Raw genomic sequence first — 71,263 nt, 5'->3', positions numbered from 1 at the left:
GGACCAAATTAAACCAGTGTACTGGTTGGATTTGGCTCTGGCTACCATTTGGTCTATGGGTTGGTTAGTAGCAGGTCCAGGTATTATAATGCCACCATCACCACAACCATGACAACAGAAGTCCACTCTCATTTATTGTGCATGTAATACCCTTCACCTAAGTTTATGCTAATGAGGTAGGGTCCCAGGTGTTTTCCCTGCCCTTGCACCCTGGCCCATCCAGGGTGTCAGCTGCACTGTGGTGGATGGGGCCATGCATGTGGACACCCAAGGGCCCCCAAGCCACCCATTCTCATGCCACAAGACTTTCTTCTAGGGACAGAGGGTGCACTCTTCCAGTATGGGAGAATTCTGGTCCAGAGCTGGGGGCTGACATCCCAAAGTTGGGGGGGGCCCTGGAGGCAACCCTCAGCCAATGGGGAACAGAATCAGTAGATAAACACCTCAGCCTGCCAACTTTGGAGACACAGTTCTGAGGGGCATTCCGCAAGCTTCCTCAGAGGCCCCCAGCAGGATGAGCCCCATTGCCCACAGCAGAAGCCAGCTCAATAATGAACTGCTCACCCCATTTCCTTTTCCACCACCATATCCCCCCTTCCACTCCTTCACTCCTGCTTCCTAATATCGCCTCCCAAAGAAACGGCCAGCTTCCAAGTTCTGCAGTCAACCTCTGCTTTCAGAAGAGCCTACCTTAAGGCAGGGAAAGTCACTGAAGCTCAGGGAGGTTAAGTACCTTGCCCAGAGTCACTTAGCTAATAAAGGACAGAAGTGGGTTTGAATACGGACTGGCTAGCTCTCAAGTCCTGCTCTTCACTGCCCACTGCCCAGGTGCTTTGTTCCCTCTTCCTTAAAGCCCATGGCCAGCCCTCACCCTCTGAATCTGAACCCTTCAGTATGCCCAGGGACAAGCACCAAGAATGTAGCACATGTACCAAAAAACAAGAGTGTCTACTCTGGAGCCAGGCAAAATTGGTCCAAATCACACCCCCAGGGGGGTCCCAGGAAGAGTCCAGTGGGAGGCCCCATCCCATGTGGCTTAGAACACTGCCCCAGACATCCCAGAAATTGACCTGCCCTACTCCTTTTCAGGAAGAGCAGAGCTGGAAGGCCCTGACACACCCTAGGTGTCAATAAGACCCATTAAAGCCTGGAACATCAGAGTTGAAATCCTCCTGAAGGACATGGAAGTCCTTTGCTCTACAGATAGGAAGGCTCAGGCCTGAGAGGAACCACTCTTCCCAAGACCCCACTGGGGTCTGTGATGAACAGAGGCACATGAAAAAGAGGAATAAGTTGCAAGGGCTTTGTCCATCTCCGCTCTGAGGAGAGGAGGGCCTCGTGCCTCCTGGAACTGCCCACTCTCTCAAGTGAGATGCAGGAGGCCAAACTGAACCACAACCTAACCTTCTCTGCAGCCTGTCAAGGGAGCCAGGCAAAGTTGGAGAGACAGGGTCCCAGGTACCAGGAACCTCGGTGTGTGAGCTTACCCTGGCAGCTTACCTCCAGTGCTAAGGGTCAGGGCCTCCTCATGACCCCTTCCTGCAAAATGGACCCAAGCTAGGCCCCCAGCACAGACTACAGTGCAAGCTCTCACTCTCTGTGGGGTCCTGGGCCCACAGCTCCTTTCCTGAGGCTGTTTCCCATGTACCTAACAAGGACCACAATATTGATGAAGCTCTCCCTCATGCCAGGCTTTTCCTGAATCATAACAGCCCAGTGGCTCAGCTGCTATTTGGCAATCCCTATTTTAGAGCTGAGGAAACTTGGGCGCAGAGAGGTTAAGTAACTTGCCCAAAGTCACACAGCCTATCCACAGCCTTGTCAGGCTTTCTAATACCAAATGTGGAGATGCCGCCCCTGCCCAGCCATATAGGCTGCCTCTTCCTGCAAGCCCCCAGCTTTCAGGCCCCAGTAAAGTCCTTGGAGAAAGAACAGAGATCACCCAACTCTACATCCCTGTGAGAGGCAGGTCACTGTCATGGAGCCCCGTTCTTGGGCCCTTACATGGCCACAGTAAAGTATCACGCCAGCCACCTCAGGGCCTCAAATGACCTGAATGACCATTTCTCATGAGGGTGGAGACCACAGAGAGGCTTCTACATGTCCTACTCCTGCAGCCACACCAGCCAGGGTCCACCGCCCTCTGGGCCCAAAGTGTAGCCACTGACCTCGTTCAGGAGAGAAGCTGGCCAGCCTCAGTAGGAAAAGGACGGCCCCCAGAGTCCAAGAAAAGGGAGGGAGTGGGGATGACACCATCTCCTGACACAAATGCCCATACCCATCCTGGAGAGTGGTCAGGCAGCCATGCTGTCCACATGTTCCTAGTGATGAACCTGAGGCTCAAGACAGGGCCACCAGCAAAGCTGCGCATGGAGCCCAGGCTCCTGAGATCCACATCCTTCCTCCCTCCACCCTGCGTGCTCCTGCTCAGCACCTTGCTGCTCACACATCCATTCGACAAATGCTTACAGAGCACCAAGGCCATACCCCAGTGGGTGCCACAGCTCAGTGGGGATTCCACCTGAATCTCTGGGCCCACTGCTCCCTGGGGTCAGGAAGGCCTATACTTCCTGGATCTCCTGGTGCCCAGAGATGCAGGCACGGTGGCCTCTGGTCTGGAATTTGCTCCCATCAGGCCAAGAAGACCAGGCCACAGATCCAGGAGGCATATTTAAAAGCACTGGTGGGACACAGGTGATAAAAGAGTATGGAGCCACACACACACATGTCTCAGGGTGGATTTCCTGGTTTAGATGCTGCACTATTGTTATAGAAGTGTAACCATGCCCCAGTCTGGATGAGGAGTACACTGAACTTCTACCAGCACCACAACTTCCTGTCAATCTATAATTATTTTTAAACAAAAGGTGTTTTCAAAAGTGCTGGTAGGGAGCTGAGTGCGCCGATGTTTCTGTGCCTGCTCATGGCAGCTTCCCGTGACATATGAGTGCCCAGGAAGGGGTCACAAAGCTGTAACTCTGCCCGAGGTCCAGTCTCCCTACACCTCTCCAGTCCAGCACCAGACCAGAGAGTTCTCTCCTCCACCTTTGCTTTGCAGAGACATGCCCAGGAGAACATCAGCCCCTAATACAAACAGGAGAAACCCTGATTTACTTCCTGGGTGACAAGGATCTTGGAAGCACTTCAGGAGCTTTAAGAATAGCAGGGGAAACGATTTCATGTCAGGGTATTTCATTGACTGGGCCTGCAGTGCACAGATATACTGTTCCAGGAAGGACTGGAACAAGGACCATGATAAACTGTGGGCCAGAGGTGACCGGGAAAGGTGTGTGGGGGGGGGCTTGGCATCAGGAGAGATTTGTGGAAATGGCTCAGAAACAGAAAAAGCCCTAGTTAAAAGTATACTGAAATAATTCCTATCAGCCTATTCCTTTCCCCCTGTGCTCCCTAGCGATGCTCCTTAATGACCTCGTGAAATTGGGATAAATCTGGGGTGAGAGCAAGTACAGAGGCCCGTCAGGGGCCCTCGGTGTGTGTGCAGGGCCTGCCCCATGCCTGAGGAAGCAGCAGTAACAGTTGGGTCCCAGCAGAGCTGGACTTGCTGCCCCCCGCATGCTCATACATACCATCCACATGGATGCTCTACAGGAGGCATCACTGTGACCCCATTTCCCAGGGGAGCAAACTGAGGCTGAGAGGGGCTAGGAACTCCCTGGAAGTCACAGCATCAGGTCCATCTGACCCAAGCAGGTTCTTTGAAATGCTGTGCTCAGTTGCCCCCAGCAGGGACCGAGGTGGCCCAGAGCAAGGATGCTCTCCTTTGAGACTACTTGGGAGTGTCTGCATGGTAGGATGGATGTTTGAGTGAGGGGTGCAGGCAGCTGGCAGGCAGCTCCTCTGTCCCTCAGAGCCTAACCCTTCCAAAGCCCATTCTCAGCCACTGCCACCTTTGTCCCTGTGGATGGAAAGAGGGCCTGCCAGCCCCACTTTGTAGATGATGCAGTGAGGCCCAGAGAGTGGAATGGCTGGCCAGGGCCTTCCAGCAGAGCTGACACCATGCCAGGCCTCTGGCTTCAAGCAAAGAAGTCAAGGGGTGGGGGTCTCATGTGAGGCAGGCGTAGGGTGAGTGGAGTGGGAGTCCCAGGCCACAGGCAGCAGAGGGAAGGAGCCTGGTGTGAGCCTAGGGGTCCTGGTCTCTCCCTGCCCATTGTGTCAGCTGTACCCCTGATCTTATCTGGGCCCACCAGCTGATTCTGATCTAACTGGTGCTGCCAGCTCTGACCCTGGGATGCCCCAGAGAGAACTGGGGCAGTGAGGGAGGCCTCTCCTGGGCCCACATCCACTGAGCAGTTCAACCTTGCTCTCCCTCAGGCCTTGGTGCTCCCTGGGGTGAGGGGATGGGTAATTGGACTGGGATGGGAGAGACATCCAGTGGCTTTGGGACCTGGGTGTGGGTCCCTGTCACTGACTGCTAACTGGCTGCATTCCTTCCCATACCAGGAAGCATTAGGATCTGGGCCTTATGCACATCCTCACTCAGTAGAGCTGTGGACTTTAGAACTGGGCCAAGGGGCAAATACTCCAAGGACTCTGCGTGAACACCTTCAGCTTGCTACAGTAACAGGCTTTTGCTTACTGACAGCCTTAGGACACTGTTATGTCTGCCCCCAACACCAATCAAAATTCTTTGCAAACCTCTTATACAAATATTTACTTTTGTCTTTAAAAACCCCTGACTTTTATTCACTAGGAGGACATTATCTGGGTTGTGGCCCAAATCTGTGCACCCTAATTTGCAATTTTTTGATCCCAGTTAAACACTTTTACTTAATTATTGCCTCCTGACAATTTTAGATTGTCACATGCTATTTAGAAAAGAATGACAATGTGTGGTTTGTATGGTCATATCAAAGCTGGTGGGATTCATCCAGAAGCAGGCTCAGAGGAAAATGAATAGCTCTGGTTGATTTCATTATTGAACAAGAATAAAAATAAATGAGCTGAGTATTCGACTCAATAAATTTTTTTAAAAGTAACAAACTAAATGTTGATCCATAAATGAATGAATAAAGAAGATGTGGTACATATGTATGATGGAATATTACTCAGCCATAAAAAGAAGGAAATCTTGCCATTTGCAAAAACATGGATGGACCTAGGAGGTATTATGCTCAGTGAAATAAAGTCAGACAGATAAATACCATATGATTTCACTTACATGTGGAATCTAAAAAAAAAACAACAAGCAAACAAGACTGAAATAGACTCATAAACAGAGAACAGACTAGTGATTTTCCATGGGGGAAGGGGTGGGGGCATGGCTGAAATTGGTGAAGGGGGAAAAGTTAGTGAGAATGTTTGCTGTCTTCATCTGGGTAATGGTTACATGAATGTATACACATATCAAATAAAATGCAGCATAAGAGAATAGAATGCTTCAATAAGCAGGCTTCTGTTCTAACCTAAGGAGGACCATCTAGTTTCTCACTTCCTTTACATGTGGGCAGTTTACAAAAAATAATACAAAAGGATGCTTTTGTAGACTATATCACTAACAGAATCTGTTTAAAAACCATTGTGGAATACTTCCTTAGATGAAATCTATTTTCTATGTAAAATATCCAATGGATGCAGAGCTTCCTTGTGAGGCTAGACCAGAACCTGTGAATGAACATCATAAGCCAACATTCAGAAAGACCCAGCAAGCAAACCCAGCCAGTCAGACTCAGCATAACCCTGATCCAGGACTTCCCCCACCTCTCTCTTTCTGCGTTTTAACTCCATCTATCAGATTGAAAAGCTAACATGCTACACATATATAGCTCTGTATAACCAACACAGGTTAATTGAATAGGTGAAGTGATGATGATAATGTTAAGGTGTATTTATATTAGTAATTCATAATATGAAATATTAAAGTTATATTTTTTTACAAAAATGCCTCTGAGCAAAAAGATCATGATGAGGAAAGAAATTCTGAATCAGGTTCTATAGAAAGTCTAAAATAAGTGACTTTGGGAGAACACAGCACATCACGTCAAGAGTTTGGCTGAGGACCTCTCCAATGGAGGTGAGCCCCAGAGTGAAGCCATGACCTCAAGAATGCAGAAACAGCTGACTGCCTTACACCTGTGACCGTGGGTACCATGACTGATTGAAGACCGAGAGTTTCCTCTTGGGACTTCAGTGTTTGTGATGGCAGCTCCTCTTCCAGCAGCCTATGAACCCTACGGGACAGAAGTCAGACACTGGGGCTCATGGGATTCTCCATGCAGCCTGCTATTGTGTTGAGCCTAAAGTAAGTGCATGTCAAAAAATGAACTCTAAAAACCTTGGCACAACTGGAAAAATTCCACTTCTGTCAATTGACAAGGCCAAAAAAATAACAGGTTATGGGGTTTGGGGAAAGTGGGTAGACAAGGGAAGGGAAGAAACAATTTAGCTCATTATAGACAGATGGCATTTACTTTGGACATCTCTGCTAAAGAAATCTTAGAATCATTCAGTGTCCACCGCCAGACCTTCCCAGGTGACTCTCATCTCACTTGATCTCCCCTGGGTCCACAGAACTGATTACCTGTATGATACATACATTTCTGTATTTGGTTATAATTAGCTTAGTAATTACTTTAGTTTTTAACAGCTGTATGAGGTGTAATTTACATACCATACAATTCAACTGAAACTGCTTTTAAAGAAGGCATAATGAGCAATTAGCACCTGAGCAAAGAACCTCTGCAATATTATCTGAGGGCCTGCAATGCAGACATGCACTGAATTGGACCTTCCCTAAGGAGCGGCTTCCATAGACCAAGCCCTTCCCTCCCCTTCCTCAGAAAGACCAAGGGTGTGTGGACTCCAGCAGGCAGATGTGACAACGTGCCCAGAGATCCCAGACATTCTTGCAACTGAGTCCCATTTCACTGCACAAATTATTTCTTTGAAAGCTGCTGAAAGGGGTTGTGGGCTATAATTAAAATAATGCCCTACAGGATCACATTCACAAATGTAATTACATGATCATTTAGAGCTAAATGGCACTGCGAAAGAACATTATTTCCTGGTGAGTGCCATGAGGGGAGGTGGAGTGCCTCTTGTGGCACAAAGCTTTCTGAGACTCTTTCTGATGCCAGCCGAGAAAAAGTGGCTGAGATGAATCTGAGATCCCTAATTCCTCAGTGGGCTTGTCTTGGGCAGCAGCCCACCACAGACTTCATGGATAACAGGAAAACATGCAAATATGACCCAAGCTGGAATTCTGAACCAGCTCTGGTTAAACACATCTGGAAATAGAAAGTGGGTTTGGGAGCCATCAGCTGTTTCTTATTTGGTTCATATAAACCCTGTGTTTGGCACATACGGGATGGCAAGTAAAGGTGGCCCGGCCGCATTGGAAAGTATATAGAATCTGTTGTCTTACTCTCCTGAAACCTGGGGAGCACCTCACCTTTTGAAGTTTCTCAAACATCAGCCAGCTGAAGATAGTGGATCATTCCTATTTCATAACAAGTGAACATGGAGACCACACACCCTGGGCTTCCCACGAAGTCCTGACCTCGTATCATTTCATTCTATCCTCTGACAGCAGTAATTTATTCAATGTGCTATGCTTTCAATAACTTTGTAAAATATTCCATATTTTTAAATGCACAACTGACAAAAGAATCTTTTGTTGATCCAAGTGTCCTAAATTTTGGTCCAGGAAAAAAAAAGGTAGCTGTACAAATAGACCACAGCTTCTGAAAGCCATGATAATCAATCACATTAATTTGGACCCTATTAATCTGGAGGATGTGCTAATCCCACAGGCCTAGGAGGAAGCTTAGCTTTCATGAAAGAGTTTGCTTTCTAAGCAAAGAAGGATGCAAACAAGCCACAGTAAGGGTAACCTATTTGAATGCCCATGTTCTTAAGGCAAAACTACACATTAAGCTATGCCTACTGGTGAATCTGAATCTCCTCACTGTTTACTTTGGACATCAGCCAACCCACTGCTGCGGGTACAGAACTCCCGGTCCCTCACCCACTCTAGCACACACAAAGCTTCCCCCAGTACTGAGTCAGGATGTGGAAGGGCCCCTGAGGTCCACTTGTCCCACGGCTTCCTTGGGAAATGGAGTCCAGGAGAGGGGAAGGGACCAGCCCGAAGTCATATCCAGCAGTCCTGCCCACTGGGTAGAGCCCCCAGCTTTGCTTCACATGGATCTCAGCTCTGCCTCTGACAGTGAGACTTGGGACAAGTAGTTGGCCCTGTTGGGTTGCTGTGTACTCACCTATGTAATACAGATGAGGGCCAGAGCGTCCCCATCATCTGACGTCTATAAAGTTAGCCCAAACTCCTACTCCACCCCCTGTGAGACATCCTCCCGAAAACCTCTGCAAATCCCTGTGGTTACCCCCTCCCTAGTCCCTGCACAGTCCCTTCCTCCTGCACTGACTCCACTGGGGACACCCAGCCCACCCTCACCTCACACACCCTCCTTGGGAACATGCCAGGCTCTGCTGAAGGAGTCAGGTTAGGTTCCCTGACAGCACAGGCTGGGTGGCAACCTCTTGTAAACCCCTTGAGATTCAGCCAGCCATTGGCTGTGGAGAGCAGGGAATGTAAGTGGCTCAGGCAATTACCCAGAAAGGGGGCAGTGCCAACATACAGAGCAACCAGGGTGAAGACAGAAGCCCTGGAACTGGATCTGGCAAGGGCACTGCCAGCAGCCACAAAGGAAGAGGAAATGGTGCTCCAAAGCTTCCATCATGAAAACACAGCTTGCACTCAGCATCAGGTGCCCTGTTGCTAAAATGTCCCAGGCCCACACCTCAAGGTGTCCCTCGCCCATAGGATGTCACCTTCATACCCTCCTACCTCTTTTCTCCATTCTCTACCCGCTTTCTCTTATCTCCATTCCCTTTCTGGAGTTTAAAAAAAAATCTCATTTATCCTATAGAACAACTTAGTGGTTCCTTTAGTCTTCTGTTGCCTGAGCTGCTGTTCACCTCCTCTGACCACCATTCCAGTTGGATGATTTTAGCACAGAAGTTCCATATCCCTGAGATGCCACCCCCGTATCCTGGGCAAACTGCAACACTTGGTCACTCTCCAAATTGCTCTTTCAGCCACTGTGACTTATCTAAGCTCCCTCCCAAATGCATAAGAAGTACAATGTTTGCTAAGACAATTAATCATTGTTTTCATCTTTTCCTTTTAATCAGAAATGGGTGTTCAATTACATCAAATGCTGCTTTGCCTCCATTCTGCCACATGATTTAATCTGCCTACAGAGTAATTGCATTAGTATATTTTCCAATGTTGAATTGACCTTTGTTGATGGGATATGTTATATATGAACATGCTATATATGTCTTACAATCTCATGCCTGATTTGATATATCAATGATTTTTAGGTAATTTTTCTTTTTAAATGAGGTTTATACCCAGTTTTCTTTTGCTGTCTTTGATGTTGGTGGCTGGGGTAGACTCATCTTGTAAAATGAGCATGTGACCTTCTCCACTTTTCCACACCCATTTCCTTCCTACATGGCCTGAGTACATGAACAAAAAATGAAAGAAGAAAGATATTTGAAGACATAACACAGGAAATTTTCCTTAAGATGAAGAACTTCATTTTTACATCCAAAAAGCACAGCATGTTCAGGAAAAAAAAATACTTAAAGTGATCATTATCAACCATTTATATGGTTATAAAGAAAATAATTCTTCATGCATTCAGAGAGGAAAAAAAGGAATTAACAGGGGTTAGATATAGGTTCATGAAATTATACTGGATTCAGACTTTTCCTCAACAATTTTCAATCCAGTGGATAAGAGAGAAATGTTCACAAACTGCAGTGAAAATATGAACCTAAAATATTATGACCATTCAAAAAAAAGCAACTGGCAAACATTACCAAAAAACATGAAAGAATTCAGAGAATATAGAATCCAGGAACTTTTCTTTAAAAATCTAATTGGCAATTAAATCCAAGCAAGATATATCAAAAGAAAAAGGAAACTAATGAAGTCATAGAATTAGGGGGAAAAAATGGAGATGAGGGAGAGGTGGTGTCCTCAACACTGCAAGTCTCTATAGCAAAGCCTATGGAAATGCAGTTTTAAAGGCCAAATTACATATGTCTCAAGTTGTTGTCCTTGAATATAAAAATCAAGATACAGGCATTCTCTAGCATAAAGCTCTCAGGCAACACAGCATCCATGATTCTTGGAAAGAAAAAAAGCTATTGCACAATAAATGGGGCACCAAAATAGAAAAAAAATCTTTGAAATAGTAAAGTCAAGAAAATTATTGAAACTTGTTGAAGAGCATTGAATACAGTAAAATACAGAAAAAAAGAAACTCCGTACAAGAGAATCTAAATGTTACAAACTTAGACATGGTAAAAGAATAACCTAGTGAGCAAAAATTGGCAAAGAATCTTGAGGAAAAAAACTGCTAATTTTCTGATCTTTCAGAGTACAGAGCCAGTTGAAATTAGAATTGAAATATCTTTAAAATAAAATGACTTCCAGATCACATTATCATAATCTTTTTTTTCTTTCATCTTAGAGATTCTTTTAGGAATGATGATGTTTTGAGGTGAGGAAACACTGCTCTAAAGTTCAGTCATTATTTCAGTTTCACTTTGGGTTTTTGATTGCTGCTAAAATTTGAGAATTTTATTTTTAAATAGATGTGTGAAATAATCCCAGTTTATCAAACTGTTTCTGCTTATATATTGGTATATATTCCTAGAGAGATATCTGGAATTTTAACATTTTGATATATGTTAATAAAAATATTTTTAAATTTTTAAAAAATATTTCAACAATTATGTCTGGATGGTGAGATGATGAATTACAAGCAGGTTTTCTTGTTTCCTTTTCTTTTGCTTCTCTATTTTGCTTGAATTGTTTAAGAAAATTAATTATTTTTAGAAAGTAAATAAAGTCACTATTCTTAAAGGAAAGAAAGAAAGAGAAAGCAGGGGAGAGGGAGAGGGTTCATGTACAGACACATGACTCAAGTTGGTTGATAGCACTCCTAAAACCTGCTAGAACCACTGGGGGCAGGGGCTCTCTTTCTATCTGGGCAACTAACCTGCTCAGATGACAGCTCATAAAGAAAGGGGCCATCTACATTGGGAGACTGATCTCAGACAGAGGAAAGCAGACAGTCACATGGAAATACAGAAATTGAGCCCATGGAGCAAGTCATGCCTGAAGCTTGAATTTTGTTACTGAGTCAATAAATTGCCCTCTTTGCTTAATCTAGGTATATAATGGTCTATCACTTGCAACTGCAAGCATCCCAGCAGAGTAGTCTCCACAATCCCTTCTAGTTGGGTTCTGGTAATTCCTTTATTCTATAAGTGTTTCCCTGCTAAACTCATGCCAATACTTTTGACTGAGTTTCAGTTATACATCCTGTTCCTAAGGTTATTTGTCAAGTAAAGCAATTAGCAGGTGGCAGAGGCCCACTCAGCCAACACTGAGATGGAACAAAATGCTGCATGAAATAGTCCCACTGACTAAGCCACACACCCATTCACCAGCCACATCTCTGAGACTGCCTGGCAGCTGTGATCATCCGGACCTGCACCCACTTCAAAAGACCACACACAACAGAGGGCTTCAGCTCTCCCATTAATTTTCAGGTAGGAAAATTCTAGGGTGTAAAACAGGAAGAAATTAAGTCAAGTATCAGCTTAAAGGGCACTTTGATAAAGATCCAGGCTGACTTCCCCAAGGAAGATGGTCCTGCAGGAGACAACTATCCCAAAGGCTGCTATTTGTGAGGACAATGAATTAGAAGGAGCACAAGGCTTCCAAGGGTCCCAGAATATGAGGTGGGTGTAGGTGAGAGGCACCAGCCTCCCCTCCTTGAGCCTGCTGAGCCCTCCACTGGAGTGGCTGACCCACTCCCAGCTGTCATGGGGGCCTGCCTACCTCCCCTGCCAACCATGAGCTCAGAATGAAGAGCTGAATGTGGCCCATCTTTGAACATCCTCAATTCACACCCTGGCCTGGTTCAGAACCAAATGAACAAATAAATGAGTGAAAGAATGACTCATTTAGGAATGATGATGATTTGAGGTGAAGAAACACTGCTCTGTGTGCCTGGTACTATTCTTGGCTCTGGAGGATCCAGAAAATTAAGGCAGGCAGGGTCCCTGCTCTGTGCTCACATTATTTCAGACTATGCCTCAAAACAATGGGCAGGGGCCATGTGTTTGGGACATCAGACCACTTTTGGCAATCTCTGCCAGTTAGAATTGCTTGACCTTCTAACTAGCACTAAATGTCTCCTGTAAGCCAATTTCTTCAAGTGTCTGCACCACAAGTGGCATTTTCAGATTTCCTTGAGCAGAAGAACTGACACAGAGAAGTACAGTGAAGAATTGTGCGGACAGGAGCCCCAGGAGGAAGCAGACCTCTCCTCTCCTGAGCTCTGGTAGTGCTGAATTCAGCCTGGTCCCTCACTGTCCATTTCTGAAATGGGCTTTCCGTATAGTGTCCCCGTGGAGATGAATGTTCTCATCTATCTTACTGAATCTTGAACCCACTGCCATGGTCAATGTGACACTCCAGGGGACTGGGGGATTCTGCTAATAAGCCCCCTCCTCCCCAGCACCCAACCCTGGGACTCAGTGAGGCCAGGTCCTGGGGGCCCCTTCTGCAGTCCCACAGGTTCCCTCTCATTCTCTACTTTCATGGTAAGTAGGGACACTCAGGTACCCAAGGTCAAATAAGTCCAGGGACTTTCTGTATCCACAGAGAGAGAGAGAGACAGCTGACCAGCTCTCCCCTTAAAAAATAATAAGTCATGTATCCAGGCCCCTGAGCTATAGGGAGGAAAGGGATTATGCTCCCATTTCACCAATGGAGAAACTGAGGCCCAAAGAGGGGAAGTGACATGCCTGAGGCCCTGGAGAGCCTCCTCTGTGGACTCATGGCCCAGAGTTTCCCCCTATGCTACTATATGGAAGCAGATCAATCTTTTCCTCTCATACTGAAGTTACTAAAACACCAAGTTGTCAAAAATATCAGATGCAAGAAAAGGCAAGATTAGACACAAAAAGGAGCAACAATTTGGTGATTCTCCAAAATGATCCAATTGCTTGAAAACTAGTTCGTTCTCCAAACCCCATGCCTAACATTTTACCAAATACTTTTTAAAGCTGTAGATCAAATTGTGTCTGATATTTTCAGGAGCTCAGTGTCAAAAGCTGATGTTAATATTTTGTGAAAGACAGGCATGGTGGAACAAATGCAAAATCAATGCCATCTGTCTCCAGGAAACTACTCCAGATTCCAGACATCAGAGGAGCCTGACACAAATAGATTCAGGAACGACAGCTCCCACAGAAACAGGGAAAGATGGGAAGGGATAAGTTTCCTTTCTGGTCAAGAGAAATCCTCCTTTAATTGTTAAAAAAACAAAATTAGTGAGATTAGGCCATTTCTGAAGATACATACACCCTTTAAGAATGATTCTTCCTTCTTTAAAACCCTCAACCCAAACAAATACAGATTTATAACACAATCATCACACTTGGCAGCAGGGTGGCCTGTGGTCAGATAACAGGAGGGACTTCCTTAGTAAGTGCTATGGAGCTCAGCAACAAGTCAACCAATGAGGCTGATAGTGTGAATGCCCACTAGCCCAGAAGCATTTGTGCATCCAGGCAGCAGACTGTAAGGAAGCCTCCAAAGACACTCGAGGCCAGGGCTTCTTAGAAGTTTGGCTCAGCAGGTATACAATCAGAAGACAGCTCTGGGAACTTGGGCAGAGCACATGGTTGTGCAGGACCTTGAGGCTCACAGATTCATCAGGCAGACTCCCAAACCACTTAGGCTTAGGAAATGGGCAAGGTGGCTCCAGCTGCCTGACTCACTGTGACCACTGAGTCAGCCATTAGAAGGCTCCCTGGGGAACACAAAGCAGAGCCCTGGGATGTTCCTTCCAGGTGGGCATTTGTGACTTCCTGTGGATGTGGCCACTCTAGCTCTGGGTCCTAAAGACTTCAGAGCCTTTTGAACAGCTTCCCGTCCTACCTCACAAGTTCTTGTGTACATCTTATCTCTATGGTGACCCCATGCCCTAAACCCTAATCAGGACATACGGTCCAGCAATGCGAAGTCAGAGAGATTTGCATTCTGGGGAATTCCAGCCCATGGGTTGCCTTTATCACTGCCATGGATCATAAAGGCCCATCATGCCCCATGCGGCTCTGTGCTCTCCAGCTGCGTGGGCATCAGGACATTTGCTGACCGCACACACATAGCAGCCCTGCCCTGCCATCCTGCCTGCTCCTTCTGCCTAGATCAGGGCCTCTGCTCCCAGAGTGCACCACATGGAAGGTTAGCCCCCAGGTCACCATGGCACCATTTCCTCTGACCGTGGAACCCCACAGCTACTACACAGAGAGGCCATACCTCTTATCCCTTTTGTTATCTCCTCTGCCTGGTTTCCCGAGGACCGCCTCAGTGTCCTGACTGGCCTGGGGAGCAGATCTGCCAGAGGACAGGCTGCAACATGGCTGCAGTCACTCATTAAGGTCACAGTGAGCAAGGGCCTCAGAGGCTGACACATATGTCTTACTGTGAGTATGACAGCTCCCTTGGTGACGAGTGACAGAAACAATCCAAACCAAATTGGGCAAAGGGGGGCATTTGTGGGCTCAGTAGCCAAACCCCAGGATGGGTGCTTTCCAGCTGTGCCTTGGGGACAACTGGGATTAGCAGGACTCTCCATCTCTCATCTCCTGCTTTTCCAATGTAAACAGCATTCAGTTAGACATACTTCCTCCCTACAGCTGGACGGTGGCAGTCACAGCTCCCAGGCTCACAAGTCCCAGCTTCCCCAGGGATGGGAATGGGGGTGGGTATTCCTTTAGTTTCAAATTGAAAATTCCTGTTCGTTGCTGTCTTGGATCACACACCCTCTACTAGCAGTATCCCCACCCCCAACTCTAGGAAGTGGATGGTGGACTGAGGGTACAAGATCCCCCCAAAAAGAAAGATGCTGCTGTTCCAGAGGAGGCAAAGGCACCACTGGAGCACAATGAAGGATGCCCACACTGCACACATTTAGGAACCATCTGCATCTGGAGTTCCTATACTGGAAAGAGCTGACCGTATGTGGGGTTATACACACTTTAATGTCTGAACGGGGCTTTTCCTGGCTTCAGACTCCTGAGAGCATGGCAGGAAGTGGAGAGGGCATGGTGAGGCAGAGGCTCCCCTCTCTGAATAGAGATAGGCTCTGAACAGGGTTCCCAAAACTTCAGCCTCAGGGAAACAATCACCTTGCTGATCATGTGTATTTGTCAGCTAGGGCTGTCATAACAAAATACCCCAGCCTGTGTGGCTTAAACAACAGGCATTCATTTTCTCACAGCTCTGGAGGCCAGATGTCCAAGATCCAGATGCCAGCAGGCAGGATTATGGTTGAGGCCTCTTGTCTTGCAGGTGGCCACCTTCTCTCTGTGCTCACATGGCCTTTATTCTGTAGGGGGTGATCTCTCTTCCTCTTCTTATAAGGACACCAGGCCTAAGGGATCAGCAACCCACCCTGTGACCTCATTTAACCTCATTACCTCCTAATGCCCCTATTTCCAAATACATCCCCATCAGGCATTGGGAGTTGGAGCTTCAACACATGAAATCGGAGAAAACAATTCAGGCCACAGCAGTGTACCGGGAGCTGTGGTGAGTGCGGGCAGTGGAAAAAGCCTGCAGGTGCTATGAAGCAGCACTCTTCAAGTTACCAGGCACTGCCCCACCCACACTGGGCTGGGCACAGGTACACCTCCCAGCAGAGTCACACAGCAGGTTGTCCTCCATCCTCTCTGCCACTATGATCACCCAGAAGCAGCTTTTGAGGCAGGGTTCTAGCCCCAGTAATTCTATTAGGAGACTGGGAAGGAGCCATGCAGGATGTGGTAGTAAGCAGGTTATGCTGTGAGCAACCATCAGTCACACTGCGAGACTATGCAGACCACACCTCAGAGCTATTCCACCCGAAGTCCAGAATCTGGGGTGTTTATCCATCAACTCCCATTCACCGCTGATGGCTGCTCCTGGGGGCATCAGCTCCCACATACCTTCAGGCACGTACTCTGTGGTTAGAGGGACATGCAGGCAGAGTCACAGGTACATACACACAGTAAGTAGCTGCTGGTGTGCAGGGCAACCATGAGTGACAAGGGGATATGGGACACATACCAACAGCAGCTGCTATGCTCTCCAAGCAGGCACTTCTGCGGGGCTGAGAACAGCCCCAAGAGACCGGGAGAAAGCAGACATCCCAGGAGAGATTAGTTCCCACACACAAAATGACCAAAAGCCACCAAGGGGAGCTGGGTGCCTCCCATAGGGGTCCTCCTGTCCACAGTCAGTGTGGGAAGCTACATGCTCAAGTTGGCTGCTCAGAAGTAGCATTGCCCCAGAATAGATCCCCTCCTGGGTCTGTCTACGCAGCAGGACAGGGGCACAGAGTCAATCTACCATGTTAAATCAAGTGAAACAATTCTCTTGTCTGCATCATAATTAACTTTGCTTTCTTCAGAGGAACACATTACAGCCAAATATTGGGCATTTTTAAAAAGAAAAGCCATTTTCCTCACTAGTATTATTTTTAATGAGCTAAATGGTGTTAGTTTTAAAATTGAAATTGAGAAAGCACACACAAGGAGTAATGGACAATTTTAATTTTCAACAATTGTGATTGTGAATAATGCTACTAATAGCTTCCACATGGTTTGTATTCATTTGCCTAAAAGCCAAACCCCAGGCTCCCATATTGAAGAATAAAAAGATGACTTGGGCCAATCAGTGTGTGTCTTGGGCTTCCCAGTGCCTCTTTTCTGGAAAATCATTCTGTCCTATACCCATTTATCAGAATAGTGGAGTGCTGTAGGGCCCTTACTGGAAAGTGGAACAGTTTTGGGGAAAAGGTTTCATGTAGACCCTCTGGCTCATGACCTGAATTGAGCATCAGGAGGGCTCAGCCAGTCCCCACAAATGACTCGCCATGGCCAGGATTATGAAATGCTCCAACACAAAACATCCGAATGGACAGCCGTAACTGGCTCGCTGTGGGCTCCTTTAAAAATAAGTCCCATTGTTCCCCAACCGCCTATTAATAGCTCGAAAAGACATCTGTTCCTAATCTGGTCTTCTCAAATCAAGAAATCTCCCCATCACTTCCCTCCAGGGCCAGGATGACATCAATCAAGCAACAAAATCTACCAAGCACCAGGCACATTCTGGCCCAGAGCAAGGAGCCAACTCTGCAGTCTAACCCAAGCCACCCAAAGTCCCAGTTCTGCAGGGAGCCTACAGCCCTTCCTTCCACACTCAAGCAGTCAGAAACCACTAAGGAAGGCTCCAGTGTGAGCTAGTCCCACCTCTTCAATACCCAAAACTCCTGTGCTCCATCACCAAAGGTAGGCTGGCCCACCAGATTCTGACTCCAAAACCAGCTCCCCATGGACTCTGCCAGTGACTGGCAGCTTATGACCTCTCAGTGACTCTTCTCATCCCTGAACATCTGTGACTGTTAAACACCCCTAAAACCTATCTTCCACAGTAGGAGTGATTCTGCTTTCAGGGGCCACACACAGCAGGCCAATTCTTCTTCGTATGGCAGCCTTCAGCTGCTTGAGCAGAGATGTCTGCCTGTGGCCAGGGCTCATCTCCAGCTTGGGCACCTGGGTAGCAGGGGCGTATTGTGGACCCAGTGCCCAGACAGGACAACAGAGTCTAGTGACAGAAAGCCTCATGGTGGCTCTCCCTCATTCCTGGGAAGCACCCCTGCGTGTTCATGGGCCCCACCTTCCACAGCCACTCCTGCAGTTCCAGACCCACAGCTCGCCATTTCTCTGGCACACAGGGCTCATGCCAACCATAGGGCCTTTAGCTGGCTCTTCTCTGCCAGCATGACTTTCTCCTGTTTCTGCATAGCTGGTCTCCACCTAGTCGATCAGATCCTAGGTCCTCAGAACTGCCTTTCCAACCTCTCTGCTAAAGGGCACCCTCATCATGCCCAGGCCCACCCCTATTTTTCAATTCCGTGCATAGTGATGAGCACTATTTGCTTCATTTTTCTTCTTTTTTAGTCATGTTTCTGTTACCTGTCTCCCTCTCTAGAAGGTAGGACCAAGAATAAGCACAGGGCAAGAACCCAATGAACAGTTGCCATTTGAATAAAGAGCAGCCTCCCAGGCAGAAGAAAGAGCAGCTGGAGCCAAGGCCCCAGAGAAGCCGTAGAGCCTCCAGGTTCTGAGCACAGGCTTTGGAGCCAGAAAGAAAGGGGTTGGCCAGCTCCGTGGCCTTGGGCAAGTGACTTGACCATCCTGAGTCTTGGCTTCCCGACCTGCAAATAACGACAATGACAGCACGTGCGTCCCACTGTTGTGATTGAGGTATGGTGCCCCAGACTGCCTCATGAGGGCAGGTGCAGAACGAATTCTCCATCTATGGGGCTGTGTTTAGCAGGAGGAAGTTGGGTTCAGAGCCTGGGGCCCCCCAAGGAGCCCTGCCCGGCTGAGGAAGACAGGCCGGAGGTGGCTGCCCCTCATGACGGCACAGTGGAAGGAGCTGCCCAGCGCCTGAAGCTGAGAGTGGAAGAGCCAGAAATAAACGCCCCCACGAAGGCCCAGACTGGGAATCCACCCGACCCAGCTGTTTCCCACTGTTCTCCTTTCCACACCGAGGAAGAGCTTCCAGCGCACTGCTGGCCTGGACTCCAGAGAGACAGCTGAAGGGAGAGAAAATCCACAGCTGTTTTCATCCGCTGCTCACATCCCTGAGGAGAAGCCAGTGAGAAAGGACGGGCCTTCAGCACCCCTTTCACAAGGCTCAGGAACCTCCCAGTGCTGGTGCCAGCGGGGGCGCTGCGGGAGAAATGGGCTCCCTACGGGCCCCTCCTCTAGCCTCACGGGCCCAAGGCCCCCTGCAGCTCCTGGGCCGCAGCCAAGGCGCTTCCGTTGGCCCCGGGCTCCGCAGGACACAGCCGGGATTGTGTGGCCAGCAGCCGGCCCCAGCCACAGCTGAGGGGATAAGGCCCAGCTGTTCCTGGAGACAAGTGGACAGCTTTCTTCCCACATGAAAAGGGAACCTGTGTCCCCTTGGGGAGAAAGAGGAGGAGGAGGGAAGGGGACGGGGGAGGCCCTGGCAGGGCTGTTAACGCCCTTCCTCCAGGTCCCCACTATGCCCTGGGGTGGGCCAGGTGAGGCCAGAAGGGGAATGTGGCAAGGGGGTCCTAAGCAAGCTTCCAGGGCTCAGCCCTGACTGGAGCCTGAGGTGTGGCCTCTGCCACTGACCCCTGTGTGACCCTGGGCCAGCACCTTCCCCACTCCAGCATCAGGGTTTCTTTCCTGAAAAAGAGGGAAAGTTTTTCTTATGATCTATGCAAAGGAGCAGCTTCAAGGAAGGGAGTGGACTATTTCTTGAGGGCCAGGCCCCCTACATGGAGAGGAAGCCAGGCACAAGACACGGTTTGTGAAGGTCGGCAGTGCTGTCGTGTGACCCTGCATCTGCCTGGTGGGTAGACCAGCACGGTCCAGGAGCAGTGTGCTAGCCACCCATGCTCGTGGAATCCGAGGTCCCAGGAAGGCACCCAAGAGGTGCTGAGAGTGGGGTTATGACAGACTCTGCCCCGGGAGCCCAAACGTGTTGTAACAGAACATGAGGCCTTCAGAGTGCTCCTTTGAAAACCAAGTAAAAATATCTGAGATGGGACTCTTCTTATATCTTCCCTTTCCTGGACCTTATAGTTAATTATACACCTCATTATTAGGAAACAAGAAATCCATATATTTCTATACCAGTCCCTCTCCCCTCCCCCCACCACATATTCCACAGGGGCAGCCATGGCAGGCCCTGCCCCTTGGACTGCACTGCAGCTGCCAGGTCAGGTGGAGACAGCATGACCTCTCTGAGTGCCAGGCCCTTCAAGGCTTAGCTGCAGAGCATAGGTTCCACCCTCCACGAGGGCACAGACCGTGCCATGGAGGCTGGATAGGCAACCTGCCAACAGGGTTGGAAGATGAAACCATGAGCATCAGCAAAAGCTCTAGAAGCAGGGCTCCTTTAAGCCCGGGCCTTATTAAAAATAGGTATGGCTGCTATTTAATGAGTGATTTTTAATCAAGGATAAAGTCTGGATAGATACAGCCAGAATGCTTTGAGCATAAATGACTGAAAACTGAGCTCCAACTGGAGTGTGAAAACAAAAAAAAAAGAGGGCACTGACCCTGGAGCTGAGGAGTGTGGGGTGCACCTCCCTCCAGGCATGGCAACACCAAGGACACCTGTCCGTGTCCCTGTGTAGGGTCATCTGTCTGTGTCTTAGTTCTGACTCCCCCCCAAGTGGTACAAAGGCCATCCTCACACTTATTACGGGACCACAGTGTGCTGCCTTCCAGGTGACTCTGATCAGAGTTTGTGCATCCCTGGAGTCATTACCATGATCAGAGACCAGGGTGTCTGACTGGCAAGGTCGGAGTTACATTTACATCTTCAGAGCTGGGGAATGGCATCAACCCCACTCATCCAATATGAATGGGATGTGGGGGTAGAGGTTATCTCCATAAGGAAAGATCTTCAGGCTTTCTCCTTTAAAAAGCAGCCATTCACTATAAATGTGAATAGCATGCGAGTATCACCTTTCCCCACAATGGCAGGTGGTGAGGGACTGCAATCTGCCAGAATAGAGAGAATGAGGCTAACATGTTGAGAAAAAGCCTAGGGAGAGAAACCGAGCAAGAGCCCTGATTAATTTATCTTAGTGTCAGGATCAAGCTCTGCCTGAAATCCAATCCAGTTATGAGACTCAATAGATTTTTTGTTTGTTTGAGATAGTGTAAATTGTTTTTCTGTCACTTGCAACTAAAATGAAGGCAAGTTTAAATGCCTATCCCTCCAGCTTAAAGGGTGAGTTCCAAGAGACCAGAAATCATATCTTCTCCATCTCTGTACACCTACCACCTAATACACGGTTTGGTATGGAGTAGCAGATGCTTAATGAGGGCTTGTTGAATGAATGAAGAAATATGGGTAATGACAATGATAATGAAGTTTCTTTTCTCACTGCCCTCTGCAAACAGCATTCATACAGCACTCTGCACTTCATTGCCCCTGCACAAAGGCAGCTCCTGAGACCCCACGACATCCCTCAGACTTAGGCAGGGCAGATGGGCTGGCCCCCCAGTCTATAAGAAGAGAACAGGCTGAGGAATTGTCATCCAATCTTTTTTCCTTAGAGATTGTCATCTGTTGCATGTTGATTAAGATATTTTTGAGAGGCCTGTTCGTGTTACTAGGGAGCCACCTTTTGGACAGGTGGTGTCCCTGCTTCCTCAGAGGGTGTCCCCTCTCCAGGGTCTCCCTACAAAGCTGTGGATGCACCTAAGCACACACTGGTGTAGAGCTTCTGCAAAGCAAGGCAGGCAAAGCCACGGACATTTTTTAAAAGTGAGATGGAATAGTTAGCTCCCATTTTAATTTAACAAGCCCAATTTTATAAATAAGAGTGAATTTTCCCAGCCTATTATTTCTAATTATGCATTTACATCAATTCGCATTATGCGGTTGATGAAATGTTAATACCAAAGGCAATTTTCTGCTGACGGGTGGCATGGAGAAGAGCTTTGTTCACATTACAAGTCAATATTTTTGGAAATAATTACCCCATTGCTCACCAGGGTCTGCACTGACTAACCCAGTAGCTGTGTCTACACATGCCCCAACTTGAGACACTAAGAGGGGAAAGTCCCCAACAGGGAAAGAAGATGGACTCCAAGGGCATACTGAGTGGGAGATCCTGGGCAGCTCCACCGGGCTCCTCTGCTGAGCTGGGAAACCAGGTTGCCCTAGCTCCACCTAGTACCAATATAGTGTCCTTTGGTTATGTTACTAAAGTGCTCCAGAATTCAACTTTTCATCTGCAAGATGGGAATGATACTAGTAATTCTATCACAGGGTGTTAACACATTTATGTGATCATTTATTCACTGGCTGAAGAAATATTTAACGCAAGTCTCTCTCTATAGGACACATAGTAGGTACTCAATAAATGATAATGGTGATTGTAAGGAGGAGGAGGAAGCACACAGGATGACCTGACAAACCAGGCCTGTGGGTGACTCTTGGCCCTCGGTAACAAAATATCTCAGGAATCATGGAGACAAACAGCCACAGAGCTCTGGGAGAAAGAGCCAGAAGGACTACCTTTCAGCATAAAGGCCCAAAAACTATTTACTGGGCCCCTTTCATACAGGAGACACGTGCTAGGTGCCAGAGCTACGAGATACCTCAGTATCATCCAGGAAGAGGTAATGGAGTTCAGGATGGGATATAGGCTGAGGAGATGAAGAGAAATGGACAAGTCTGAGAGATATCCCAAGGTCAAATCACCTTGGAGCCTGGAGGCAAGGGAGAGAAAGGCATTGTGGAGCCTCCCTGAAGGGCTACGGGGATTGTCAGGCCAGTTACTCAAACAGAGGCAACTATCAGGTTCGTATGGACCAGGCTTTGTAGAGGGTCAGGGTTTTGAAGGAAAATCGTGAGCCTCATGCGGACATCACCAGGTTCCTTTGTGAGCCAGCTGTGTGGAAGCCCAGGAAGACAGCGGACCGCCTCTGTCTGAAGCCAGAGAAGTGGACCTGGGACCAAGCCTTGAGGATCCCAACATTCAGCAGCTTGGCAGACAGCAGCCTACAAGGGGACTGCTGTCTGAGGTGGTGTGGCTGAGCAAGGGGAGGGAAGCCGAGAGGTGAAGTCACAAAAGCCAAGGAAGCCAGCGCTTCAGGAGGGAGAGCATGCCCAATCATGAGAATATGCAGCTCAGGGGGAGGACTGAAAAGTGTCCGTGAACTTGAGAACATCAAGCATCGAGGCACCTCATCAGGATTGCAGTGAAGGAATGGGTGGCAGCTGGGCTGAGGTGGACAGGCATGAGGACACAGACACAGTGAGGACACGCCCCAGAGGAGGGGAAGAGAGAGGTGGGGGGGCCTCTGCCAGCCTCGCAGGAAGGGTCGGGAATGAGACAAGTCTTCATCCTCTGCAGCCTGGGACCCTCCAGGGTCCAAGATCAGGTGACAAAGTGGGCAGCGCAGGACCTTAGGCCAAGCTCCTACTTCCTGTGTGTGAGCCTGGCCTCCTCCCCTGTAGAAGGGAGAGCCGAGCCAGAGAAAGGCCAGTGTGGCCAGGTCCCCAACCTCAAGCCTCTTCCCAAATAGATAAGCTCATTCAATAGCTTTTTTTTGGGAAAGGGAAAAATGACATTTCGAAACATTACTATGAAAAATTAATTTAAGTCTAAAGCATCAGAGACATTTTGCAAACAAAACCAGGGCATTTTTATGGCTGGCGCCTGCCTTAGTTTAAGCCCCCAGGCACCTCTGACCAACCAACCAACAGGCCCAGAGGGCACAGCAACTACACCCATCTGAAACTGCTCTCCTGGGGCAAAACGTGGCCTGACTCCAGAGCCCAGGGGGAAAAGGAGAGTAATCACAAGCGTGCAAAGCCATGGCAGCCCCCAGACTTCCCAGGCAGGGTGACCTTTTGTCAACTTCGGACAGGAGCACAAATGTACAGTCACTCTGGATAGGTCTTGATTGGATCAAAATCCCATCGGAAAATGGCGGGGGAGTGAAGGCAATAAAACCTCCAGAATTGATATTAAACCACTGACATTTCACAAACAGAGCAGCGCTGGCAGCTGCCAGTCTATCGGCAGGAGGAACTCTAAGGGGCAAGTCAGGCATGAAGGTCACAGCAGTGCTGAGGAGCCTCTCCCAGGCCCAGCCGTCAGCATGCAGGGGGCGAAGGCCTAGATGGCCAGGGCCCAGCCTGCTCGGGCCTGGGTGGGAGGCTGTGACAGTCCTTCTGGACCCACAGGTTTGCCCAGGTGCACCCCAGAGGGGGAGATGAGCTGAATGCCAGGGCCATCCAGACTGGACACTGAACTCTGAAGCCAAAACTGATGTTAAACCTGGACCTTGTGCCTGTCTGCCCTGCTCACTGTAGCCTCACAGTGGGGAGGAGCCACCATCCAGGATGAAACCAGGAAAGACAGATACTCCTTTGATAACAGCCTGGGCCTGAAACTCGCCATGAGCAATGCAATTGCCTCGGCTTCCTGCGACCCAGCACCCACTGAACACCTGTCACATGCCAGGCAGGTATAGACCACTGTTCTTTTCCTGCCTGTAACCCCACTTGGGCAGAAACAGGGAGGTAGGCTGAAATAAGGTACTTCCAGGCCCCAGGCCCCTCCCCCAGGGTGCTGTCCCTGCCACTGTATGTGGACAGAGATGGGGGAATGGAAGCGCTATCACATTTACCCCCTGACCCTGCCAACTCCAGGCAAGACCTATGTGTGCTAGCCTTGAGGGGAAAGCAGAGGCGAGAGCTCAGGGACTGAGGAAGTCCCTCCAGAGGTGGCAAAGCCTGCAGCTTCCCTCTGCACCTCCATGCCAAGGGCAGACATCACTAACCTGTGACAGCGTGCTTTCCTGCTGAGCCCAGACGAGGCCTCAGAGAACTTCTCAACACAGAGCTCCTAGTCTCCAGCACCTCTGGGAGTTGGCCTATGAGATAAAAGCAGGTCTGGGCCTTCCTGAAATGAGAGCTTTAGGTGTGCATGTGGGCCACTCTGTGTGTGGGAGGGAGGAGATCATGAGGAAGGCTTCCTGGAGGAAAGGAGTCTGGCTGGCTGGAGTCAGCCAGAAGAGTGGGGTAGACAGGTAGATGAGCAAAGTCCAGGCTGGAGCAGGGCTGGTGTGGCAGGACCATGGGGGTTGCAAAGAGGACTGGAGTCAGCATCCTCAGCCCAGACTTGAGGCTCTTCAGTGGCCAGAGGTAAGCCTTCCCCCAGACCTGCAGGTCCCACTTCAGCCCAGGATAATAGTGGCACTGAATGAAGAGCCCTTTCTGCTTGCCTCTCCTTCAGAGCCAGTCACTAGAAGCAGCACCAAGTCCAGCACCACTCGGGCATTGGGAGGAGCCTCCTATGGGCGACGGTGCCTCCTCCTGGCTCTAGGACTCCATGGGGATACTCTGGTCCGAAACTTCTAGGTGGTGGCCCAGAAAGATGTGAAAAGATGCCAGAACTTTGAGATTTTGGAAATGGAGTCATCTGTCAAACCAACTGGCATTTCCTGAGCCACTTATGGGACCCAGAAATGCAAGGGACACAGGATATAATCACCAGCATGAATCCACCCCATGACAATTCAAAAAGAGACATACTGGACATCAGCTCATACAGGACATACTGTTGGACCCCACAACAGCCCTGGGAGGAAGGGATCCCTGTGCCCTCTGATGGGGGTGCTGAGGCTCAGCTCAGACTGGTGGAGAGATACAACCAAGATCCCCCAGGCTTTGCCCACCCCATTGTTGCCCCCAAAGCACTGCACCCCAGGCTTCAGGGCTCTGCTCACCTTGGTTCCCTGACCTCATGAGGCCAGCTCTTCAGAAGGCTGTTGCTCACAGACACCACCAGGAGGGTACCACAGACACCTCTGGCGCCCAAAACTATCTCCCCTACAACCATCAGCCAACATCTGACCAAGGGGGAGACCTCTCCTAGGGTCTGGAGAAAGCACCAGGGCCAGAGCCCAGACCCTCTGGTTGACTCCTGGTTGTCATTAGCCAGCTACATATTTTCTAATAAGCAGATCAGGAAATAACAGAATTTTATCTCAAACGGATCAAACCACTCACATCTGTCTGGCCCTAGCCTCTTAATTCTCCATAATGTCAAAGCAATTTTTGGTTAAGTATACAGTCTGTCCTTTACTAAATTAAACTAATAGATCTAATGGGAATTAAAACCTCGAGTGTATTGAGAATATTAAAAAAAAAAACTCTCCATAGGTCTGTAGGATTTATTTTGGCAAATGATTAAATAAATAACATATGCACAGGCTATAACCAAATCCACTAGGGGACACTAGCTCCATTGGTCACCTCCCTCCACCACCACCATCCCTCCCAAGTACCCAAGCTCAAGGACACCATGCAATACCCTGAAATCCCCCATCCTACATCGCCAGGATATGAAAGCCAAAAAGGTATGTGTTTAAAATGCGAACTGCTACTCTTAGTGCTATATACCCCATGTGCTGAGCACTCTGCTATGGGCACTTTATCTCAAAATCGTTCCTCCCACGCGCCTTCTGCAGTCAGCACAGCTGGTCACGCCCTTTTCACAGGTGAGGAAACTCAGACTCCAAGAGGCCAAGGCAAGATCAGTATCTGAACTGAAGCCCATCTGCCTCCACAGCCCTGAGCACCACCTTGCTCTGCTTGGTTTTGTTTCGTTTTGCTTTTGGCTTGTTTTTCCACTGAGCTGCAGGGAGCGCAGGCCACACAGCCATACCTGCTCTGATGACACTCATTAGAGAGGGTGCCTGGGGCCCCCACGCCCGTCCACCTTCTCTTCCTGCTGGCCCTAGCCCAGCACCTCGAGACAACCCCTCGGGAGGTGCAAGAGGGAGAGGGGTAGGGCAATAACTAAAATCCCACATTGTAGTTGGGGAGACTGAGGCATGGGGCTTTCCCAACCAAACCTAGGGGTCTGGTGAAGCTCAGGCAGGCCAGGGAACCAGGAAGAGCAGGGCGAGGCACTTTGCCCCTGGGGCCCAGGGCCCATGGAGCTCACCCTGAAGCCCTCACACCTTCCTCGCACAGTGTGCTGCTGTTTGTCAGAGCCAGTGGGAAGTGCAGAGGGAGTGGAGAGAGATACAAAGTGAGAGATAAGGACACATCAAAAGGCCTCTCCCTGGAGCTGAGTCCAAATAAGGAGGGGCTCTGCGCCAGATGCCCTGCTCCCTCTCAGCTCCCTGGGCTGTCCTTCCTCAGGGCCTGCCTCCGCCCCCACCTCACACTTTCTCAGGGTGAGACCTCCTCCTGTCACCCTCAGGTACAAAGCCTGAGCCTTTCCTGTTCTGAGCTTCCCACCGATGATCCTGTCACACTGGACTTCTCTCTTTCTCCCAGCCAAGTTCCCAGATTTCCCACCTACACAGCCTTGCACCAGCAGCCACTTATCTGGAATGCTGATGGACCTTATGTCTGTTCCACCAAAGCCAATCAAAGTCCCCCTCTGTGCTCAGGGCTGAGCTAAAAGGCCTCACAGTGAGGAAGTCTTCCCAGGTGGAACCCAACTCCCACCCTCTGAAGTCCCACTGCTAGGACTGGGGTCATTCTGGGCTTGATCTGTTTCCCTATTAAGCTCCAAGCCCCATGACCAGGGCTGTGTCTTGTTCAGCTTGGATCCCACTCTTCTAGGCACAGGAATCCTTACCGTGGCAACAAGGCTGCATATGCCTTACCAGCCTGCCTCAACCCCCTGTCCCACCACGTCCCCCTCACTCATGACACTGCCACTTTCTTCCCTCCCACCCTCCACCTTACCCTTCCCTTGGCCTTCACACTTGCTGGGCCTCTTCTCTGAAGCACTCTGCCTCTACCAGGTCTTTGCCGACCACTTCAGATCTTCCCCTGACCACCACCAGGACTCCCACTAAGTGTACACATGTGCGCATGGGGCGCATGCGCTATGGGATGAGCTACGCTTCACGGGCTGAGATGATCAGGCTTAGTCTTTGTTTCCATTTGTGGGTGTGTCTCTGCCCCCTTCTGGGATGAAATGAAGATTCCCTGCAGGCAGGATGCTGTGGGTTCCCTGGCACCTTTAAGTCAGTGCCCACAGAATGTGCTGGGCAAGTGATCAGGTTCTCAGGACATGCCACCTGCATAAATGCTTGAGGTGAAGCAAGCCTGCAAATTCTCCCACTCATCTCTCCAGATAATCCCCAACCAATCAATCCTGTCTCTGACAAGAAAACAAAGAGCCCCAGGCTCAAGGGATCCAGTGTGGTGACACTGACATAGCAATGACAGGCCAGACCCTGGGACTACAAGCCAGGCCTGCTCTGCAGAGTGCACACAGGCAGGGGTGCCCACCTTCCTGATGGCCTTGAGGCCTGCTGAAGCAAGGGCTCCTTTCTGGTCTCTATGCCATGCATGCGGGGGTTAGAACCTGCTGTCCTCTTCCTGGAAGGAGGGACAGAAGAGGGCAACAGACACCCAGCTGTGAGTTTGCCACCTGCTTCCTCCACGTCTTAGGGTCACTCAGTCATTGCTTCCCTCCCCATCGTCCAGCGCACAGAGAGGGCCATGCCTCAACCAATGCCCCCCTACCCAGTCCAAAGCCGATGACCTGATATGTGCCCTTAAAGGGGAGTCCTCCTGGGGCCAGACTTCAGGCCCTCATCCCCTGACACTGATGGCAAGTGAATGACTAAATTGGCCAAATATAAAAGCCACCATAAATCTGGTATTTTCCTTTAAGCTGTCAGGTACACAGAATGTCCCAGATTATTGATAGAAAAAATTATGTTTGGGCTGCATCTTAAAATCAAAATGCATTACCCCAAATCAGTGTCACTTACACAGCATGGGTAGGACAGGAAAGGTCAGCTGAGACAAAAATATCGAAACCAAAACTCCAAGAGGACCCAAGCATTAAAATAAATAAATTTTGAAAGTGAATTCCTGGAAAAACATTCATTAGGGCTGTAATTTAAAGGTGGTTTCACAAGAGGCCAAGAAGTTTTTTTAAATAGCGCTTTCTGTAGTGCCTTTGAAAGTCCAGTGAATCCATCCACAAAATGGTATTGACAAGTACTGCACACCCCAACTTGCAGCCCAGTCATCATGGCGCGTGATAATGGCAGGTGTGAGAGCTGAAGGTGGCCACAAGCAAGCCCCCTGGCACAGCCAAATGGGCAGGTCAGGTAGGTTGAGAGCCTCTGGTCACCACTTACCAGGAGGAGGGTTCACCTCCAGACCCCTGTATGCAGTGATCCTGCAGGCATTTCGGAGCCCATGGATGGAGAGAGGGAGGGAAAAACCTTGCAGCCCAAAGGGTGGTGTCTGTCCGTTCCTACTGATGAGCAGTCAGGATTGGAGATGGAACAGTTCTGAAATGTTCACACAAGCCCATCAGTGGAAAACTGGCTTCATATCACATGACCAACATTGTCTCCAAACAGGGCATCTTTGTGGGCCCCTAGAGATACTGGCAGTTGGTAGGAATGAGTGGCTGTGTCTCCAGGGAGAAGTCTCCCCTGGGAAAGCAACACATATGCTCCATCACAGATGCCTTCTTTAGAGCCTCCAACTGAGACCATATCCCACAACAGTGCAGCAGGGGGAACTGGCTTCACTGCAGGAGAGGGGCAGCCAGGCATTGGTGAGGACTGGCACTATCTGCAGCCTGGTTTCCACTAGCCAAAGGGCTAGATCAAAGAGGCCAAAGCCCGTGCCCTGCCACCAGGAGACCCTCAGCCAAGCAAAGGCTAAGTGCCTCTTCCTTCACCTGGAACAGTGCTCCAACATTCCCTGAGCCCTGAGCAAGGGACAGGCCCTGCTGGGAGCTAAAGACTCAGAGAAGAAAGATGCAGCAGCTGCCCTCAGAGTCTACAAGTGGGAACAGAAGAACAAACAGACCTTTTCAGTACAGAGCTGCTGTGCATTGCTGAGCAAGCAGGGAAGAAGCCACCAGGCTAGTTCAGGCTCTACACCAACTCCAGGTACAGGGTCCAGAATCTCACCTACAGTAGGGATAACCTGGGTGTTTGGTTAAGAATTAGGACCCCAGAGTAAGACAGACCTGGGTTGAAGCCTTACTCATCTGCTTACTAGCCATGTGACCTTGGGTTAGTTCCTTAAGTCTCCGAACTTCAGCCACCACATCTCTAAAATGGGGTGAAATCACAGTGTCTACCATACAGGATTGTTGTAGGGGTTAAATGAGCTAGTTTATTCACCTTCACCTCACAAAAAATTATCGAGCTCCTACTCTATGCCAGACCTGTTCTGGGTGCTGGAGATACATCAGCAAACAAAGCAGTCAAAGAGCCCCATCCCAGGAGAGACTACAAACCACAAAGAAGCAGCACGATAAATGAATACACCATACCATGTGTCAGAAGGTGGTTAGTGCTGAGGAAAGGAGGAAAAGGAGAGCAGGATGAGGGGCTGAGAGTGCTGGGAGGACATGCCACATCCCACCTGCAGTATTAAGATGGTGGTGCCAGTGGGCCCCACTGAGGAGGCAACTTCTCAACAGATATCCCAAGAACATGACAGAGAGTGAACCAGGTATCTGGGGAAGGAGTAGCCCAGTCAAATGATGCAGCTGGTGCAAAGGTCCTCGGGTGGGGTGCAAAGGTCCTCGGGTGAGAGCATACCCAGTGCACTACATTGTAAGGAGGCCAATGCAGCTAGAGGTGTGTGATCAAGGAAAGGACAGAAAACACAAGATAAGAACAGCACAGTGGAGAGGGAAGACATATAGTCTGACCTTGCCAGCCATTGCAAGGCCCTGGTGCTATCCTGAGTGAAAAGGGAGCCACTGCAGGGTTTTGAGCAAAGGAAGAGTGATCTGATTTCTGTTTGAGAAGGATCTCATGATTTTCATGTTGAGAACTAAGGCATGGAAAGTATGTCACCAGTGCCTGATATATGAAAAGCATGTGAAAAGGCATAGGTATTATCCTGATTAATGATAACACCAACTCATGCAGTGAGCAAGTAACCCCTTACCCCACAAACCTTTAAAAGCTTCACAAACCTTAAAGGTAACCAAGGTATATCTATCTCCCTCTAGCTGCAGGAATTAATGTCCTTGTGCATCCCTGATCACTGGCCATCCATCTGTGCTTGTATCTTGTATTAGGACAGGAGATTGCTGCCTTTCCAGGCACTTTCCACTGCACAGTGGGCTAGTTCTTGCCATCAGAATCCTGCTTGCAATCAATGAATCCGCTTTCCTAGAATCCCACCAAGATCCTGAATCTGAATAGCGCAGTGCAAGTCTGCCCCCTCCCTTTAGAAGCTGAGGACAGCAGTGGGGCCCTGCAGGGTCTTACATTCAGCAATCCAAGGCAGTTTCTTAAAGAAGGTGGGATTTCTAAGGGAAAGCTCCTTTGTCCAGGGAGGAGGAGTTACGGGGGAATGAAACGACAGGAGGTAGATGGCAACTGCCTCTTTGGGCTGGGGCCTCTTGGAGGAACTGCAAGTAGAGAAGGAAAGCCCTAGACATTCCTCCCTTCCTGGCCAGAGACCTTGGCAAACAAAGGCTCAATAGATGAGCATCAATAACCTGACGGGACAGGAATGACTCCTTGACCACAAATGAGGATACTGACACCCAGGCCTGGGAGGGGCAAAGGGCACTGTCTAGGGGGCACCTCGCTGGTAAGAACAAAGCTTACAAAGGGCCTGGAAGTTCTTCCCCTCTGAGGCTTTGCCCTTGGCAGCTGGACCAGGTCTGCTGCTGGGAAGTATTTGCTGTCTTGGTTTCCTTCTCTGTGGTTATTGGGGAACCCTCTTGTGGTGCCCCCAAGAGTCAGGTGAGGAAGGGAAAGCAGACACCTAAGTGAAGGGTGCTTACTCCAACCGCAGGTCAGAGCTGAGAAGCTAGGAGCAAGGGGATAGGGGCAGAGATACCGAAACCCACTGACTGAGGACTTCAGTGGGAAGGGAAGCAAGAGAGCCTCACACACAGCTTTGGGACTCGCCCCTAAACTGTGTGCCTGTGCGAACCACAGGCCCTCCCTACATTTCCCTTTGGGGACAAGGCCGCACAAACGCACAGGGCCAGGGAGGCGCAGGCTCTGGGTGAAGGCTGGGAAAGGTACGGTGATGAAGGGGATGCGGGGGATGGGCTCCGAAACGCGGCTGCGGACCCAACCGTTCCCTTTAACCGCCCCGGGATACCCCCCTTAAACCCGGTAAAGGGAATACCAAGACCAGAGAAGAACGCGTGGGGACGGAAGGCCAGCGATCGAGGTGCAGGAATCCCAACCCCGCCCGGAAACCTCCGGGGCACTGAGTCGTGCCTGCGCTCCCCACCCCACCCCACCCCACCCCACCCCCGCCGCCTCTGCCGTCACTCACGGCCGCTGCTCGCTAGCTCGCTCGTGCGCTCTCAGCGCCACAGGCACCTGCTGGCCGGACGCTCTGCGCTCACTTCTCGCTCGCACACTGCAGACTCCCGGTGCTGCCGCCGTCACCCGGCCTAGTCCCCGGCCCAGCACAGCGCTCCGCCCTTCTCTCGGGTCCCTGGTGCCCACCCACCAGTCATGGCCTGGGCCTGGTACAAAGAGCGGTGCAGCTCTTTGCCCAAACCGGGGTAAGGAGTTGAGGGCGGGGGACTGCGGAGAGAGCCTTGGGACACGCGGGGTGCAGGGATAAGCGGCAGGCTCTGGCAATGGTGATCGGGAAGAAGCCAGGGAGAGTTTGGGTGAGAGAGGACACCCAGCCAAAGCGAGTGCCGGGCGGGGCTGCGCTCCACCCAGAGGGACTATGGTCCCTCCAAACGACCTCCGCGGGGGTGAGCGCTCCAAGGCGGGGGCGGTGCCGCTGTGGAAGGGGAGGAGAGGGGAGGGCGGGGGTGATGTAGCGGTGGAGGCGGCTCGACGCCCAGCCACTGACCGCCCCTTCCTTTCCCTGCCCCTTCCCCTCCCCCTCTCCTCGCCTCACTCCTGCTCTGGGTCCGCCACGCCGGACCCGCTTTCCCGGCGCTGCGCTGGGTCGGACGCCAGGTCCTCGCGCCGCGGCTGAGCGCCCACTCGCGTTGCGGAAAGAGCCGCCGAGGGACCGGCGGGGGCTGCGGCGGGGGAGCTCGGCGGGACCCGGAGGAAGTGGCAGTCGGGAGCCAAACCAGGAGACCGGGAGGCGCGCACTCCCTTGGCCAGGGATGGGTCCTGGCGCGGCCCAGCCTCTGCCCGGCCCGCAGGGCAGAGACTGAACTGCAGTTCCCCATCGTTCTGCGGACTGCCGGATAGAGAGAGTCACGGACCTATAGCCAATAACCTCCCGACGGGACCTCGCGCTCTGCGCACCCCGCGCAGCGCCCCCCTCCGGAGCCGCACCGGGCAAGCGGGCGAGGGAGCGGGACTGATTGGCGGCCGCCGGCGGCGGGGGTGGGGGCGCCGCGCGAGGCCATGGCAGGCTCGGAGGCGTCCTAGCCTGAGCCCGAGCCGAATCCAAGCCCACGCTGCCGCCACCGCCGCCTCTCCGCGCCCGGGCCCCCGCCGCCGCCGCGCCCCCCGCGGGAAATGGAACAGCGGAACCGGCTCGGCGCCCTCGGATACCTGTCCCCGCTGCTGCTGCACGCCCTACTCTTCGTGGCCGACGGTGAGCGCGGGAAGTTTGCTGCCGCGGGGTGCTCGGGGGGTCCTTACCGGAGCCACCAGAGCCATCCTGTCCTGGTCGCCACGGAGGAGGAGGAAAAGAAGGGGAAGGCTTCACGGTCTCCAGCAATCCCGGTGTGCAGCCAGGGCCCGGAGGGTTAGGGGGAGGACAGCAGTAAAGGGTCGCCGCAGCGGCGGCACCGGTGCCCGGGTCATTATGAGAAGAACCGATGCTCCAGCTGCGGAGAGGCGGCTTGCGGGACGCGGGAGTTGAAGTGCCCCAGCCTGGATTAGGTAGTGCCGCCCGGCGCGGGAGTACAGCGTAAACCGCTCCTGCTGCCCCGCCCGATCCGGTGGGATGCAGCCTGCAGCGGTAAACGGTCTCTGCTGTGGCCCCGTAGCTGCTCAACCCAACTTTGGTAGTGCCTGGGCCACGCGTATAGCAGGGAGGAGGTTGGTGGGAAGCACAGGACAGCGAGCCGGGGACTCAGTCTCGCCTCCGGTGGCCCCAGGCCTCCGCCCCACAGCTGGTCACGCCTCTCTCTTCCCCCGCCCCCAGCTACATTTACCGAAGTCCCCAAAGATGTGACAGTACGGGAGGGAGACGACATCGAAATGCCCTGCGCGTTCCGGGCTAGCGGAGCCACCTCATATTCGCTGGAGATTCAGTGGTGGTACCTCAAGGAGCCGCCCCGGGAGCTGTTTCACGAGCTGGCGCTCAGCGTGCCCGGCTCCCGGAGCAAGGTAACCGCCGCCCAAGCGGCGCCAGTGATCCCCGGCCTAGGCTGGGGCGGTTGGGCTAACCCCAGCCAGGAAGGTAGGGTGCAGGCCTGTGGAGCAACCCATCTTCCACCCTCCCGGTCCCTACAACACGTTCAACAACAGCAGTTGTTACCCACAGGTTGTGTGAATTCGTTCCCGTCTCCTGAAAGCTCCCAGAGCTCTATGCCTAACGACTAAAAAGTCACACCTCACCCAGGTCACCTGCTCTTGCTTGGAGCTTCGGGCCCAGAGTCTGAAGGGTGCTGGGTGGTCAAGAAGACCGCTAGATCCGGCCAGGCTTTCCCTGCCCTCTCCCACTCTGAGGTCCCCAGGTCCCAGGACCAAGGAGTTAAGTTCCTCCCTGCTGGGATCCAGAGCCCGGCAGAGTAATGTGTACTGAGAAGCCAGCAGGTCACCTCCAGCCTCCACAGGATCAGAGGGACGGCCCCACTGCCAGTCTACCTCTTAAACCATCGACTCTTACACACACACACACACCCCTACCCTCTACCCACGGTCCCATCGGAGTTAATGCTCACGTCTCCCACTGGGTCCTGTCCAGATACACCGGCCCCTCCATTCAGCTTTTCACAGAATTTAGAGAAACGCAGCAGGGAATGAGGACGCTCTGCGGAAGGAAGGTGGGCTTTCCTTCCCGCCCCGGTGGCAATCCAGCCTCCCCTCTTTGGCCGGCATATGTGCTAGGGCAGCTCCTTGGGCAAGCTCCGTACTAGCTTCAAGCCCTGCTTCCCTCCGGGTAAAATTCCCGGAAATCCTGATGTCCTTCGTGCCCTCAGCCCCAGCTACATCCTGAGTGGTTTCCAGTCCCAGTCCGCGCGCGGCGTGTCCCCGTATGGGTGGCGCATCTGAGTTCTCCGAGCCTGAAGGCCGAAAGCCTAATGTCTCTCTCTCCCTCTTTGCCTTTTAGGTAACAAATAAGGATGCAACTAAAATCAGTGTAAGTGTGGAGCCCAGCGCGGGCCGCGGGAGACCCCTTCTGGCCGCCTCGCGCCCCGCAGTTTTTTTCCCTTTTAGAAAGGCTCCGCGGCTGTGCGGTGTAGGGCCCTGCTCGCAGCTCTGTATTGTCGGGAGCTTGGCGTGTCGCGGCGCCATCTGTCGCCGTTAGTGGGATCGGGTTCTCTTTTGTGTAAATCAGGACGCCGAGGCCCGGAACCCCTTCCTCCGCTCCATGCTCCTGTGTAAAACCGTCCTGTGTCGGGACAGGGCTGTCTGGCCCCTGCGCGTCTGCCTGCCTCTCCTCTGCGGGCACTGCTCCCAGCAACTGAAGCGCGCTGCTCCTCGCCTGGCTGCCACCCGAGCTCTGGGTTGTGCGCCCCACCCCCACGCACGCCCGGCGCCCTCAGCTGCAGCCCTCTCTGTTCCAAATGGGTTGCGAGTCTAGGTGCCGGGTGCCCTGGGCTCGCTGGGGAGGAGGAGCCGGAAGTCTTGCACGGCTGCACGAGGCCAGGGTCATGGTGCTCGTAACTCATGTAGGAGAGGCACCCGAGCTTTCCCAACTGGTGCGTGGAAGTATCAGGGCCTGGAGATGCCCAGGCCCTCCTCATGCGCCCATTTCAAGGTCAGGGTTTGCTGGGTGCTTGGTGAGGGCTACAGAGCGGTTGCTTTCCCTCGTCTCCAGAGAACCGCGGGGAGAAGCGCTTCGTCGGGAGCCTCAGGCTGCTGCGCAAAAAAGGCAGATTCATAACTAGCAGGGGACCAGGGGGTGCGGCCGCAGTCTCAGCGTCTCCTGCCTCCTTGGAAGGGCGGAAGGTTAGGGAGCAGGTATATACGTGTATTTTGAGAACAGGCGGCTTTCCTTCAGGCACCGCTCAGGCCCTCCGGATTCTAGAATAAAGGAATGTTAGTGAGAGTAGATATGGAGGGCCAGAAATGAGGCCACACCGGAAAGACGTGGGATGATTGGCGACAGGAGCCTAATCTGAGGTTTCTCCAAGGTGCAGGAGGGAGGAAGGAGGGTGGGTTCTGCGCTTTGAAGTGAAAGCTCTGGGAAGGCGTGAACCTTTCATTTATGTGGGCAGGGGGATGCAACATGAGGTGTTCGGCTAAGGTGATAGAAAACTGGGGACACGGTGCAATGGGCAGGGTGCCACCCAGGGTCCAATCAGAGTTGGGAGCCCCCGGCCCCTGCGGAGACACGGAATGACAAGCAAACTGGATGATAGGTCTGAGAAGTGCTGGGGTGCTGTGGCATGGGGGAGCAATGGCAGGAGTGGGTGCGGCTGTACCACACTGGTCCGGGAGAGCAAGTTGTGGGCCTGCCCATCCCAACCTCTGACCTCAGCCCCCGCTCTCTTGCAGACGGTGCGCGTCCAGGGCAATGACATTTCGCACCGACTGCGGCTGTCAGCCGTGCGGCGGCAGGATGAAGGCGTGTACGAGTGCCGCGTGTCGGACTACAGCGACGACGACACGCAGGAGCACAAGGCCCAGGCTCTCCTGCGCGTGCTCTCGCGGTTCGCGCCGCCCAACATGCAGGCCGCCGAGGCCGTGTCCCACATTCAGAGCAGCGGTCCCCGTCGCCACGGCCCCGCCAACGCCAATAATGCGATCTCAGCGGGCCGCGCCACTTCCGAGCCTGACCGCGGCGACAAAAGCCCGCCTCCCGGAAGCCCTTCCGCCATCCCCGGTCCGCGAGTACTTGAGGCCGCCGCGGCCTCCACGGCCCACGCAGCCACCACCACCGTCACGGCCGCAGCCGCTGCTTCGTCAGCGTCGCCCCCACCCTACCAGGCGGTCCTTCTGCGCCAGAAGCACGGCTCGGGTAAGGGTGGGTGCAGAGTTGGGGCGCGCTCACGCTGGGGCTGCGGGTTGGCGTCCCTAGCTGGCTCTCCCCGTGGGGCAGCCCCACTCGGGTCATTTGCGTATGCTTAGTGCTTCATTGTTCACTTAAGTGGGTGCCCTCAGGGCGCGTTTTCCACAGCCACACTTAGGCCCTCTTTTTGTTGTTTTCTTGTCTTTATTGTTGGCTGCTCGAATCATTCACCACAGGTACTTATGACTGTGGAGGCTGTCCAGCCACTGACCTCTGGGTACACGCGAGGCTGAGGCTTGGGGACCCCTCTCTTGAGTTTAGAGAACTGGACTCCGAGGGCTGCGCCGGTACACCAGGACTTATTTCCTGGAGCCCTTAAGGGCAGAGGGTGGGATACTAGCTTGCTGTGGAGAGTGAATTAAGGCCTTGTAAGTCTGGACGCTGCTTGACTTTGTGGAACAGATGGATCTGCTACCAATAGCCACTCCAGTTCCCTTTGAGCCCTCCTGGAGGGGTTGTGGAGTGAGGATGGAGCCTTACCATTGTCAGGAGGGCACCCAGAGGTTAAGGCCTGCTTTCCTAGGGAGCTGGGAGGGTTGGTGGGGAGGGAGATGAGAGGGCAGTTAGAGAGCAGCCCAGGAAAACGGACTGACTGATAGGACAGGCAGCCCTGGGGCAGGAGGGGCTACTTGGCAGTAGTAGGGTGAAGATTTATGGAGGATGGAGGAGCCTACTGCCCAGGGTGTCTTTCCTCCCAAAGCATTCCCCACTCCTTCCACCTGCTCAAAATGAGTTTCAAAGATGGGCTCAGATCCAGTGTTCACTCCCTATCTGATTTTAGGCAAGTCACTGCCTCTCTGAACCTCAGTTCCCAGTCTTGTTTGATGTGTTGTCCCTCAGCATCTCTACTGGCCTAGCAGCACTGGGAGTCTCCAGTGTTCACTCCCTATCTGATTTTAGGCAAGTCACTGCCTCTCTGAACCTCAGTTCCCAGTCTTGTTTGATGTGTTGTCCCTCAGCATCTCTACTGGCCTAGCAGCACTGGGAGTCTGAATTCTGGGACAGTGACATATAAACCTTCCCACTGGGGAGGAGTACACTGTCATACCCTACTCTCAAGGTTTTCAATGTGCAGACCACTTGTTACCCTCATCAGAGATTGTTAAGAACATAGGCTCCTGGGTTATCTGATGAATCCAAAGTGACAGGTATCCTAGCCTACCTGTCTGGCTAATTCTTAAGCCTTCAGTTGAGACCCTGCCAGTCTGTCTTCCATATCAGTTCAGTTATTTCTTACTCAGTTACATCCCCTGTGGAGGCTTCTGGCTGGATCTAGAGGCCTCATTCCTATTAGGCTCCACGTAGCAACAGGCTATGGGACGAGGTGGGTCAGCTGGGACCTGTGAAGAGCCTTTCCCCACACAGCCCCAAGCTCCCCTACCTGACTTGGAACTTTCTATCCCCCATACTAGTTTAAGGTAATACTTGCTGCTGTGATAAGAAACCTCCAAATGCCAGTGGCTTAACACAATTCAAATATATTATTTCTGGTTCATATCAAGTGCTGCTCTGGAGTTGTGGGTATGGTAGCTCTGTTCCATCCAGGGACCTACACTGATTGAGACTCTACCATCTTCCACGAGTAGCTTCCAAGGTCACTCTGGGCATCGAAATATGGTTAGCAGACAAGAAAAGAGAGAATGGAAGCAGCCCTTCTCAGCACAGTACTGTGAGAGGACCAACCCTAATGCTCTGTACAATAAGGCATACACTGTGTTTAATGAATTGGCTGCTTTCTTATGCATTTAGAATGTATATATCATTCTTAAAAGATTGAGAAAATAGCCGCTCACTTAATTTTGGTAGGGCTTAATTCTCTCAGAGAAAAGCTAGTGTAGAGAATGGCAAGGGAAGTTTTTAAGAGCCCGGACTATGCAGAAGTGGTAAATATTACTTCCACCCTCATCCACTGGCCAGAACTCAATCACGTGATCCAGCATAGATGCAAAGCAAGCTGGAAAAGTTAGTCCTTGGATTGTCAGCTGTTTTCCAGCTTCATCCCTCCACAGCAGAAAGAGAGTGTTAGCCATCTCTATCTAGCATACAACAGATTCAATGAAAAAGTACTTACTGATTTGTAGAGTGATTGGCTTAGTTGATGCTGGTTGGTGATAAAAGGCCTTTCTGTCCTATTCTCCTCGGCCTCAGCAAATAAGTGTGTATCTCAAACTGGAACATTCCTCTATGATATTCCATAGACCATGAGTAGAGCAGCAAAGCAGAGGATTTGGAAGGCAGAAGCCTAAATGTGAGTTGTGCCTCTGCAGCTTGTTGGCTGTGTGACTTTAAGCAAGTGGCTTCACATCTCTGAACATATTTCTTCATCTGTAAAATAGACAGAGTTGAGTGTGGGAACTGCTGCATAAATGTTCATAATTATCATCACAGCCATTACATGCTCTGACAGGAGAGGAGAGATGAAGGACATAAAGCTGAGTGGTTGGTAGTTGGAGGCCAAGCTGTGGAGAACCTTGAATGCCAAGTGGAGCCAACCGGAACCATTAAAGGCCAAGGTCAAGGAAGTGCCATGCAAAAGAAATCTTTGAGAATAAACACAAAAATGACAGTGAGGCAAAGATCACAAGCTTATTCCTGCTTGAATCTCCCTCTTCTCCTGGCCAGAGCCTGACACCCTGGTGCACGGCAGGGCTGATCAGATCTCCTCCAAACTCAGGACTGGCCACAGGGCAACTCATCCCCACAGCAGGGGACCCAGCCGTGGAAGGTGGCACTAGACAGTGCTCTTCTTCCTAGAAAGTCTGGGGGTCCTCAGGGCAGCTCAATTCTGATGATAGAGTGCCAAGAGCCTTCCAGCTGGTGGGACCTTGGACTCCCACCAACTACAGGGCAGCACATTGATACCCACATACATCAGAGCAACAGCCTAGGCCAGGGGCTCCTCTGCCCTCCCTGGAGTGGGAAGTAGGGTTCATTTACCTCCAGAAGCACAGCCATCTGGGCTCCCAGCAGTACTGACAGGGCAGTGCCACTAGGAGAAGAGGTATGGTAACCCCTAAAGTCTCTGTCATCCAAAACCCTTGCCAGCCCCTGAACAGGCCAGGAACCATGCAGACACATCTCAGAAAGAACCCCAAGTTTCTCTCCAGCTCCCTTTCAGAAGACCAGCAAGGTGGGATTTCAGCTGGAAGATCAGAAAACCTGTGTCCTCTGCTCCTCAGGTTAAGCCCTTGGAAGAGTCATGTGCAATGGGCACCTGAGTGTCCTTTCTGGGCATGTGGAAATGGGTTAAATGACTTCTAATCCACAGACATACCCAAATTGCCTTGATCCCAAGAAGGTACAATGCTGCCTTATGTGTCCCATCTCACCCGACCACCCAGGCTGTGGGCTGTCAATGGGGCGAAGCATGCAGACCATGTTTTGTGTGGCAGGCATTAACCTTTCTGTAGGGCTGTGTCATTAAGCAGCCCAGGGTCCTGCTGAGCCTCCCCGGGATGCAGCAGGCCAACTGATTGCTCAGAGGCACCAGCAGCATGAGCCAACAGGGAGCTCAAGGCAGCAATCTCAGGTGTGGCCTCTCCAGCTCATGGTTCTCAGCAGCTTAGAGGGGAGGGGACCAGGAAGGACTTTTGCCACGTGATTAATAGCAAGAGTGTTTGCCGAGGTCAGGGTGCTGGCAAAGTAGATGGCACATTTAAACAGGGTTACACAGAAGAGGTGATGAGAGTAGTTGTTAAAGGTGTGGACAAGGGTGGGGCAGCCAATGAAGAATGAGTGCTGACCCCAGGGCTAGCCACAGCAGGAACCATTAGCACCTCCACCTGAAGGAGCAAAGGGAAAACAATTGGCAGAACCCAGAGAGGACTGGGAAGTCTCCCTGACAGGAACTGTGGCCTTGGTAGAGGGATGCAGCCAATCCATAGAAGTCCAGGACTTCATGCTCCTCCTGCCCTCCAGTCTCCTGCCAAGGCCTCCCATTAGCCAGACCCTCCTGGGAGCTGAAGGCAAAAGCACCCAGCTGATGTGACCTGTAGAAGCCAGTCTCTAGGGACTCAGAGCAGAGTGGAGAAGGTGGATGGTAGATCTTGGGGGGACAAAGGGAATAGCCCAGCTCTCAAGGGGAGGAGGATGGATTCCACTCCACCCCAACTCCAGGATAAACCCAGCTGAATTTCTAATTAAAGAGTTCCTCCCAGAAGGAGGGTTGCATGCACTCTCAAGCCATTTCAATTGGCAACTTAAGGAATGGTCCCAGCCCACCACCCCTAACAATCACCCATGAAGTGGTTGCTCCTTGAAGAAAGTCAGGAAAAGTCCCAGACAATGCTACATTGTTCTGTTTTTTAAGTGACATGCTTTGGTAATGCCAGGAAAAGAAGGTGGGGGGGGGGTACTTATTCAAGTCTCCATCCCTTAGCTACCACAGATCCAAAACCCTTCCTTTGCCCAGTATGTGCCTAACGCAGCCAAATGCATATTTGCACTAAAAGTTTATGTGCAAAAACTCATTCATTGCACGTCTCATTTGTCAAGAGACATTTTGATATGTGTGCTTAAAAATAACATGGGCTGGATTAGCACAGCAGAGCCGGCACAGGAGACTGGACCCCTTCTTAGCCACGTTCATAAATCTGGCTCCTAATTAATCTGAACGCTGACCTATTTTTCATGAACACTTTGTTGCTGATTGCCATTTCTAGAAAAAAAACTAAACAAAACAGAGTATCTTCCTGGCAAACCCTTCTAAAGGGAAAAGCGCTGTGGTGAAGCCTACTGAGGCCTCAAAAGAATGCAGTTTGCAACTGAATGGCTTGTTTGTTGGCAAGAGGTTCCCCTCTGCAGGGACCTGGGGATCAGATGTATTGCCTGTGAACCTTTAATTAGCCTTGGAGCTCCTGCTCCAAGGAGAGGTGCCCTGGCCCCTGCAAAGATCCAGCTAGATGTGGCAAACTGCTGCCTGATACCCACACAGCGAACTGGCTCTCAATATTTCAATAAACCGTGAGAGAAAGACAGCCAAGGCCATGGGTGTGACAGCTTTAGGGAGGCTGTTACTGCTGAGAGCCATCAAGGGAAGCATCCTTGGATGTCCCCATGGCAACTGTTGGCCATGCTCCAAGTGAGCTGTGGACATTGTGAAAGCATCACTTTTGACCTGTACCCTGAGTGTAACAAAGATGGAGGAAATGGTGCCAGCATTGACCCAGGAGAATCTCCATGCTGCAGGAAGAGTCTCCAGTGAGGCTGACAGGGCCCAGCACCAGCCACCTGGCCTTCCCATCTCTCTGGACCTACAACGACCTGAAAGCCATTGCCTTAAATAAACAATTCACTATTCTTTTGAGCTCTGCTTTGACACAGGGATCATAATGAAAGAGAAAATAAATTTGGCAAAAGTTGTCCGAGAAGAGATGGCAAGGCTGTCTGAGCATCCTGAGAGAGAAAATTAAAGGATTTCATGTAAAATGGCTGAGCCTCACAGCTGGCAAGAGATGCCTGCATCATCCCTGACAGAGCTAACGTGTGTGGTTATCAGCTATGTAGCGTCCTCTCCCTCGTCAGCCAGTCACATGCTTTTCATGAGTGGTGACCAGCCATGGCAGCCACAGACCCAGGTTGGGGCCATCAAGGGTGCCCATGTAATTCCAGGACACAACTGTCTGTGTCAGTGGGATCCCAAGGAGGAACAGCCCTAATCCAGCAAGGCAGTCAGAGGAGGCTTGCCATGGGCAGTGTGTGATTTCAGTCTTCAAAGAGGCACCTCAGGCTTTATCCTCCTGCTTAGCCCAGTCCTGGAAAAGCATCTGGAGGTCTTGCCTTCCCTTCCCACCAGTGGCCCATGGACTGAGAAAGTCACCCCAAATGGAATGGCCTTTGTCCATCAGTAAGTGATCAGGCAACTCAGTATATAGCCACTCTCTCAGCATCAGGGATGCTAAAGTAGCTGCACTATGCATTGTAATTATGATAAATAATCATACCTGCCTTTTACTAAACAGTTAATATATGTGTCATGCATGCATCTCACAGGGTTCCCTCTTTCTGCAGTTCTCCATAACTCCTCCTGTCTCACTTCATCAGAGTCCCCTCCCTGGAACCCAGACCCTTTCCCCAGTTAGGGTGGCAGCCCCCGTGAGAAAAGTGGGCCAGCTTTCTAAATGTCACCAAGAGCCAAACCCACCAAGGAGCTTTTCATTAAATATGCCGGGAGCACATTTTTAAACCTCTGAATATTAAGGATTCCCTAAGCATCCATGGGGATAAATGAGGTCAAGTGCTTTTGTAATATGATATTGATTAGTTCTGCCCCATGTGGACAGAGGCAAGGGCTTGGTGGTCTAAACCCCTGAGCTTTATGGGAGATGCCAGCTTGGTTTTAAAATGTCTTTGCAGCTCTGGGGGTAAGAAAAGTAGTGTCTTTTCTATTCCCCCATGCTTTGCTGACAGTTACCTGGCATCTCTTGTAAACTCGTATCCACAGTAGTAAGAAGCTGCACTTTGGCTCCTGTAAGGGCTTCAGAAAAGTTTAAGATTACAAGCAAACAGGCCCAGCCCCTGTAACTGCCGGTCGCTTCCTATTCTTCATGGAGGGTGATGAGCCTCCTTGCCTGGGGAAATTAGCCTACTTGTTGGTGGCCCTGGAAGTTGTGCACTAAATACCAAGATGGATTACCCAATTTGGCCTCCTCTGAGTTAGGGTTTAGCTGAGCAGCAAACCATGGAAGTGGCTGCAGGAGGTGCTCAGCAGCAGAGGCCCCTCAGCAGCCAGCAAGAGCGTGAGGCCTGCACCACACTCAGGCCTCCACCCCGCCCCGTGCCCTCCCTAAGATGGCCCTGGAGAGGCAGGCCTTGTGAAGCTTTGTCCCTAAGTTGACAGTCCTGGCTGAGGCTGTTTCTGAGAAATATTGGTTATTCATCCCATCATTACTGTTCTCCAGGCTGAAATATCAAAGCTACTTTGGACTGGCTTCTGGTTTTTACGGTTCATGGGGAGTGTTTTGGGGAGCTGGTGTCTATACAAAATAGTCAAATTGGATATTTCAAAAGCCTTTTCCCCAACCACATCACTCCCCTCAGCCACGCCCGTGCATTCTGACCCTTCTAGCTCAGAAGGGCTGCCAGGAGGCAGACACTCATGCCCATGAACAGGGCATGTCCTGAGTGCACCCAGCTAGATGCCTGGTGCCTGTTACGGGGTGAGGCTGGGCAAGGTCTGTCATCTCAAGAACTGCCCATTATTGTGGAAGAGGCAAAGCATAAACCTGAGGGGAACTGAGAACAGTTCAGGAGAAGTTCTGTTACCACCTTTCTCCAACCATTTCATTCTTCCTCCTGACATTTCAAGTATTCCTTACTGTTCAGCTCATAGGCAAGCCAGGGTGTATGCCACCAAATTCTCTCTATTTCTGGGCCTCACAGGGCTTCAACTACCAAGAAATCTCAGCATGTGCCTTGTCCTTCTCGCCCTTCATAAATACTGTGCTTCTTATTCTCCACATGAGTCCAACTGCTTGGATGTAAATCCTGATCCATCACTTCCTGCTCCCCGTGTGTGAGTTCCTATGTCTCTTCTCACCTGGATGGTGCCAATAATCATGCCAGAGGGTGAATGACAGGGTCAGAGGAGATAATCCCCAGGAAAAGTTGAGTAGAACACAGGTCCTGGCACCTAGAAAATGCTCAATAGATGTTGTCTCTTGTTATCAGTGCTCTTCATGGGAATGGCATTGACTGTCCAGGATCGATTCATGGCTGGACAAGGTGCTCGGATCTGAGCCTTCACTCTCAGGTGTTTCTCCCTCTGCATATGCTGTGAGCATCATGGGGCTAAAGGTGAGGGAAGGGAGCTGATGAGGCTTCAGAACAGAAAGTGCCATCAGATTGCAAATGGCTCAGCAAGTTGCTATTTTTGTCCTTTCTCCCTCCATACAGTTTTGAGCAGGGAACGTTGGAAATGAGGATGATGCCACATCCTCATCCTCATCTTCTTGTGGCTATTTTCCAAAAGTCAGGCGCTCCTTGGTGAGCAAGGACAAGTTCATTATGGTTTCTCATGTTCCACCCCAAAATTAAACCGCCACCTTTGCACACCTGCCCAGGGCCTGGCTGGGTACCTGTATTGTTCCTGGCCTCACTTTGCTGTTGTACAGGCTACTCTCAGCAGGGAGGCTATTGTGCCAGGAGGAGATGGCCCTTTGGCCAGCAAGGAAGCCAAGTTCTGAGGACAGGCTGGTGTTTGCAGCACTAGACAAGGGAATCTCCATGTGAGAAAGGAGTGGAGATACAAAGCCCTCTCTCAGTGACAGGCAAGAAGCCAGAGGCCTCCCAGGCAGGCCTGGACCCAAGAGGAGGAGGAGCCTTGTGACTCATGGAACCATGAGACTCATGGAACCAGGCGACATGGAGCTGCTTGTGTGGGGAAGACGGGTCCCACAGGGAAGAATGTGGGCAGTGGTGGGGCTTGGGGTCACTGTGACAGGCTCAGGTGTGCACTGGCTCTTGTACCCATGCTCCTGCATTTTGCTTTTTGTGTTCACACCCTGCCCAGATGCCCTGATGTGTGCCCATGGCTTGCTGTGCCTGTTGACTGCCAATGAAAGTGCTGCTGGCACCCAGGGACCAGAGAGGAGAAGGCAGGATGAAGACCACCACAGGGAGGTGCTAGGAGTATAAGGGGGTCCCCTTCTGCCAAGCCACACTCCTCATGCCCCATATGAGCTTGCCTCCTACCCAGCACTGAGAACCCTCCGCAGGCTTCCCGAGAAGGAGGTCCACCCACCTGTAATCCTTCTCAGGGAGCCAATTGCCAAAGACAGAGAGCTCCTCCCCAGCTTAACCCTGGCCCTCTGCCCATCAGCTCTCGTCAGAAGGAAGTCATGCTTTTCTTAAAGTTGGGAAAGCCCAGCAGCAATGTCAGTCAGTTCCCTTACAGTGACTTTCATGACAATTGATTCTTATACAAATGATGCTTGGCCCAGAAGAAGGATCTTTAATAAACCCAGGGAGGGAGAGCTGACATCATGTCATGGCCCATTCTGAGCTGGAGAGGGGTTTCCTGGCCAATTATAGCTTGTCTGGCTGGGGCCAAAGGACAAGAGGCTGCCCAGAACATCAGGTGGACCCATCCTGAGCCTCAGGGAGGAGGTCGCAGTCTAGCCAGAACAAGCAGGAGGTGCTCTGAGAATGAAATGAGGGCTCAGCTGGGGCACAATAAGGTCCCAGAAAAGCATGGGCTGCTGGTTGATGATAACTTCACAGAAGGGAGGAAGGTTTCATTGGCCCTAAGGCAGAGGGGTCTCATCTGTCCTGAGTACTCAAGGGCCCCACTGTTATCTTACAGCCCCAACTTTCCTTCTCTGTCCTGAAGTCAGTGCCTGGCTGGGTAACCCCATCCAGAGGGTGCACTGGGAAGGCAGGCCCAATTCTTTCTCATGTATGTATCCCCATTACCCCATTCCACTGGACCTGGCCCTAGTTTATTCATTCATTCACTCATTCTCAAAAAATGTCCGTTGACATCTTTGGTATACAAAAACCATGCTAGGTGCTGAGGACATAATGTGCATGAGACCTACCAGGGGAAAGACAGACATTGGTCAAATGGTCACATAGCAAGTGGAAATTTGCAGCCATGGCTGATACTCTAAAGAAGAGACCCATGGGCTATGGAAGCTAAGAATAGCAGGATTTGACCCAGTCAGGAAAAGGTCTCTGAGGGAGTGACACTGTAGTCTGAAAGATGTTTTAAGTTGGCTTAGAGAGAAGGTAGGGACTTCCAGGAAGAGGGGGAACAGTGAGTGCAAAGATCCTGTGGCAGGAGGAAGCTAGGGAGTACAGTCTGACAGAAAGTTCCTAGGGCTGAAGCAGAGAAAGCAAGAAGGGGAGCAGAGGAAATTCAGTCAAGAGTAGTGGGGAGGGAGCTTTGCCTCTGTCCTAAGGACAGTGGGATGGGGAGCAAACCCATGGTGGGCATGATGCTTTGGGAAATGACATCCCCGGTGTGGGAGGGGGCAGAGTGGTTGTGGAGAAACCACTTTAGACATAGTGATCCAACCAAGTGATGAGCATCTTGGACTGTTTGGAGGCATAGATAGAAAAACAAGTAGCTGGTGGGTGAGGGGAGAGAAGAATGTGTGACTGGATGGCTGAGAGGATGGAGGGTGGGTGGGAGGGAGGATGAGTGTATATGTGGATGGGAGGACGAGTGGTTTGGGAATGTGTGGAAAACAAGTAGCTCATGTATGGGTGGATGGAAGGAAGGGTGTGAATGGATGGGCAGCTGGGTGGATGGAGGATAGAAGGAAGAACGAATGGGTACATGGAAGAAAAATGAAAGGGAAGATGGGTGCATGTGGGATGCAAGCTGGGCCTTACAGGACCAGTGGGGTTGGACCTGCAGACAGGCCAGGGTTGTCGTTCTCCACACGTGAACCCTGAGCACTTAGTCCGTACCCTCCAGGAAAAAACCGCGGGGAGAAAAGTCCCAGAGGTGGCACAGCACAGACTGCCTAGGCCCAGAACTCTGTACCAGCCCATGCTTCTGCCTGCAGTCCCTGGGCCACAGGAGAAATAGACCAAGTGAGTGGACACAGCCAGTCTCCAGCCTGCTCCAGCCCCCTAGCCCCTCAACCTTTAGTTGGCACCACCAGGCACTCTGCTGGGTACAGCCCGGCCAAGATTTGATTATTAGTGTCCATGTAAAAGTTAAAGCAGATATGATTTTCAAGCATTTAAAAAATAAGATCTTCTGGTGGGCAGATGAATAACTGTAGCTGCATTAAAGACTAATGTAACAAAAAATACACAAGGCAATAATTCATAATGCATTCTAGTCTACAGAGTTGTATTTTAATGTGTGACATATCCTGGGCAGCTCCTCTGTGCTAAATTTATTTGATGAGCACATGTTATAGAATTTTCAGAGCACTATCCCTGCTCTGAAATAAAGTGTGTTAACCTTTCCTGTTAAGTTGTGTTTCTAAAGAAAAGTCCCAAGTCTGAAACAGAAAGAAATATCCAGGCATCATTGGGCCGTAATCTGGAGGAAAGAACTGCTGTTGTGCCCTGGTTGTGCTGGCCTCAGGGACCTGCACCCCTTCCTTTCCAGCCCTGGGCCTCCTGTCTGTCACTTCTGCCTTTGTGTGGCCAGCCACAGCTCTGCAGAAAGGACAAGGAGGCTGAGATCTAGACCCGTCCACTGAGCAGCCCTCGTTGAAGTGGGAGTTAATTGAGTGCCACTGTTGGCCTGACCCAGGGAATTTGGGACACACTCTGCATTAAAGGGCACGAAGACTATGGAGGAGACAAGTGGGATTTAATTGGGGCTAGGGTGCCCCAAAGAGGGGCAGGACCTACTCATTTGAAGCCCTAACAGGTCCCCTATTTCCCATCTGTGTAAAGGGCACACCACCACTCCAGCATCCACAAGTCCATGAGCTTCAGATCTAGAATGGAGCCGAGAGAGCCTCCAATGAGTGATTCCCAAACTGCGTTGCTTAGAACCCTGGGCCCCCAGCTTTAACCAGAGTAGTTCTGTTTCTAAGGATGTGAAATATTGGGGTTTCATGTAGCAATTAACTTGAAAAGGGGGTTCTACTGCTTTAAAAGATTAGAAGCAACTGATATAGTCCTAATATTTATGTGTACATATATATACATACATACACAAATATATAAATATGCAAATTATATAGTTTATAAATATATTTGTATACTTTATATATATAGTATACTTTATGTAATATATATATACACACACATATATATAAGCATGTATATGTATATATATATGCCTGTATATATATGTCACCTTTTAAGGGAAGAATTTGAAGTGGCTTAGAAAGCTGCAGGTGACAGAACAGTTTCTAATGACAAAATTAGAATAAAGATAAATGAAGGTAAAATGGGAGATTAGTTTGAGAAAAAGTTAGACAGGGATATGTGCACACAGTCTTGGGCAGTTGAAAGGGCAGATCACCATAACAGTGACAGGCCTCCAGCCCAGCTTATATTTGAAGATTAAAATTGAGATGTCAGATGTGAAGTGCCTGGCCAGTGTCTAGTGCATCATGCTGCTCAGACCAGCTCGGACGCCTAAGAAAGACTTCTGTTCATTCAACAAATATTTTATGAGTATTTCAGGGTGTGGACAGGGGTCTGAGTGACAGGACTCACCCTTTAGCAGAGGACACTGGGTCAAAAGGTCAATGACTCATGGCCCCAAACTCAGCTCAGAGGAAATAGAGCTCACTCTGGAGCCTGAAGGAGAGAGGGAGCCTCTGGATCAGGCCAGGGAGGAGGCAGTGTCTGAGGGACACTCATGAGTGGGGAGGAGGCAGATGGGTAAATGGGAGGGCACAGGTAAGCAGTGTGGATGGATGACAGGGCTGAGGTTCAAGGTGGGCTGTGGTGGAGCCCAGGTAAGGAGTTAAGTCTTTAACCTGAGATGAGGTCATACAGTGAACCCACTGGGGACTGGGGGAGAGGTGTGGACTTTGCATTTGAAGATGGCACTCTGGTCCCTGGCTGGGCAGGTGCCTGGCTGGCTGGAGTCAATGGATATGGGGGGCCAGTGGGGAACACTGACACAGGTAAGAGCCTGTGATAAGAGGGAGGGTTGGAGGACCAGGTAGGAGTGGGCCTGGGGCAGACAGATTAAGAGCTATCTTAGAGGTTACCCAGTGGGGGCCTCTGGGCTGGGCCGGTAATGGGCTGTGGGCAGACAGAGGGGACAGGGAAGGGCGGTCTAGTAAAAGGGACAGCATGCATGAAGGCCTGGGGGTAGGAAAGCATAAGCATAGCCTGCCTAGAGCCAGGGGCAACTGTAGTAGTGTGAAGGCAGGTAAGGCAAACCTGTCTTGGGGTGAGGTCAGGAAGAGCTTCCAGTAAGGTCACCTGGACTGGATTTACAGGAACCAGGAAGTCACTGGAGATAACTCCTCTACTACTTACCAGATGTGCAACCTTAGGCATGTCACTTAACCTCTCTGGGCCTCCCCTGTGAAAGAGGGAAGTGGCTTCTAACTCCTATGGCTTCTGGAAGGGTTAAAAAGGAGTATTCTCTTGATCTGAAAACAGAGAACAGTGTGCCTATTAGCAGCCCACAGCCTCACAGCTTAGAGAATCTGGGTAGCCGGGGGATGCCCCTGTGAGGACAGGGCCCAGCACTGAGGGAGGCCCCTACCGGCCCTGCCTGGGGAGTACCCTGATGCTCACCATGGTCAGGGCTGCCCCTGGCCCTGCCAACACCAGCTGCCTGACCACATGGAAAGGCCTGTTTACCATTTTCCTTAAGTGACACCATTAAAGAATCACTTGGGGCAAGATCTCATTTCAAAAGAAACAGGAAGCTGGAATGGAGCTACCAACAAAGTTGCCACATTAAAAACCCAGTATGAATGTTGAAACACAGGAAAAAATTCTCATCCCCACACTCTCTCCCTTGGAAGCAGCCTGGGGCTGGGGTCAAGCCAAAGCTCCAGGGAAGGAGAGCTCCTGCTCTTCAGCCCTGAGAGGTGGTGCATATGGTGGGTGGGTGTGTGGACAGAAGCTAGGTTGTCTGGGTTCAAGTCCCAGATCTGCCTTTTATCTTAGTGTGGCCTTGGTAGGGCTGCCAGATTGAGCAAATAAAAATGTAAGACACCTGGTTATATTTTAATTTCAGATAAGCAACCAGTAGCATCTCAGTATAAGTAGAACCCATGCAATATATTTGGGACATATAATTACTTAAAATTATTAGCAAGATCTAGCCAGCTTTGCTGTTATTTATCTGAAACTCAAATTTAACTGGGTGTCCTGTATTTTATACTGGCAGCCCTAGACCTTGGGAAATCACTTCACCTCTCTGGATCTCAGTTTACCTATCTGTAAAACAGGGATAAAATAGTAAGTCCTACAGTTATGAGGATTGGACTTAACATAACATACACAAGTAGCAACAGTATCAGGCCCTAGGAAGAGCCAGCAGCTTTGTTCTTGTTATCCTGAAGGTGTTTGGCTGTCTGCTTGAGCCCAGCTGGGTCTGCTCCCTGCCATCTACTCCTCACTGTTAGTCATCAACCCCAACACCAGATCACCACTCCCAGCTGTGAGAGGGGTCACTTGCTGGGAGCAGGCCTGCGGCCAGCCCTCTTGCATGTGGGCTTCCACTATGGCCAGAGACATAGGACATGTTGTGAGAAAGGCGCTTATGGAATGCAGGGCAAAGGGGGCAGAAGCAAAGGTCCACATGGACAGCACAGATGTTTGTGCCAAGACTTCTGTGCCTGAGTGCTCAGCAAGGAAGTCCAAGCTGGAGCACAGGTCAGACCTGGGCAGATTGTTCTGCAGCACGAGCCCAGGTTCCCCCGGAGGTGCCCACAGGGAACAGCACATTGGAACCCTGGGCTGCTGGCAGGGGCCTACTGAGGGTGATGTTGTTAGGGAGGGTTATAGGGAAAGCTCCAGTTGTGGCATCAAGATGGTGGATCTTTCTTCTGTGGGTAGAGGGGCCCCATCAGAGGTTTTATACCTTAGGGAAATCTCTCTAGGTGATTCTGGAGGAGGGAGGTGAGCACAGGGTGATAATGGAGACAGGAACATGCTTTAGGTAATCACTGCTGAGCTCAGGCAGTGGTAGGGGAGAGCGGGCAGCTAGGAAGGCTCACCTGGGCACGGGATACCACCTCCGCCCCATCTGCCCAGGAGCATTCAAGCTCCTCCTGCTGCCTAGATACTGAGGCTGCTGTGCAGGCGGCATGCCAGATAGATGACCCCTAAGCCCTGCCAAGGGGACAGCTGTCCTCAAACCCGGGAGCCAGCTGTCCAGGGCCAGGCCAGCAGGGCAGGGTCAGCACAGGACTGAGAGACCCGCATTCCACATCCCACACTCAACTTTTCTTTCAAATATCTATATTTCCTTTAAAACCCTTTCCTAGGAGCATTGGCTGCTCCTAGTTTTTGCCCTAGTTACCAGCATACATTAATTTTATGGCAGAAATTAATTCTGTTAGTGCTCGATTATTTCTTGATGACTCCCTTTGAATAAATATCCACGAAGAGGCTTTAATTAAAACATCAACAAGGGAAGCAGCCTCCTCACAAGGTACCTTCCACTCAGCTGTGGCTGGGCCGCCTGGCCTGCCAGGCACAGCATCCAGGGCAGGGCATAGACCTGGGGTGGGGCGGGCACAGGTGGCCATCAGGAAGCCCAGAACATCAGAACAAGGAAGGCCAGCCACCCACTGCAGTGCACAGGGAGCAGGGCCTGCTGGATCCTGCAGGAGAGCTGTCTCAGAGGCTACAAACGCAGCCGGCCAGAGGGCCAGGCCAGTGGCAGAGTTGAGTGAGACGGGCTGGCAAAAGGAAGCCCATCAGCAGGAGGGGCTGGGAAGGAGCTGGTGGCCATCCAGGCTAAGGTGGAGGTCAGGAGGGAGCAGTGAGCGGGATTCCTACTGAGAAGAGCAGGCAGCTACTGGGCATGCAGCTGTGTGGGAAAATAGGCCCAGGGCTACTGGGTCTTGGACCTTTCCAAATCTGTGCTGTTATGCAAAAATCTTCCAAGTTTTACACATTAGATTATCATTTCCAGCTTTAGAACTCTGTGTGCACCAAGCCAGACTGTTCTGCAGACCAGACTGAGTTCTCAAGTGGCCACTTGATGCCTTTCCATTGCCCCCAGCCCTGTAGGAGCTGACGTTTTGTAACCAGTAAGGTCGGGATGGAAAAAGTGGAGAAATGGTGAGGAGCCAGCCTCCAGGACTGCTCTCAGCCCTGCCCTTGGCTCTGGCCTTGTGCTTCTGGACCCTGTGCATGTCCCTGCAGATAAAGGCATGGTGATTGGCCATTGCCAAGATGAATCCTAAGTGCCCTCTCTGCTCACCCACAAGCCCCTAAAAACCCAGAGACAAACTCCTTACACTCTGACCCTAGGAAGCTCCAAGAGGGAGCCTTTTCCTTCAGCTGTGGCTCAGCCATCCATTGTGGGCCCAGGACGGAGCTGGGGCAAGGAAAAGGAGCAAGGGAGTAAAAGCAGCTCGTTCCCAGCTGTCCCCACAGCTGGGATGTCCAAGACCAGCCCGTCAAGGCCAACCATGCTCAGATTTGCTACTTGGGGGCCAGCCCTCCTCTCTCATTTTCAGACAACAGCAAACAGGAAAAGGACTAGAAAACTGAACAAAGGTGCTGAGAGGTCCTTAGCCAGGGCATTTGTGTGGTTATCTAACTTTTCTAGTCCTTATTCAAAAGATGTGTCGTAACAGTGCAGTATGTAGAACAGGTGTCAGTGGCCTTGCTCTGCTTGCCCCGGAACAAGGGCCTGTCCCCAACAGAATTCTAATGTTAGGATATCCCCGCTTACTGGTGGAGTGGCTTTGTGTGCTGACACTGGACTATTTCTTCTCTAACTACCTGTACTCAGTGTGTGCATATCCTAGGGTAATGCGGCAGCATCAAGCCAGCACTAGTGTCAACCCACAGAGTGAACCTCCAACTTAGCCCAGGCACTAAGAGCCAGAACCCACCTGTTACCATTTCCGTGGGGAGAGGCAGGCCTCAAATGTATCTGAATTTTACAGTTTGCTTTGCAAACCTGAAACAAGTTGTAGTTTTTGAAGCTACAGGAAAAAAAACAAAGCAGCACCTGAGCAACCCCAGACTCTGAGGGACACTTTACAAAGCCCTGACCCAAGCAGGCCCCCGGCCGCAGCACTCAGGCCACCAGCAGGCCTGCAGAGGCAGTGGGGCTGGCTGGGCCTGGGACTCCGTAGGCCCTGGTGGGCAGGGCCTACAGCTGTCCCCTGTGCACAGGCGCTGGCATGTCAGGTGCTGCACACCTGAGGCAGATGGCTTTCCTCGAGGCCAAGGAAATCATCCCTGATCCTAGAAGGGCAGGCAGAGCGAGTCGGGGGAGGGCAGTGGCTGCCCTGGTCAGCTGGGGACAGTGCACCATGATCCTGATACCCACCCAGTGGGGTGGTCCCTACAGGCCCCCTTACCTGCATGAGTCCAGGCCAAAGTGGGAATGGCCGGCTACCACCTCCGCACCTCCCCAGGATCTGCCCCACAAGCTTGGCCTTCCTCAGTGTGGGCAAAGCCATGGTCCTAGAGGATGGCCCGCATGAAGCCACCTCTTTCACTTACATCACAAGGCAGTGAACAGCCTCATGGGTGCCAAGTCATTTTCTGACAGGGTCTTTGGAATTCCACCATTGCTGGGTAAATGGAAAAGTAGGGTTCCCCATCATAAGGTGTCTGGGCTGGTGCCTTTGCTCTGCTCCTGGGGGCTGGCCACACCCACTGTTGTCTTGGGAGGTTCTTGAACAGCTCCCGCATGTGTCCTATCCTACTCACCCTCTAAATGGTAATCTCCACAGAGCCAAAGCAGCTCTGATTTCTTTAAGAATGATTCGCAAAACAGTGATACTTTAATTTGAAGAATAAATCAGCTACTATTCTGTCAGAAGGCTTCCCTCACTTCAAGCAGCCTGATGTTCCAGTTTAATCATGACAAATACACTTCTGCATGTTCTAGCATTATTCCTAGTACTCCCCAGGAAAGGAGGAAATAAAGAGATGTTAGCATCCAGAGGACACAGCAGCCTGCACATCCCCTGGAACACAGCGGTCTCCATGCTGCATAATAAAAGAGGCCAGTGTAGGAGATCCCACCTGAGGTGAGCCAAGGGCACCTCGTGGCCCTTCCCTGGAAGGCCAAGGTGAGTCCCCGGCAGCAGTGGACAGTCCTGACTGCTCCAGGAACAGTGAGGACTGGGCCTGGGGCAGCAGATGCTGAGGGGGGCCCAGCAGCCAAGTGCTGTACAATTGTCAGGGTCCCTCCAAGGAGACCGCATTGGGGAAGGACACACTGGGCTGCCAGAGTCCTGAATTCGAACCCGTCTGGTAAAGACCCCTCTCCCTCCAGGGCCAGCCTGGAAGCCTGCTCTGCCCTGATCATTTGGGAGGCTGAAAGAGAAGTTTCGGATATGGTGATGTAGCAAGAGTTTCCAAAACCTGGGTCCTTCTTTCTCAGAGGTCTAGGGATGTCTGTCCTGAAATAAATGGCTGGGGAGATAGTTTGCTCTGCTTTCTCTATCTTGGATGTTTCCTCTTGAGAGAAGGATCACACCCTAAATTATTTTTTCTCCAATCATTTTCAGAAAGGCAGTTCTTTTGCCCTTTCAATGGGATCTGTTTGCATAGCAATTGACTCTGTCTACATCAGTTAGCTTTTGTTATGTCACAGACGACTCTAAAATTCAGTGGCTTTGATATATATGAGTACCATTCACGTAGCTCATGATCCTGTGATCAGCTGCCGTTTTGGTTGGAGGCTGGTTGGTCTAGAGGGACCTCAGCTAGGACTTCTCGTGGCTCTTATCCTGCAACAGGGCAGCACAGTCTTGTTCACACAGCAGTGGGTTGGTTACAAGAGCCACAGATGAGGGTCAAGCCTCCATGCACAAGCACTTTTTAAGCCTTTGCTTGCTTCCTACCTGTTTATATTCATTGACCAAAGTCAGTCATTTGGGCAGGCCCAGAGCCAGTGTGGGAGGGCACTGTCATAGAGTGTGGGTGCCAGGGACACAGATGAGGGACAAGGGGGATTTGTTGCCTTTTTGCAATCTGTCACTAAGCTCTTGCTTAATCTGGACCCCAACTCAGTGAGACAGGCTGTGAACATATTAATTTTATGCAGCCATGCATATGTACATTCCATTTTATGGAGTGTGACACAAGACCTAGAGGGCTGAAGGGTATTACCCCAGACTGCACAGCAAACTGGCCTGGAAAGCCTGTCTCTTGGGTATCCGCCACTGCCCCATACCACCTGTCATAGTCCCCTCTATAGCAGTGCTGGGCCATGGAGTGGGTGAGGTACAGCCAAGAGCCAAATCCTGGCTGCCTCCCAACAGACATCCATCAGCAGAAACACTGCAGGCCCTGTTATCTACCCTCCCCAGGCTTTGACCTCTGGAGCCACCACACTGGCCCTCCAGGCCCTGCAGCTTCCCCCTGGCCTAGCACAGTGTGGCAGGCTGATTGTTTCAGTGCAGGCTCTTTGGGAAGTCTTGTGCAATTTCAAAACTTTAAACACAAGTAGGTGAGACTCTTAATATGGAAAATACCAGTTGGTAGTAGCTGGAGGCAAATTAGAATTTTTTCTCTCATCTCCTATGCCCACACTTTCACAATTGCTCATGAGTCCATTTGCTGTTCCTCCTGCCCCTGTGTACCTTGAGGGTCTAGAATTTGATTGCATATATACATCTGCTCTTAAATGCCTCGTTTGGTTGTTTCTGTCTCGCCTGTACCTGCCTGAGCATAATTACCTGAAGGGGCAGATTTGGGAGGCCCCGTGTATCTATGGGGCACTGCTAGGCCAGCCATATCCCCATTTGCTATGCACCTGAGCCTGAACTCTGCCTAGGCACCTGGTCATCCATCAACTCATCTGTTACCACATCTACCCTCATCCTTCCCAGTGATATGTGACAACGAGGAGCAGCAAAGGAGGATCCAGCTCTTTAAAGTGACCACCACACACTGGTCCTTCTCCAGATGGATGGGAAGAAGCAGCATGTCATCTTGGGCCAAGCTGGAAGGAAGGCCAGGAGTGACAATGACATGAAAAATGAGTACCTGAATAGGAGCTTAGCACTTTTGGATTTGTCCTGTTTTGTGCTTCTCCACAGGAGCTGAGAACTATGTTCAGAAGCAGTTAGCTACAGATGAGGCATGCACAGTGAATGGCCTTTGCCTCCTTTCCAAAAGATGTTTGAAAGCCCAAGTTTCCCAAATGGACAGATGGAATCCTGGAGTCTCAAACCAGAATGACCCCTGGCTCATTTGTCCAAACCCCATCTTTTATAGAGGGGAGAGTGGGGCATGGGACACAGACAGTTATAACCAGAGTAAGAATGACTCAGGATTGTGGGAAATAAATGCCTTGGATAGAAAAGACTAGTGACTCTTTCACCTGCAGAGAGGAGGTATAGCCTGCTAGGAAAGTCACAAGTCCAACTGGCCCAACAGCAGCACCCGAGGGCAGCCAAGTGGCGACAGTCAGCCTCTGTACTATCTGCTTGGCACAGGGAAGGACCTCCTGTACATCCACCCAGGCTCAGAGCCCCAACCCACCTGGCTGGGTGTGGTGGAGGGAGGATGGAGGCCTCCAGATAGTGCAGATGAGCTGGGTGGGGCTGGAAACTGCTTCCACTGATGCAGCCTGACTCTAAGCAAGTTGGCAGTGATACCCCCAGGGTTTGGGCAGCACCATGGAGCATGGACAGTGCTTTACACTGGCTGCTGTCAGTAACTCTGGAGGGAGTATCCAGGGCACAAAGCCTGGGGGACATGGGTGGCTTTCCCCTAGTTGCACAGGAGGCCTTCCAACAGATGACAGCCCATGACAGACAGATGGGGAGCCAGGTGGACAGCCCAGTGGAAGCAAGACAAAGGCACGTGTTACTGTCCCAGTGGCCAGCCAGAGGCCCAGGTTAGTGGCCCCACTGGAGAAGCAGGGGGGAGTGCTAGGGTCACTCCTCAGGGGACCTCACCTACCCACCTCCACACCCAGTGATTTCTGAGCTCCCCATTTTGACCCTAGGACTGGACTGACAGTGCACGGAAAGAAGGCTCACTCACAGAAACATCAGGATGCCTAAGACAGGGCACTTGTGAATACTAAGCTGTGTGGTCCAAGCAGGGGTGGGAGGAATTGGTGTTGTACGCAATCATGGGATCTTTCCAGAGGAGGGGAGAAGCTGGGCTTTACATGCTAAGTGCAATACTTGGTGGAGGGTTTTTGACAAAATCAAAAAAGATTTTGTCTTTTTATTCAACCAAAATAATGACCTGGACTTTAAAACAACAATCTAGCACACCCTCTTCAGGCCAAGGGTATGTAGTATCTGACCACAGTAGACTCCTAAAATGTGCAGTTTGTAAATAACAAACAGAAGCAGCAAAATACTTTATTGTTGCATGGAAGCAGCCATCATGCACCAGCTGGGTGCTGAGGTCAAGTGGCCCAGGCCATGGGAAGTTTCATTCTCTTTGGCCTGCTCTGGGCCATCAGGTTACTGTGAATCAGGCACTAACAGCTTTCTCATCCCCTGCAGGCACTTGCCCCAGCTATGCCACAGACCCACTCCTGTCCCTGCTCCTGTTAGCTCTGCATAAGCTCCTGCACCTTCTGGTGGGGCACTGACAGATGGACGCGGCATCCTGCACACCTCCACAGGCCACACGGCCAGCCTCAACCCTGGGCGAGGACCATGTAGCCAGATGGACATGGAGAGACTGAGAGAAGCATGACAAAGTCTTTGTGGAAAATAAATAAATCATATTTTTGGGGAAGTTACACAAATGTAGAATACCTAAAATAATGCATCTAGTTTCCAAATAAGATGAAGTTTGGACCATGCAGTATGTATGGGATCAATAATTTCTCTACTTCAATGTATTTTTCTTTGCTAAAGTTTTCCTCTGAGTCATTTTGCACGAACTGGTGAGCAGTTAGCTTTAGGATAGCATATACAAATGTTGGGTCAAAGCCTTTCTGACAAAGCAAAATATTTTTAGTAGATTATTGTGGAATTTTTTAATTTACTTTTTTCTTTAGGGGCATTCCTTTTTTTAAATTGAAGTAAATTATTTCTTTTGAGACAATTTTGATTTAAAAAAGATACATCTTATCATAATTAAAATTCACTGTCAATAATATTTATTTTTAAATAAAGACTGGAAACAAGGTCAGACACTTGTTTATAAACTGTATTGTATATTGCTGAATAACAGTTGAATAAAAACAACTTTGAAATAATCTTTCTACAGGCATGTGTGAGTGTTAAGCCTTGGTGCCTAGTACAGCCAGAATGCCATGACCTTTTCTTTCACCAGCTGCACTCTTGGCTGGTTGCAGCCCAGCATAGGGGACCTGGCCAAGGCCACACTGAGCAGTCAGGAGTGCTTGCCTGGCTTCCCTGGGGAGAGGGGACCTCAAGGAGCCAGGAGATAGAGGAGCCCCCAACCTGGGTCCTGAAGGAAATGAGGTTGCTGGGAAGAGGTGTAATATAAATAAAGAACTTAAACCTTTTGGGTTAAGCTCATCATGCAATGCATTTGCCCACTTGGAGATTATACATTCCAAGTGTATTCACTGTTATTGGATTCACTGCTAGTGTGAGGAGGGAATTTGGGAAGAAGATGGGGCATTCCACACTCTTCCTCTGTGCATCTAAAGATTGCTTTGAGCCCCTGAAATTCATGCCTTTGGAGCAAGTTATACATGTCTTAAAGAAATAGGCATTCCTGGGAGCCTATTCTTCATTCTCATTCCACGAAAGAATCACATTAGGTAGCCAGACCCCATGTACTATTTTACTCTTCTAGAACCTAGCCAGTTTTCAAACAAGTGTGCTTGTTATTGATTTGCTCACCAAATACTTCCATCTCACTGGCCATCATGCAGTTAGGACTGTGCTGCCTGGATATGGCTGGTGTGTTTGGGTAACCAGCTCTGGCTGGTGAATTGTGAACAGGAGCATGCATGATCTCTAGTCCCAGACATTTGACTGCTAGTGCAAGACCCTCGAAAGCACTCTTTTCCTCTGATATAACTGGCAACTTTCAAGACATAAATACTCTGCCGGCCTGAACGCTTTCTGTGCTGGGCAGAGCCTCCTCTGCTGGCCAGCACTGGAAATGCAGCATGGAGAGGACAACCTCTGCAGTGGTGAACCCCTGAGCTTTGGGATAATTCGGCCTAACCCGACTGATTTGGCAAGGTACTGCTGTTTTTATTTAAGGGGAAAGAGAAAAGAAAAGTGCATACAGACAAAACCACATGTGCAGAGACCCCCAATGTGGAGCTGACATACCAGATGCCTGCTGTTTCTGGTGGATACATTAAGTTGTTCACCTTTCATTTGTATTGATCAGCAACAATCAAGCTATAAATTTAATCATTTTGTCTGGTGAATAGTGATTCTGTCCAGAAGGATCATCTCTTTTAATGGTTAACTCAATACTGCAGCAGGGTAATGTCATGTTAAATACAGGCCCTCTGTGGTTGAAAAGAAAAAGACACTTCATAGGGGCCAGATCAGATGGAAATGGTGTATCAGCGATGGGCTGATACTGTGCCAGACCACTCCAGGGACTGGGAGCTGGGAGCTATTTCCCATCATCAAAACCAGACCCTTCTACATATGCACAGCCAGCCAGGTTCCTGCTGGAGCCAGCCGGCCGTGGGATGATGTGCACGGGGTTGAGGAAGCAGGTGTGTTTTGGGGAACTGCTCTCCTGAGCTGCCCTTCTGCACAGAGAAGCAGCACCTCACATGTAGAGGAGCAAGCCCTTAGGTCTCCTGGAGACCAAAGACTTCTAGGAAGGAAATCATGAATGAGTCTGAGCTTAAACCAACCCCCAAAAGAAGCTAACGGAAGTCAGGCTGAGGCTGAGGAGGAATTGGGGCCCACAGAGGACAAAATCCTGTTTTTGGAAAATCCCTCTGACCCTGGGGCCCCCAGGGAACAGCATCTGTGCTGTCTGTACCCTGGACTTGAAGAAATGAAGTGTGCATTTGCAGATCCACAAAGCAGATTGACAGAGATCTGAGCACATGCTCTCTGGGGTCCCTCGTGCAGCCCTCCAAGACGAGGACAAAGAACGGGTGACTGCACTGAACTCTATGGGCTACAAGCAGACAGGAGGAAGAGCACCCACCAAAACAGAAACTGTGAGATTGGACCCACCGCCTCTTTTCCTTTGCATTTTGGTTCCAGCCCAGGGCAGATGGGGGCTGGGGTCCAAGAACAAAGAGAAATATTTCAATTTGAGAAGATGCACTGTGGGTGACTCAAGAGCTTTGGTCCTGGGCTGTGAGGACCACCTGCTTGGCTTGAAGGGACTGTGGTACTATGGGTCAGCCACAAACACCAAAGTCAGGTGAGGGGACAGGAGGGGAGAGGAGGGAAGTGGTGGGAGGGCAAAACACTCCAACCAGAGGGGGAGAGAGAGGATAGAAGAGCGGAGTGGGAGGGAGGAGAGCAGGCATGTTGCGGGGAGTGGGCCATGCCCCCAGCCCAGGGGAGAAGCCCCTGCATTCTGCAGTTGTGATTAGATGCCCCTTGTTGACAGCACCTCATACTGCTGACCCACGTGGGTCCTTCAGGAGGCAGGCAGTATTTCAGGGAATAACCTGGGGGAAGGACAGGAATTCTTGGAGAACTGACAGGAGGTGATGTAACCAAAGGCAGCAGCATTCCAAGTCTTGGTTTGATGTCAGCCCCACATTCCTAGCTACTGCTCTAACTCAGAAAAACAAGTTCTATCTGCCTTGATCACAACTGGCCTTGGTTGGAATATAACAAGATGAGTCATTTCTGAACCGAGCTTGTGGCTAGGATGCTTCTGACACTGGCAGGCCGGGAGTATAGTTTTTGCTTATTTTTACACTGCTTTCCCCATCCTCACATCAGATGACATCAGGCATCCATTCTGTTGGCATTCTGGAGGGTACAAACCTGCTTTTCCTGGATAACAAGTGGCAAAACACTTGGTGCCTTAGCTCCCTGGGTGCATGCGCATGTCTGCTTAGCAGGCGGCTGCATTAGAATACTGTTGTTACCTTTCCAGTGAATGATGCAGCAGCCAGAGTGACCCCACCCATTGGGAACTTCAGCCAAACTGGGGCAGCTGCCCCGCACTGCTCTCTGCCTTCATCAGCCAAAAACCTTTGCCTAATCCCTGGGACTCCAGGGACCCTAAAATGCATAGAAAGCTGCCTTTAGGAGGGACCTGCCCCTTTTGTGGCTGCGTGTACAATATGAGATAGTCTGGAAACAACACGGGTGATGACATCTTTTAAATGACAAAGATCCACAGAACACCAAAAATATATTTCAAGTCAGGAAATGTGACTTCACACCAAGTCTAATTTGCCACCAACTAGCAGAAGGCCAACAAAAATCAGATTTGTTCCCTGAACCAGATTTTTTTAAAGGGGGAGGTGATAAGTGGTACTTTTACCACTAAGTGATACTCTTAGAAAATATAGATGATAACTTTTAGATATGAAGTCAGGGAGGATGTCTTAAATAAGATGCAAAAAGTGTAAGAAAAAAGATGACAATTTTGACTACATTATAATTAAAAGCATTTGTTTATCAAAAGTCACCATAAAGAAAGTGAAAAAAATTACAAAATACAACCAACAAAGGATTAGTATCCAGTATGTACAAAGAACTCCTAGAAATCAATACAAAAAGCACAAACAATATAATGGAACAAATGGACAGAAGACATGAACCACAGAAAAGATAGCCAGTAAATATATAAAATGTATTCAGTCTCAATGGTGATAAGAGAATTATAAATCAAGGCCTACTCAATTACCAAAAATTAAAATATCAAGTGTTAGAGAGGATATGGATTACAAGATCTCTTATACATTGATTGTGAGACCATAAATTGGTGCAACCTCATTGGAAAACACTTCAGCAGTAACTCAAAATTGCATATTCACATACCCTGTAGCTCAGCCATTTCACTCCTCGCTCATGTGCACCAGGGGACATGTAAACAGAAGTTCATGGCAGCCCCATTCACATAACCTGGAAACAGACAAGTTCCCATAGACAAGGGGATGAATGGGTATGCTGTAGAATATTCTCATGGTGGTATATTACACAAGAGTCAGAACGAATGAACCACAAATGAACATCTATTAGTTGAAAAAAGCAAGCCCCAAAAGATTACATACAGTAAAATACCCATTTTATAAAGTTAAAACCCAACCAAAACTAACAGGTAGATAGAGGGTGGATGGATGGACAGACTCTTTTAAAAAAATCTATAGATGAGATGAAAACTATCTAAAGTGGAAAGCAAGGGAGTGATGAACATGAATAAAGAACCATGGTTACTTTGGTGGGGTGGGCAGAGGGATGGGGTGAAGGGGAAGCCACAGGTGGGTGTAGGGGATTATCAAGATCTTAGTTTCCAAACTGGGTGATGAGTTAGGGTACTCGCTGCATTATATTTTAATTGAATGAATGAATGATGCCATACACAATCAGTGATGAGAGCCTATTATAAACAAGGACAGTAGTTAAACAGTTCTATGCAGGTAAAGTTAAAAACAAAAGAAGAAAATCTCTATCAGGGATTTATATTAAAATAAAACAAAATAACTTTCTCTTTCCACAGCCCCCAAGACAAATTCATATCTAACTCAATCTCCCACCCAGAGGTTGAAAACTGATGGTTCATGAGCCACATCTGGCTCACAGACATATTCTGTTAGGCTTGCACAAAGATTTTTGTTATTACTTTACAATATCAGGGACTCTCATGTAAAAGCCCAAACTTTTGGCTTCCCTTGAAAAAATCATAACATGTGGCCATACAGGGCCCACATTACTATGTGGTGACATTAGTGGCTGCCTAGCAGCAGCTGTCCCTTACAAAAGAGCAGTTTCCCCACTTCCCTATAAGCTCTACCCTTCCCAGCACCCCATCCAGTTTGCCTCCTGCAGATACACAATCAGTGAGTGTTGGTGGGCAAATGAGTGTGTGCACAACAGGCTCTTGCCAGGCTCCATCTCTGCCCTCAGCAGCCTCTGACAGCTGTGTTCACTCCACTGGCCTCCAGGGTGACAGGGCATCACAGCCATTGGGATGCTCCTCAAAGAAGGCTGGAGCAAAAGAAATTTTAGGGTTAACCAGAATCCCATTCTCAACACAGGTAATTGATGTTTTCAAATAACATGCATCTAGTTTTCGATTTAAGAACACAGAGAGGACGTTGAATTGGATTGCAGATAACCTGAGTCTTCTTTTCCTTGCAAATGTTGATTTTTCTGCACCTGTTTTTTTTAGTAAATGATAGTATACAAAATTTTCCATTTTGCTTTGGAAGGTCTGCAGTATTTCTACAGCATAATCTACCAACACACTCTCCTTATCTACATAATTGACTAATTCCTGTTTGCAGCTGAATATTTTCCTACTCCCTAAGTACCAAAAGGCTTGGTGTTATTCAAGGTCCCATCCTCTGACCCAGTTCTAAACCCCTCCACGGTAAATATTTGATCCCACTGCAACACCTCCCACAGCTTCTCCAACTTGGGTCCTAATGAATTGATGCTTTTAACTAAGGCAAACCACAGTCACTTTTCAGAACATTAATTCCCATAAAATGGAATGTCAGTTTTACGGGGAAGGCTCTCCTTTATCAGCAAAAACTGATTCCATTTGACTGATTAATTGTCCTTAGAACTGTCAAAGGCTTCCAGACTAGAAGTGAGGGCTGGGGAGGGGGCAGTCATGCATTGTTGAGATGTGGGGCACTCCTGGGCTGAGGAAGCCAGGAGATTACAAATGCCCAAATAATTAATTCAAATCAATACAGTAAGGGGTTCAGGCTGAGAGACATTCAATTATGTTGTTCAAAGAGAAGATGCTGATCTTCAGCTAGTCCACTCCATGCTGCAAATAATAGAGTATTTTTAATTTGTGCAGCAGGGATGTTAATCTTTTGCTGTGTAATCCAGTCCTTGGCAAACGCCATAAATATGTGGCACTGAGTGCGTGAGGCTCCCTACAGAGGGCACTCTAATCAACTGAGCCCTGGATTCCCTGCCTGTCTCTTTATGTCAATCTCTCAACACTCAATTAGTAAATATATGATAGGTTAATAGGTGGTGGATGGATGGATGGATAGATGGATATGGAGGCAGAATCAGAGAGAGAAATTCTCAAAGACTGTCAGACATACACATACCCCACCATAAACAGTTTATGACTTCCAGATTTTGCCTGAGCCAGTAGTACAAATAAATTCCAGAGGAATTATATACATGTCCCAAAAGGAATCACTAGAATTCCTTAAAATAGCAAGCTCATGTGTCATGTTTAAAATAGGATTTGAATTTCAGTTTTATTATACAAGAAAGAGAAACACACTCATACACACACACACACACACACACACACACACGAATAAAGGTTTAGGATATTACACACCAAGGTGTTAAAAGTTTGTGTCTCCATGGCAGATAGGATTGTGTATACCTGACTGTATGGTTCAACTTTTCTGTGATGAACATTATTTCTGTAATACAATAAAAGCAATTAAATATTTTTAATTAAGGAAAAGACAACTTTACACACAAAAAAGGAAGAATCAACATATAAAGCTGTAACTTTCCAGCAGTTTTCAGAAGAACACATGCTCTATGAAGAGGTTTTTCCAGGAAGGTATTTTACACATGGTTCCTTGGTGGTTGAGCCTGGACAATATTGCTTAGGTGGGGAGCTTAAGGGAAGTGCCTCTGGGTGGGTGATCTATTCCACCCCACCACCCTGAAAAATGGATCAGTTTGGCTCAAGCATGGGGAGGGTGGCCTTGGGACTCAGAGGAAGGGGAGCCTAGGGGAGTGGGGTATCCTAGGGAATGTGGACCCACGAGGTCTGCAGAGCCTGGACATTAGCTACTTTTACTCATTCAACAAACACATATTGATTGTTATTCTGTAAACAGCCCTGCATTGATGACTATGGAAGTCTTGTCAGCATCTGCTCCAGTCATGAGCAGACTGGGAGATGACTATGGAATGATCCCTCCCCACCCTCATAAAGGAGAAGGTGGGATAAACATATCCATAGCCAGCTAAAATTCAGGTTGGACCACAATAAACACAGTAGGGTAAAGGGATGCAGGAAGAAGAATAATTAATTGTAACAGACTGTGAGGGAGGGATAGCAGGGTCTCATCAACCATTCGGGGGATTGAATTGAAGTGTCATTTGAGCTGGGCTTAAGAGGCCTCACTCCCTTGTCCTGATGCTTGGAGAGTCCTTTGAGACACAGACACAGCTGGATTTCCTCTATGATTAGAGCTGCTGTCACTTGGGCAAAACTCAGGGCTTTTTCACGAGTGGCTGTCACAAGTGGTAGCCTTATTGCATCTCTTTCCAAGGTGTGCCAAGATGCAGAAACAAGACCCAGTGAGTGTCAGGGTATCTGAGCAGAAGGCAGCCTGTGTGGGAGTCTCAGAGCTCACTCACTCAAGTGGATGGGTCTCTGGATGGGACTGTGACAGCAGCATCTGCTGAGAGTTGAGTCAGGTACAGAAAACGGTGCATGCTGAGCCCTTCCGAGCAGGAAGTGCTGGAAGTCGGTGCTGTGCTGTGTGAATCAGAGCGCACCTGTCATGATGGAGACAGATGTGGGGGAAAGATAGGCACACCACAGATCAAAAATAACAAGGAAAACCCCAGTCAAATAAAACTAAAAAACGTCAGCTAGTTCACTCCTACCTTCGCCAGAGCTGGTGTCACAGAAGCTCACCAAAGACAACAGAAAGGGACAGCAAAGAGATTTTGCAAATGAACAGGCAGATCCAGGTCTGAAGGATGCATTTGTTGGCTGTGTAGAAAACTAAAATCAGTCAAATAAATGAGAAATTTGTCATTTCCCCCTAAATGTTATGAGATAGGAACTAAGAAAATTATCTATCAGGCAGGAATATTTCAGCAATCGGTTCTTATTTATCAAAGAGATGTATAGCATTTGGCACACTACCAGGTGCATTTTCTACAAAACAGAAATCAGCAAGGAGTCTATAAAACCAGAGAAAAAGTTCAGAGATTTTCTCCTTGCTTATAACTATAAGTGAAGTTTCCAGTTTCATGATTTATTCCACTTGTAAAGACTAAAAAGTGACTTTTCACAAGATCACCCATAAATACCGTTTGAGATAATTACTCAGCCATTACATTTTGGAGATATCACTATGTTCCCTCATCTGGGTTTCTTGGGTGCAGAGGGGATGAAGATGTTACTTGGGGTGTCATGACTGGAGTAGATGCTGTTTTTCATCATGCAGGACATGCCCTCAGCCTATTCTACCAGCAGCCCTGGTACACACTTTGGGACAGTGACTAGAGTCCCCTCTCAAAGGTGCAGCTTGTGCTCTCTGCTTCTCCACCCAGGGCTTCCTTTAAGCTACAGAGCCTGTTCAGTCAAGAGCAGGTGCAGTGGGAACACACTGGGGTTGGGTGGTGCCCAGAGAATCCCACAGGTAAAGGTCCCACCACCCTGTCCTCAGGCAGATCATTCTAGAAGGCATTCTGCCTGCTTCTCAATGTACAGCCAAGCTCGAGCTCCCGTTGCCCATAAAAGCAACCTAGATAGCACATCCTGTACTGTCTTTTCCTCCTTCCAGACTCACTCTCTCTGCTCCCTCCATCCGCTTTCTGGAATCACCTCCAAATAAATTACCTCCACCCAAGTCCTTGCCTCAGGCTTTTATTTGAGACATGGAGCTTTCTGGTTTTGAGCTGTCCAAGAGCATCCTTCCTTCATACTGGTATGGATTGGGCCTTTCCTTGGGGAATCCCCATGCTGTCAGTGTGTGCAGATATGTGGAAGGGAGATCCATGTAGGACCTGGAGAGAGATCAAAGCAGCCACATCTCCCTTCTCCCTTTCCCAGGGCAGCCTCAGGGCCACTGGCCCCCGGGACAGAGGGACACAGGGTGAGAGGAACAGCTCAGGGTCTTTCCCCAGGGGCAAAGCCTGTGTATACCAGACTGTCTTGCAGCATTGCCCTGGCTATGGTTCCTGTTTCCTTACCACCCAGCTCCCTTGGTGCCCCTGACACCTGCCCTCAAAAAGAGATTCTCTCTCCCATGGAAGATAGCCAGAGTCAGATTCCATTACTGCCACCACAAATCCCAGCTGACATGGTTATCTGGGGGTAACAGAAGCCAACTCAAACCAGACCAGTCCGGCAAGGGGAATTTAACAGAATGCAGGGAGCCTCATGGAACCCAAGGATGGAATTTGAGCTGTGCTTCAGAATGTGGTCGGAACAACACCATAAAAGCCACCACTACCTATTACCTAACATATCCACTTCAGTCTTCTCTATTAATGGTCTCCCATTGCTCAGGCCCTGCAGCTAGTGAAAGATGACCCACTCCCAAGTGTTTGTACTACACATTCAGCTGCTGGATTGTTCTCTCTCTCTCTCTTCTCTCTCTCATACACACACACACACACACACACACACACACACACACACACACACACACACAAGTCCTAATTCAAAGTCCCAGAGAAGGGCTCTGATTGGCCCAACTTGGATCATATGACCAGCCTTAATCCAATCAAATGTGACAAGAAGCTAGGGGGTCGTTATCCAATATGGCTGCTTGCCTGGCCCTTCTCCTGGTGAGGGACCAGGTTGCCATTGCATCTGGGATGTCCCTTATATCAGTGATTTTCACACTCCTCTGTGCACATAAGTCACTGGAGGATATTTTGAAATGCATGTCTGGGGTAAGACCTTAGAGTCGGTGTAACTCCAGGGAGACAAAATCCCAGGGCAAAATACCTCTAAAACCTAAATCAGTCAAAGGGAGAAATAAAGTTGAAAACTCATTTATTGCTTATAAACTGCAGTCCAGGGCCATTCTGTTTCCTGCTCTGGCAGAAGCAGGCCAGCCCTCCCCCTAACCTCTCAGGCAACCCCTCAGTTGCCCAGATAATTGCCCAATGATATGGAGATGGACTACTTTTTTCCACCCCTGAGGAATGCCTGTTGATATGCAGATGCACTAAAGCCATACTTCTCTCCACCCCTGAGGATTAAAGACAGGTGAAATATTCTGAAAATATTACAACTTTACCCATGGTTGGCTTCTAACAAGGTGGTGCTGATATTACTGTACACTGTCCATACAGTAGCAGACACTACAGTATCAGCAATGGGGACCCCCTTTAGTCTCACTAGGTCAGCAAATACCCCTCTCTACAGCCAACAGGAGAAGCCACTCTGCTACACAGCAAAGATTAAAACGAAGACTTCTTGCTGGTTTTGAGATGATAAGGAGTGAGTTGTCAATGACATACTGATGGGGGTTTTTTGTACATGGGGACATTTAGCACAGCCTACAATCCAAGCCATTAAACGTTCAGCCAAGCAATTACTTTCACCAAGTAATGATCAAATCAGATCAAATCAGAACCCAGCCCTGAGCCTCACCCTGTCATCTGCCAGAGATCATGATGGGAACATCACTGATTAATTAAAAACAGTTATTTTACAGTTTGACGGAGCAGTTTTGGCACAGTTGCATCAACCAGTCAAGTCTAAGTAGTCTGCTTCATCAGTCCCCTGAAGTGCCCTCAGCTATCTGTTCCAGACCCCAGGCTCCTGTAAACCCATCTCCTTATAGTTCGGTGTCTCCTGCCCTCCCCTGTGATGGATCCCAGCCCACAGAGCAACACACTGGTGCCTTATACTTCCCCTCCCAACCCCTAGACACCATTTGTGTCTGTCTTCTCCTTCCCTGCCTGAGGCCTCAGTGGAAACCAATACCAGACATTCCTGTTCCTTGTTCTTCATGGTTCTACCCATATTGCCCTTCCCAGCCAAATCCTTCTGACTAGCCAGTGGGGACAGAGCCAAGGTCTCTGGCCAAGCCACTCATGGGCTGTAGGGCAATGACTATTTAGAGCAGCAACACAGTCTTTGTGGAGCCTCTACAACTGACTCCTGCAGGGTCTGTCTGTGAGGATCCACAGGCTCCAGGGAGTGTTCCAGCTGTGTTTCAGCTGTTACAACTGCAGGAGCCACACAGGCTTGACACCTGTTACTCAGCATTTCTCATTGCCATTATACCCTGCCCTTCTGCCCAAACTCTGCACCCATCTCTTCTGGAAAAGGCCACTTCCCAATACAGCCAGACCCAGAATTAGGACTCAGAATGAGCTTGAAATCCTCACAGAGTTTATTCTACCCTGTAGGCCTAACTGGAGCCAAGAGGAGCCCACAACTCCCATTAAGAGAGAAATTTCTGGGAAGGGAACTCTGTACTGCCTCTTTCTGGTTCAGCAACATGATCACAACTGGTTCAACTGCAAGTAATAGGAAAAACAGGATGAAAAGTACAGGTGTGGCTGGCTTAGGGTGTAAACATGGTTACCGGGACTGAGTCTCCCTCCACCTCCCAGATACTTTCCTTGGGCCCATCATGGGCCCTGGGGAGGCCTCTTCCATGGGTGACTTCCACGGCTCCCATTTTATATCCCACTAGCTTAGCCGCCAGTGGAAAGAGACCACCTCTTTCCCTAAAGCTCCTGAGGTTGGTCTGGCTTAGGTCATGTGCTAAACTCAGAGCCAATCAGGCCAGGGACATGTGGAGTCTCACTGGCCCAGCCTGAGTCACAAGCCTCCCACTGGAGTTAGGGCTGAGGGTGGGAGGAAAGCGCCCCCAAAGGGAAGTTGAGGTCTGCTTACAGAAGATGGCAAGCAAATTACAATTTGGCCAAACAACTAAATCTCTGGTTCTTACATTGCAATGATTATAATAAGTAAGTGCTTATAATTATAATTGTTATATATAATATTACACTAAGCAGCTATCCAACATGCCCAAGGAATATCATGTCCTGGATAAATCTATATTTCAGATTAATATGGTGGACGGTGCACACACCATACCCAGACCCAGATTACTGACTGTCTTAGTTTGGAGGTAGATACCGAGATGAAGATTTCAGCAAAAGTAGTGGAAGATCATGAAATATCTATAGGGGAGAGGGAAAGTGAGACAAGCAAGAGAAAGCAACCAATAAAGGGCATATTAGGTGTCTAATTACTACCATGGGAGAATGAATCTAATCCCACTGGGGAACTCTGGGTGACAGCAAATCACACCTCAGTTATAACAACCCAGGGATGAAGGAGTTGGGGTATTTATACACCAACCCCTGTCTGTCATTGTTGAGAACTTCTCCTGGAACTTCCAATCCCTGACACTTCTGGCTTGCTGTGCCCAGTGACAAAGGAGCCCAGAGACAGAGACATGCAGATGCTGGCTGTTGGAAGTGGAGCTGGCATGTACTGAGGCAGGAAGGGTGACAGATACCGCAGGGAACCAACATCTGTAATTTCCAAAGACAAGTTGCAATGAACTACATTGTTTGGAGGTCTAAAGACACTTGAGAACTTTGCAGTTTCTCCAGGTCTATAATAGGAATATCATTTACCATTGTACCAAGCCCTTTATAAAAATATAGTTAGTAGAGATTTTTGATAGGTGGAACGTAAAGTCACTTTATGAGGTTTAAAAGTTAGAAATGTCTTCTTGAAGAATGATACTTTTTTCCTCTTTGATATTATTCTAAGAATTTCAAAACATTTTATTGTAAGTAAGCCACCCTGAGAAGAGAAAGCTGAATTTCAAGGTTTTTTTTTCTTTCTTAAAGTCAGTTTATTTTCTTAAAAGATCCAAACTGGTTGCATAACCTTCTGGAGACAAAGTAACTGACAGTTTGATTTTTTTCATTTTTTAACCCAATTGTTCTAACTTGTGATGAAATGCTAACATAGCATATATAAGGATTATCTTGGCCAGTCCCCCGAATGTCTTCATCCCAAAGAGGTACGGGGTTAAGGAGGAACACTGTTCCCCTAGAGCCCAAGCCAAAGACTGATCATTACACAGAAGAGTTATCTCAACTGCTG

General features: G+C 49.8%; 1 protein-coding gene across 4 annotated transcripts; it reads left to right on the top strand.

Annotated features, from left to right (window-relative positions):
- The first annotated feature begins 31,942 nt into the window (after nucleotides 1-31,942).
- VSTM2B (V-set and transmembrane domain containing 2B) lies at nucleotides 31,943-58,555 on the top strand. 4 transcript variants are annotated; one of them, XM_037021724.2, is made up of 6 exons: nucleotides 31,943-32,180; nucleotides 32,593-33,187; nucleotides 33,743-33,927; nucleotides 34,874-34,903; nucleotides 36,265-36,727; nucleotides 57,841-58,555. In XM_037021724.2, the coding sequence occupies exons 2-6, from the start codon at nucleotides 33,109-33,111 to the stop codon at nucleotides 57,927-57,929; spliced, it is 846 nt and encodes a 281-aa protein (XP_036877619.1). In that variant the 5' UTR covers nucleotides 31,943-32,180; nucleotides 32,593-33,108; the 3' UTR covers nucleotides 57,930-58,555. The 4 variants fall into 4 exon arrangements, with proteins under 4 accessions (XP_036877619.1, XP_073081814.1, XP_073081815.1 ...); XM_073225713.1 differs by lacking the exon at nucleotides 57,841-58,555 and adding an exon at nucleotides 45,288-46,875; XM_073225714.1 differs by lacking the exons at nucleotides 34,874-34,903; nucleotides 57,841-58,555 and adding an exon at nucleotides 45,288-46,875.
- Nucleotides 58,556-71,263: the final 12,708 nt, after the last annotated feature.

The sequence above is a fragment of the Manis javanica genome, chromosome 17 (genome assembly GCF_040802235.1).
Source record: "Manis javanica isolate MJ-LG chromosome 17, MJ_LKY, whole genome shotgun sequence".
Lineage (NCBI taxonomy): Eukaryota > Metazoa > Chordata > Mammalia > Pholidota > Manidae > Manis > Manis javanica.
Note: the sequence above shows the minus strand (reverse complement) of the source record. Positions and strands in the feature narration are given on the sequence as shown.

Bases quoted from the DNA above. Each gene is read 5' to 3' on its own strand.
- VSTM2B (XM_073225713.1), top strand. From the start codon at position 33,109: ATGGAACAGCGGAACCGGCTCGGCGCCCTCGGATACCTGTCCCCGCTG. The intron at 34,904-36,264 runs GTAAGTGTGGAG...GCTCTCTTGCAG, and splicing joins AGGATGCAACTAAAATCAGT to ACGGTGCGCGTCCAGGGCAA. The intron at 36,728-45,287 runs GTAAGGGTGGGT...CACCCTGCCCAG, and splicing joins GCGCCAGAAGCACGGCTCGG to ATGCCCTGATGTGTGCCCAT.